General features: G+C 40.7%; 3 protein-coding genes across 7 annotated transcripts in view; all 3 read left to right on the top strand.

Moving 5' to 3' along the window:
* The window catches only part of YBX3 (Y-box binding protein 3), a 22,727-nt gene extending 15,621 nt beyond the window's left edge, over positions 1 to 7,106 (top strand). For both annotated transcript variants that reach the window (XM_036252195.1, XM_036252196.1), the window contains 4 exons: positions 2,869 to 2,966; positions 4,887 to 5,058; positions 5,688 to 5,786; positions 7,070 to 7,106. In XM_036252195.1, the coding sequence (XP_036108088.1) occupies positions 2,869 to 2,966; positions 4,887 to 5,058; positions 5,688 to 5,753 (336 nt within the window). In that variant the 3' untranslated portion in view covers positions 5,754 to 5,786; positions 7,070 to 7,106. The remainder of the gene's footprint in view (positions 1 to 2,868; positions 2,967 to 4,886; positions 5,059 to 5,687; positions 5,787 to 7,069) is intronic.
* A 7,294-nt stretch (positions 7,107 to 14,400) lies between these two features.
* Positions 14,401 to 61,426, top strand: STYK1 (serine/threonine/tyrosine kinase 1). The gene is made up of 11 exons (XM_036252536.1): positions 14,401 to 14,473; positions 15,342 to 15,398; positions 43,162 to 43,310; positions 43,941 to 44,075; positions 46,342 to 46,608; positions 47,307 to 47,488; positions 51,835 to 51,918; positions 54,472 to 54,680; positions 56,554 to 56,594; positions 58,485 to 58,581; positions 61,221 to 61,426. Exons 3-11 carry the CDS (start codon positions 43,265 to 43,267, stop codon positions 61,423 to 61,425), a joined length of 1,266 nt encoding a protein of 421 aa, XP_036108429.1. The 5' UTR covers positions 14,401 to 14,473; positions 15,342 to 15,398; positions 43,162 to 43,264; the 3' UTR covers position 61,426.
* Positions 61,427 to 64,929: 3,503 nt separating this feature from the next.
* LOC118624024 (protein mago nashi homolog 2) overlaps positions 64,930 to 71,885 on the top strand; it is a 7,970-nt gene continuing 1,014 nt past the window's right edge. Inside the window, exons 1-4 of one of the 4 annotated variants that reach the window (XM_036251947.1) lie at positions 64,930 to 65,088; positions 67,557 to 67,615; positions 68,270 to 68,380; positions 70,776 to 70,858. In XM_036251947.1, coding sequence (XP_036107840.1) covers positions 64,995 to 65,088; positions 67,557 to 67,615; positions 68,270 to 68,380; positions 70,776 to 70,858 — 347 coding nt within the window. In that variant the 5' untranslated portion in view covers positions 64,930 to 64,994. Of the gene's footprint in view, positions 65,089 to 65,194; positions 65,762 to 67,512; positions 67,616 to 68,269; positions 68,381 to 70,775; positions 70,859 to 71,885 lie in introns of those variants that run through there. The other 3 variants (XM_036251950.1, XM_036251948.1, XM_036251946.1) reach the window with 3 other exon arrangements.

Below are 71,885 nucleotides of genomic sequence, written 5' to 3'. Positions count from 1 at the left end.
TGGTAGGCCATGGTAGGAACTGTTGGTGTACTGTGAATGTGATAAAAAAAAGCCAGTAAAAGAATCTAAACAGGGAAGCAACATTAAGGAGCTCATTGGACTGTTTCTAGAGACTGGACCCCTGGAGGCAACATGTAGGGAGATCAGCTCCTGAACTTTCCCTGTGGAGAGCGGTCAGGCATGGATTGGAGTCTAGCAGTGGAGGTGTGATAAGAGGTCAGATTCAGGAAATGTTTTCAACATAAAAATGATGGCACTTGATGTTGGAGTGAATGTGTGATGTTAGGAGTGAAAGATGCCTCTAAGGTTTTTTATGTAAGCAAATGTAGGAAGACTGAAGAAAGATCAGGTTTGGAGGAGGGGTGGAAATCATCAGGAGGTCTTTTCCTCACATCAAATTTTGTCTCCGAGTGGAGATATCAGGTAGGCAAAAATGAAATACAGAAAACAAAGCAGAGTCAAGAGGTAGAAAGTGGCTTGAGTTAAGATGGTGTCATTTTCAGTACGGTGGCTGACAGTCGTTGGTGCTCTATTTGAGCAGAGACCTGGGGAAGCACAGGGGCGAGTCATTGGGGTGCTGGGAGTGGCGTGCATGGCAGAGGGCTTGGCGAATGCAGAGGCTGAAGGGAACCTGGAGGAGAGAGATGAGACTGTACATACAACTTTGGAGACGAAAACATATTGAAAGACAGGGTGTAGGATGAGATTAACTATAACACGAGTGTAGGTAGAAAATGGGTCCTAGGACTGGGTTCAGAGGCATACCAAACGGTTAGAAATTAGGAAGATGGGAGTCTAACAAGTGATAATGGGAAGGAGCAGATATAAAAATGCATTTCAACAAGGACGTGCTGTGTTAAATGCTGCCAAAAAGTGGAGGAAGTTAGGTTGAGAATTGATTACTGTGTTTTGTAACTTGGAGGTTAGTGATATGGTAAGAACAAAAATATGATTAGAATGAATTCGAGAGAGAGCCAAAGGGGAGGAAGTAGAGGTATTTTCTTCCCCTTTGAGGAGGTTTCTGTGGTGGCGATGATGGGTTTTCTTTAGTGTATATGTTTGTAAAGGAGTTCAAAGAAATGGGGCCGTATCTGGAGGAGGATATAAAGTTAGGGCAAGGTTTGGGGTTGATTTCATTTTGTTTTTACATTGAGTGAGTTCTGTCCTGGTTTCCCTTACCTCTTCCCTCACCAGCAGCTTACTCACGATGCATTACATGGGCAGATCAAATGCCACATACTCATACACTCATTTATATGTGTGTTGTTTATAGTGTGTATGTGCATATATATTCATGTGTGTGTTCCTTATTTCCTTATTTCTGCTCACTGAAATCAGTGACAGTTTGATAGCATTGAGCTTCCTAAATACCAATAAAAGGAAGTTCCTTTGGAGAAGTGGCTGATTTCAGATCTGGGCCAGAGAAAGCACAATATGAGCCTGGAACATCTTGTTGTGCCAGAAAGCAAGGAAGTACTCAAAGAATTTTGGAGACATGTCGAAAGGACATGAGACAGCTTGACTGTGTTCCCATTGGCCAGTAATGATAGTAACAGATTATAACCCATTGAATAAAGTAGAAAACTATGAGTCTGTACAGATATAAATGAATGAATGAGTAAGTGAATGAATGAATGAACATATTGAGAATTTGATGAGGAATGAAGTATTTACAGACTTAAAACGCATTTCACAAAATCTCCCTAAATTACAAAGGGGAAAGACTAAACCCCTAGCAGAAGAGCCTTGGCAGACACCACCCCAACTAGTGCTCACCATGAACACTGTTGCCATCCGACTGGCTGGATGCAGTGTCCCTTCTGTGGGTTCCCTGCCACCCGTGCATAAACTGTAGTGTGGGAAACACCAGGCAGTCTACACCGAGGTGTATTTTATGGAACATCTGGCCTGTAATCTTTAAAAGCATCACGATCATGGAAACCAAGTAGGAATTGAAGGACTGCACCAGAAAGACAGACAACTAAATCCAGTGCATGGTTCTAAGTGGGTCTTTTTGCTGTAAAGGATATTATTGGTGAAACTTGAAACGATGGGTGGTGTTTCAGCATGTTTCTGTGCCTGGATGGAAATGATGGAGTAGAAAATGGAGAATGTACACAGTGAAGGAGAGGTAAAGAGTTAACCGCCTCTCGTAGGGAAGAGAGGGGTTGGCTGTGGGTATGAGCTTGGACCGCGTACCAATGTAATGAGAGAGAAGAAAATTTCAGAGGTGGTTGTTGTTGGCGGGTGTGTTTGTCTTTATTCTTTCTTCCCTTGGGAGTTCTACAATAAAATTATTTCCCAAGCTTAAAATACATTTATTATCAAGGAAGTATATTTTACTTTTTAAATGTTATACTTAAATAAATAGTGCAAACAGATACAAGGAGGAAATTGTGAAAGGAAGAACTTAGAGGTGAAGGCATGGGTAAGAGGTGTCAGACAGGCTTTGAATGTGGAAATCATTAATGCTATTATTGAAGGCATACCCAGTTGATAGAATTAGTGGGTCTGAGTTTGAAAGGATTCTCACTACTCAAAAGTAGAACATTGCATTTCCTTTTACACAGTAGGTTTTCTTTCAAGAGGTGAATGGAGCACTTCAAAATGTTACATTAATGTTGTGAAATAAAATTAGTTACTCAGGAATAAGAAGACTCTTCTAGTGGGAGCGAGTTTTTCTTTCTTTTCTATCATTCACAGAGATTCGGTCAGTAAATAGTTCACTGTTACAGTTGAGAGTTCCCAGCTTTGTAAGGAAGCATTTATTTTTAACTTTTCAAAAAAATCCTGAATGCAGCTATGTGCTCTGTGTTTCCTATATCCTCTAGCATGGCGTTCATTTTCAGCCCTGTTCCCTTCTTCTAGGCTGGTGAGATTGGAGAGATGAAAGATGGAGTCCCGGAGGGAGCCCAGCTTCAGGGACCGGTTCATCGAAATCCAACTTATCGTCCAAGGTACCGTAGGTATGTAACATTTCACTCACGCCTGACCAGCTGAAGGGCTTGTGCATGACAGAAGAATGGATGAGGGTATTGTAGGTCTATTTTGTGGGTTTATCATGTAACAGAAGATGTGGCTGCTTTGTATGTCCAAGTTTGGTTAGGGACTCTGCAATATATGTTTTCAGGTGGCTTATGACATTGCCCCCCTACTTAAATCATTAAAATTTTTAGTTATCCCTGTACCAAAGCATTATTTGAATTTGATAACTTTTGCATGATATGAATTAATACTTATTTTTTAATTATATTTAATGAAATATGCAGGGATTAATTGAAGGGTAATTCAGTGGTAGTGCTACAAAGTGGTAGTGCTGGAGTGTGCCACAGAATATTTGGGATACTGAAAATTCTGTTGACTGACCAGTCTAGTGTAAGGGTTAAATTCGGCTATAGATGAAGTTGTCTGTCTGAATTCCCGCCCTACACTTAGTAGCTGTAACTCCTTTGGCAGGTTTGTGAATTCCCTGTCTGAATTCCCGCCCTACACTTAGTAGCTGTAACTCCTTTGGCAGGTTTGTGAATTCCCCAAGACTTAGTCACCAGGCCTATAAAATGGACATTGAGGAATGTTCTACAGTTGTCAGTAGGGTTCAATGTATAATGCATCTAACTAAGATGATTAGTGTGGTGCCTGGTATATAGTAAGTGCTCAATAAATATTAAATAGCCCAGCCAGTGTGGTTCAGTGAGCCTTGACCATGCCAAGAGGTCACTGGTTCAATTCCGGATCAGGGCACATGCCCAGGTTGTGGGCCCGATCCCCAGTGGGGGCATGCAGGAGGTGGCCATTTGATGTTCTCTCTCATCGGTGTTTCTCTTCCTTTCCCTCTCCCTACCTCTCTCTCAAAATCAAGAAAGAAAAAAATTTTTTTAAATAAATATAAAATATTGTTACTACCCATGATGTTAATGTTAGTGAAGGAGTGCGTTATTTTATTTGTGTTCTGTCCATGTGAAGACTGCAAATTAAGCCAGACCCTTTAAGACCCATTTTCAGTGTTTTATATTATAAGCCTTCCTGTTTACTTACCCTATCCTTGAGGTAAGTGAGAAAACGTCTTGATTCCTGAGTGACATCTATACCACCTTCAGGTTTGGCAATACCGGGTATATTGAAAGGAGAGTTACGGGTATTATTGGGGAAAGGATTTGTACCACTCTGCTTCCTTTTTCCTCACATGGTTCATTCCCGCTTTGGCCATAATCACTCTCATGATCAGTTACTGAGGACTTCCAAATAAAAGCAACTTCAGAGAAATGTCTTCATGAAAACCGAGGAGAACAGGACAGCACGTGAATCCAGCTCTGTCAGGTCCCAGCTGTGTGATCTTGGCAACGTTAGAGTTGACCTTTTTCACCTATGAAAGCAGCCAGTCCATGTGATTCCAACAAGTGCTTACTCTCTCCAAACCTCTTGGTTTTCTCACTGCAAATCTAACTCACAGAATTAGCATTGAAATCAAATCACTTACCGTGAAAACACTCCAGCACAGGCTCTGGCACGTGGTAAGTGGTGTTAGTTTTCTTCCCTTGTTTAATCCCCTTAGTCTCTGCTAAATTCGGTTCGTTTAGGGCAGATACCAGACTGCGTTTCTTCTTTGATTTTCCTCTTCTCGGTGGCTGTCAGAGTGGCCGGTAGGAACATAGTATGTGCTCAGCATATATTTATGACTACAGATAGGTTTTCAGATGAAGAGGGAAATGATGGAAACATTGGGTGTTTTCACCAAAGCTTGGTTCCATTTGCTGCATTGGCCTGTGCATAACTGAAGTGCCCGATCACTTGCCTTTTTAATCTCTAACAGTGAATGAAGCCTATGTTCTTGAGGACCCCGGTCTCGTCGCACTTTTTCTCTCTCTGTTTTATGCTCTCTCTTCTAGGGGGCCTCCGCGCCCACGACCTGCCCCAGCTGTGGGAGAGGCTGAAGACAAAGAGAATCAACAGGCGGCCAATGGTCCAAACCAGCCATCTGCTCGCCGCGGATACCGGCGCCCTTACAACTACCGGCGTCGCCCCCGTCCTCCTAATGCTCCTTCACAAGATGGCAAAGAGGTAAATGCAGCCAGTGGAGGGGGCGTTGCCAGGTTATCCTTAATCATGTCCAACTTGATTATTCTATTCTAAGAGTGGTGTTATCGTCTGATGACCAACACTTAAATATATATATATATAAAAATATGTGACTGTATATATAATAGTTTATGTAAAATGTTATTTATACATAACATTTATATACAATTATTTACACATAACAGTTTAATATGTAAGTAGTACATATTCACATATATATATATGTTTATATGTATATTAGCATTTCATTTAAGGTCCATCTAAGTTTAACTAAATGGACATTCTCTGAAAAAATTCCCGTTTTGGGGGGATTCAGAGCCAAAATGTTTAGGGCTGTCCAAACAAAGGACAGCATTTACAGAGGAGAACCTGCCTCTGGGTGCGGAAAGTAATTGCATATCATGGACTTTTTGTTAAGGAGACTGGTGGTGTTTTGCTGTTTGGAAGCCATTCCTCAGTGACACTGATTTTTGATGCATATTTGAGAGTAGATAATTTTTGCATAGCCATTTGCCTTCATGGGCCAAAGGATTCCCACTTTTGAGATCATTTTCATTTTGAACTTTCCACTGTTGCCTGAACTGATTCATTTCTGGTGTTTTGTGTTTTAGACCAAGGCAGGTGACGTGCCATCTGAGATCCCTGCTCCAGCCACCGAGCAGGGCAGTGCTGAGTGACACCAGGCTCCCGGGCACCTCCTCCACCAGCAGGTAAGAGCCTGGGCAGTCCAGGCTTAGGTTGGTATTTTCTTTTAAATGTCATTGATTTCTCAGCAATAACAGAAATTCATCTAAACTAGTTCCGGATTCACCTGGACCATTCATTCCCTCATCTCCATTGGGGTTTTGAAGAAAGAGAGGATTTGGTGGTTAAATATTTCTGAGTTTGACTTTTTTTTAGCTAGGCCTTAGGAGCATAAAGATTCAGTCAGAGTTAGAGCCAAATTCTATTTTCTAGACAGTTTTTATTTTAGTTAGTCCTTCCTTCCTTCCTTCCTTCCTTCCTTCCTTCCTTCCTTCCTTCCTTCCTTCCTTCCTTCCTTCCTTCCTTCCTCCCTCCCTCCCTCCCCCGAGGACATTTTTGCATTTATCTTCAGATAGAGTGGGAGGGAGAAAGGGAAGAAGAGAGAGGGAGAAACATCTATGTGAGAGAGACACATCGACTGGTTGCCACCCACAAGACCCCAACCGGAGCTGGGGACAAACCACAACCAAGGCTCGTGCCCTTAACAGGAACAGAACCCGGGACTCTCTGGTCCGTGGGCCGACACTCTAACTGCTGAGCCAAACCAGCCAGGGCCTGTTTTTAAATATTATAGTATTAATATGGTATACCAGGTAAGAAAACTATTAAAAGTTTTACTTTTGTGACACCTAGTGGCCAATTTGATAATTTTAAAGTTCTTGACCAGGCCTCATATTAATAACTGGAGACTGATTTGTAGAATAAACTAGATGGGTTTTTCCTTCCCTTCCCCTTTGATAAGCAACATTACTTATTTGGAGGCAGTTCAGGGCAGTGGGTATAAGCCAAGTGGTCTGTACATCCATGGCAGGATCTGCTGCTCATTTCTAGGTGATCTTGAGCAATTCATTTACTCTCTGCCTCAGTAATGTCTGCTGCTGGGAAAACGGGAACCCCAACTAGACTTACCACTTAGGTCCTTGCACAGACGTAGTGAGATGACTCCGATGAAGTGGTTAAACAAGGAGCAGGAAAGAATAACCTCTTTATAAAGGTTAGCTTATTACATTCGCTGTGGTTTCACTATTTTGTACGACTGTTCCGGTTTACAAAAAATCTGTTTTGAAAAGAGTTTTCATTCAATCAGTGAATAGTTTACAAATCTAGAGAAGATACATGTGTAGATTTTGTTTAGAGCTTTTGAAATACTGTTTTTTGAATTGCATGAAAAACGTTATTTTTGCCTTCTTATTCTTTAACTCTTGGTCATTTTGTCACTCTTTATAAGTTTGATTTTAATTTTTTCCAGGTGACCTAAAAAACTAATGACCATTCAAAAAATAAAACAAAAAGCAGACCATGACCTTACCAACACCAAAGAAACATCCAAGCAATAAAGTGGAAGACTAATAACCAAGGTGTGGACATTGGAATGTTTACAATTATTCTTTACAAAACAAACAAGTACAAAAGGAGAATGTCAGCCAATGTTTCCAGCATTTTTTCCGGGAATGCCTGCACAGAAGACGAGAGCAACCTCCCCAGTTTCAGCAGCCACTAGGTTTATATTTTTTTCCTGGTTTTTACTGTTTTGGTATATGAATTCAAAGAAGAGATATTAAAACCACATGGGGAGAACCCCAACCAAAGAAATCTGAAATATATAGTAAATGCTTTTTTTTTTTTCCCTTTTCTGTTCATTTTGGATGCTGGTGCTAAACTTCCAAGTGTCGTGATTTAAAAAGAAATTTTATGCCCTTATTTATTTCTAGGATGAGGGGAGGATAACATTTTTGCTTTCTTATGCGACTGTCTTTGAAAATGTGCAGCATGAAGTTCCTCAAAAATAAAATTTTTACCCTTGAAAGGAAAAAGTGTATAACTGGAGTATGTTTTCCTCTTTAGCATATGTTTTCTTTTTTCCCTCTCACTTCATTTACTCAATACCCTTGAACTTCCACCTCGAGGTTGTATTATATGTTTATATGTGTATCTTTCAGAAAGGGGGGGGGGTGCTCTTTGCAACCGCATTACAAATTTCTTCCCCCAGGGAATAGATGGTGCCCCAAGTTGAGAAACCAAGGTATACCTCAGTGCTGCGTGGAGAACTCAGACCCGCTGCAGCTTGCGGATTACTTGAATACACAGTGAGCCTAGGTGATGCAGGCACCACTCTGCTGGCTGGCAGGGAACAAATGAACAAGACTCGTCTCAATGAGTTTATTATATTTTGGTGAGTGAATATAGAGAATAAACAGATGTAAAATTAAATGTCAGGTGGCAGTAAATGTTATAAGGGAAAATGAATCAGGATAAAGGGATAGCACATGGCATAATTTCAGAGGGTATATTTATTTTAAGTAGAGAGAGGGGTCTCTCCTGAATGATAAGAGAATATATACACCGAGTCCTGACAGAAGGCCAATAACCACTTGAATCTCAAGAGAAGGGCATTCCCAGCAGGGGGAGCAGTGCAAAGACTGAAGAGGACCTGGACCAGGCCTAGCTAAGAAATGGCAAGCAGGAGAAAGTGGATTGTTAAGAACCTTGTATTGCCTTGGAAGCTTAAAAAGAAATAAAATTGGTAATATGCACAAGGCAAAATTATTCAAAGGTATAAAAAAGTATTTTATAAAAAATTCTCCAATGTTAGTCCTGGTTCCCTCAAGGCAACCAATTAGCATGTTTTTTTGTTTTGCTTTTTAAATTCACCCATTTCAGATACAAGTTTGTGTGTGTGAGTGTGAAAGAGATTGATAAACTGATCCAAATTCAGGGAGAGGGAAGGGTTTTTAACTATGGTTACGCTAATAATTTGACAAGCATTAGAAATAACTTTAAAATTCTGGTAACTTCACTGTCCAACTGATCCTTACTTAAATGTGTTTTAAGATGTAACATATGCTTCTTCGCACTGAGTTTTTTTTTCCACCCAGTATCTTTACTGTTTTTCCATTATCAGTGTGTAGAGTATGCTCATCATTTCTCCTGGCTATATAGCATTTAAAAAAAAATTTTAATCCTTACCTGAGGACATTTTTGCATTTATCTTCAGATAGAGTGGGAGGGAGAGAGGTAGGAAGAGAGAGAAACATCTATGTGAGAGAGACACATCGAGTGGCTGCCATCCACATGACCCCAACCAGGGCCAGGAACAAACTGCAACCGAAGTACGTGCCCTTAATGGGAACCGAACCTGGGGCTCTCCTGTCTGTGGGCCGATGCTCTAACCGCTGAGCCAAACTGGCCAGGGCTATAACATTTAATTATAGCTTTCCATGATGTTGTCCTCTCTTAACTTGATATTGAGGGTTTTTTTTTATTGTTTTTTTTTAATCTCCACTTGATATTTTTCCATTGATTTTCTAGATAGAATGGAAGGGAAGGGAGGGAAAGGAACATCATGTGGGAGAGATAAATCAATTGGTTGCCTCCCACATGACCCTGACCGGGGCCTGGGATCAAACCTACAACCCAGGTATGTGCCCTTGACCAGGAATTGAATCTGCGATGCTTTGGTCTGCAAGCTGACGCTCTAAGTGCTGAGCCAAATCGGCCAGAACATATTGAGGTTTTTTTTTAATTGCAATGATAAATGCTTTATCTCATATAATCCAACACCCTTGCTTCTAAATACCATCTGTTTCAGAATTACAGCTATTTCTATAGAAAAAACTTGAACAACACAGAGTTGGGAAAAAAACCCTTTGATCGTGGACATAAGTACAACCTGAAAACACACTGAAAGTACAGAAGAAAGAAAAATTGGATATGATGTGAGGATGAGCCCGACGTGTTTCACAGCAGGGGGTCAGGGACTGGAGCCTTTTTACCGAGAAACTGGGCTAGCTGGGTTGAGAGCATAGCCAGAGATGAACTAGAAGCCTGCACACCGTGACCACACATTAACTGTGATATTAACTTGATGCTCATGAGTTTAGCATATTTGATGGAACAGTACCTATTCAGAAAGTAGCCACACACTGCTAGAAATATTTGAGGCAGTTTTTGAAGGTACTTTTGCTCCTAGTGGAGTGGGAAAAAGACTCATAAAGGCTGATACTTTGAGATTTGAAGTAATGAAGTCCTTTAAGGCTTAGAGCTGACACATTACAACTTCGGGGAGCTAGCAGAACTCGGTTTCAGCTGAAAAGAGGAGAAACACATCTTGATTCCAGAGGACTGATTTTTGTATGTTGTGGTCTAAGTGTCCTGTTTAGTAGAAAAAATCTAGAAAGAAAGTAGGTGCTGATATAAATCTCTGAGAGTAAGTTGATCTTGTCTGTGGCAAGGGTAAGACTTAATCAGCTTTTTCTTTTCCTGGGGTTTCATCTGATAAACTGGCTCCAGAATCACCCAGATTTTCAGAATAGGAGGGAAGCTGTACAGTACAATGCAGAATACATGTTCTTCACAATACCTGTCCTCTGAGTCTCATAAACCTGTTACACTCAGGGATCAAACAAGGTGACGGATCTGAAAGTATGTTGAGACTGCAGTTTAAGGCCCTCACTTGTTCTGATCTGCTTTCCACATTTGACAAACATACAGCAGGTACATTGCTAGAGTCTAGATATAGTGATAAGCTGTGGTTTCTGCCGTCAGGGAAAATAAAGCCTAAAAGAAACACAAACTTTCACGGATGAGAAGCACTCTGGGTGCTGAGGGAACAGGACAGTGTCTAGGAGATGATTGAAGTACAGATCAGGGATCTGTCCTTGGAGGTGAGCGGAACCCTGAGGAACCACAAGGAATTGGGTAACGGGAGGGATTGCAGGCGTGGGGGAACGGCGTGCAAACGCTTGTGGGGTGAGGGTGTATTCACGTTTATTTGTTTTGGTGGTAGGGACATGAGTAGTATGACTGGAAGATATTGAGGAAAGAGAAAGAAAGAAGGTGCTTATGGAGATGAGCAGTCATTAAAAGATTTCACTCTAATCATTTAAAGATTTTTAAAATTATATGATCAGAGTGCTTGTGGCAGAGGTCATTCTGGTAGCGATGTGAAAGATTGGGGGAGGGTACGCATAACCAATGGACATGGACAACAAAGCCAGGGATGGGGAGGAGGGTGTCAATGGGGTAAAAACGGAGAAACATCTGTAATAAAAATAAAATTAAAAATAAAATAAATTAAAAAAAAAAATGATTGGGGGAGGGGAAGACTGAGGAATGGAGGCCAGTAGAAGCCTATTAGCAAAATTTAGGCAAGAAAAGAGGGAGTGCCCTGGCCAGTTTGGCTCAGTGGTGAGAGCGTCGGCCCATGGACCGGAGAGTCTTGGGTTCGGTTCCCGCTAAGGGCATGTACCTCGGTTGCAGTTTGTCCCCAGCTCCGGTTGGGGTTGTGTGGGTGGCAGCCAGTCGATGTGTCTCTCTCACGTCGATGTTTCTCTCTCTTTTCCTCTCTTTCTCTCTCCCGCTCTATCTGAATCTGAAGATAAAAGCAAAAATGTCCTGGAGTGAGGATAAAAAAGAAAAAGAAAAGAGGGAGTGAATTCAAAACAATGGAAAATAGGAAAGAGGATGACAGAGATATAAAAGGTAGAAGGACTGTACTTGAGGCCACTTATGGGGTGGAGTGGGCTGAGAAAAGTAAGTACTGATGCCACATTTCAGACCTTTCTAATTGCCAGTTATGTGGATGTGATACTCAGCTTGAAGTTTATAGCACCTTAGGGAGATAAGTAACTCTTTGGAAAATCATGTTCAGAAAGTGTTATCAATTAATTAGTATCAATCTTTAAAGAATTATTTAATGGCATGTATTAAAACCCCTCTTCTTTTGACCATTATCAATGAGGTAGGTAGAATTTTAAAAAAATTAACGTGTAGTTGACCATATCTCAATCATTAAGCCAGAAATGTGTATGTCAGAGATTATTATTATTTTTTTTATCCTCACCCGAGGACATTTTTGCATTTTTTGTTCAGATAGAGTGGGAGGAAGAGAGAGAGAGAAACATCGATGTGAAAGGGACACATCCAGTAGTTGCCACCGGCATGACCCAACCAGGGCCGGGGACAAACTGCAACCGAGGTATGTGCCCTTAGAGGGAACTGAACCCGGGTCTCTCTGGACTGCAGGTCGACGCTCTAACCACTGAGCCAAACCAGCCAGGCGATTCAGGATTATTTTTAATGTATGCTTGAAGGGGACTAAAATAAGAAAAAATGTAAAAGATAAATTTATAACCTACCACAGATTGCACAAGTATACATCAATAAGATTATTATTAATAATAATATCAGATAATAACGTGGCAATTAATATTTAGTAGTTTTGGTTTTTGAAAACTTACTTTCAATATATTATTTGAACTGATCAACAACTCTCTCACAATGGATGGGTTTCTCTCACATCAATGTTTCTCTCTCTCTCTCCCCCTCTCTCTCCCTCCCTCCCTCCCTTCCACTCTATCTGGAAAAATACCTTTGGGTTATTTTGAGGTAAAATTTATATAATAGAAAATTAACTAAAAACCATTTTATTATTATTATTATTTGAGGATATTTTTCCATTTTTAGATAGAGGGGAAGGAAGGGATAGAGAGAGAGAAACATCGATGTTAGAGAGACACATTGATTGGTTGCCTCCCTCAGGGTCTACAGGGGCTAATGATTGAAATTACAACTGAGGTATGTGCCCCTGACTGAGAATTGAACCCCTGGATTCTTTGGTTGGTAGGTTGACACTAACTGCTGAGCCAAACTGGCCAGGGCCCAATAACCTTTTTTTTTTTTTTTTTTTTTGTGGTACGTGCCCCTAGCGGGAACCGAACCAGGGACTCTCTAGTCCACAGGCCAACACTCAACTACTGAGCCAAACTGGCCAGGGCCCAATAACCATTTTAAAATGTATAACTCAATAACATTTGGTTCCACTTTTTAAATAACTCTAAAGGAAATAAAAATTTTAATAGAGATGACTGGTGAACTGAAGTACCTAAGTCTCTAAATACTCCCCATTACAGTGCACCCTAACTCTTTCTATTCTAATGGATGGTCCTCTGCTCGCTATGCTATCAATGCTGAACAAATGGGTCACCTAGTCAAGTTATTGATGACCTATATTTCTTAAATTGAACTTGTTTTAGGTGTTAATATCTAACTTGGAATTCCTTATTTTATTTTATTTTTTATTTTTAGTGTTTCCTATGATTGTAAATTTCATGTGGGCCGGTAGAGGAGAGCCCAGTTCCTTAGAGTATTTCAAAAGCATATGCTAACGATTGGTTACCTAGTTCTGGGATTTTTATTTCTACTTATTTCTTATCGATTCCCTCATGTCGTAGCAGTGGTTCAAACTCTTTGGTACGCCCAGAAAATACTCAGGGTTGCGACTGTCCCTGGATGGGACTAATCAAGCTGAATGTCAAATCCCTGGCCATTTTCAGCAGCAATGAAGGCAGCAGCTATGGGGTCGGACCTGAGGTGGCGCTGTTGCGCCTTAGCAGGATTTTCACCAGGACTGACGTTTGCTTTCTACTGACGATTGACTACCTACCAATCAATCACTAGGAGAAGGAAATAGATAGCAACAAGTCCAGCTTTCACAGTTGCAGCAGAGGTTTCCTGCTGGCTAGAGTGTGGTGAGCCCCGGAAACCTCAGTGCCCGCAGACTTCCCTTGTGGGGAAGCCCGCCCAAACTCCATCCTTCGCTGGCAGCCACGCCCCACAGGGGGAAGGACGGATTGAAAAGCATTTCCTTGAGGCTGGCACACCTTGCCCTACCCAAACCGGTCATTTTGTTTTGTTTTGTTTTGTTTTCTTTCTGGCTGGGCCAGTTCATTTGAAACCAGTGACCAGAGGAGGACCACGGTAGTGAATGGGGGTTTGGGGGTACGCAGGGTGGGGAGGGTGGTGGGGGAAGCAGTGATGCAGCTAGGGGTGGACTTTGGCATTAGGAAAGAGAGGGAGGAGGCCAAAGTGGGATGGTTGTGAGTGGCTGTTTGCATTTCGTGTGAATATTAATCATCAGGTGAACGAATCTGTATTTCTTTGGAACAAGCATCTTGTGGGTTTTGCCTTCAGTGCTTTTATATCAAGAGACTAAACTTGCCTTAGTGATTTTGGTAATGAGCAGCAGCAGCAGCCAGAAAGCCCAGTGATGAGGGGCCTCTGTGGATTCGTGGAGAGGGGCAATCGGGACAGGGGAGGGAGAAACAAGCAAGATACAGGGATTACTTATCACAGGACCACAGAGCCATTCAAATGTGTGGCCTTGGGCTCACTGCTCTGAGCTTCAGCTTTCTCCTCTGTAAAGTAGGTTGTCGTGATATTTAAGTGAGATAATACCTGTTCAGTATTACATGCTATTCCTTGTTGACCACATTTCTGTTTTCTTTTCCTCTGTCTGCTCTTTCTCTGTCTCTTTCCTTTCTCATCATCAGTCCCTCGACCTCAGCTCCATTTTGTCTCCTTTCTTCCCCTTTTATTTCTGTGATTTTGTCCTCCTTCTGCAACGAATCCTTTCCACATCCGAGTTTCTCCTATATTTCAGACCCTGCTTTCTTCCCACTACTTAGTGACAGCCATCAGTGGCTGTGGAAATACAGGCTACTGTGATGTGTAGCACACCACCCTGAACTGCAACTGGAAACAGGGCTTTGAGGCGCCTGCCTCATTTACCCTCCTCAGTACCCCCGACTCTCCCCTCACAGCCAGCTAGGGGCCATCCAGGTCTTTAATGGGACCTGACAAAGTATTTGCTTCGGTGAGAACCATATACCCTTGTTCAGTGCCCTCATCGCTGTATTGGTGTGCTAGGGCTGCCATACAGAGTATCACAAACTGAGCGGCTTAAATGACAGTTCTGCAGGGTAGAAGTCCCAGATCCAGGTTTTGGCAGGGTTGTGAGGGAATGATCTGCTTCGGGCCTCTTTCTTTGGGTTGTAGATGGCTATCTTTATGTTCATAGGGTATGTGGCTGCCTCCAAATTTTCCCCCATTTGAAGGACAACAGTCATATTGGATTAAGGCCCACCCTAATGACTGACTGACTTTGATTACCTCCATTATCTCCCAATTTCCAAATAAGGTCACATTCTGAGGTACTGGAAGCTAGGACTTCAACATATGAATCTGGGGCAACACATTTCAACCATAACAACGACTGGTTCCCTAATTACGCACATGCTCAGTTAGTTGAGCATCACATCAATATTAGTTTTCTTCTGCAGACACTTGGTTTTCCCACTTTCTCAAAACTTCCCAACCAGCACCTGTGAGCATGTGCTCCAAACTTCTACAGGGAGTTACATGGTTCTGCAGCTCTGTTTTGTTTTAACTTGAGTGTGTTATTTTCCGGTTGTTGCATGAACAAATCACCACAAACTTAGTGGCTTCAAACAACACAGATTTTTGTCTTAGAGTTGTGGAGGTCAGAAGTCTGAAATGGGTAGGTAGGCAGGTCTGGGCTCCTTCTGGAGGCTCTCGGGGAGAATCTGTTTCCTTGCCTTTTCCAGCTTCTAGAGGCTGCCTACATTCCTCAGGTCATGACTCCCTCCATCTGCAAGCCACATCAAGTCTTTGTCACATCCCATATGCTGACGCCAACTCTTCTGCTTTATTGCGCATTTCAGATCCTTGGAATGACGTTGGACTCAATGGACTATCCAGGATAACCTTCCTATTTTAAGGTCAGTTCATTAATCCATCTGCAATCTTAATTCTATGGTGCTAGTTTAACATTATTAAAAACTAACATGTATTCACAGTTCTGGAGATTTGGACATAGACATCTTTGGGGGGGGGGTGGAGGTGGGGGGGAGTAGGTAGGGAACGGCATTATTTCTGTCTCTCACACTGAGCTTTCAATGACTGGGTTTTTCCAGTGACCGGGTTTTTCTTATAGGGTCTATTTTTCTGTTTTCACTCTGAGGGATCAATGTTTTGCTTGCTATGTGTAATAAAAAACTTTACATCCCTTTTATAGAGAAAAACAACATCATGCCTAATGATAGAACTAAAAATGTTTCCCCACTGAGCAGAAACCTGGGTACCATGATATTTTCCATATAACACTGTTAAAAATTAGTCCCCATCACCACTTGTACTTTTAGTGTTACAATTTAATCCTTTATACTTAATTTGCACAGGTTATTTTCCTATAAAAACTTATTTCAGATCCAACACTATTTTTATAGGTGAATTTAGTTATTTATTGATTGAATAAGCATATGAATCTTGATATGTGCCAGGCACTAGTCACTCTTGGTGCTAAGGAAACAATAATGAAGAAAGAATACAGAGATGAAGAAAATAGCCAAAGTCCCTAAATATTTGTTGTCATGAAGGTTTCATGCTTTACTTTTAACTCTGTTAATTCATTTTTGTTTTCCCCACTGACCTAGGTTGAATGGTCTTAGTTTCCCAACATGTCTTCTGACTTTAGATGTGGCTACTGCTCATGCCTACTTCTTGGCTCTGCTCATGAAAGACCTAAATAAGCTGACTATGCCCTTAAGGAAATTACTGTCTGGTTGGGAAGAAACAGATAATAATAGGCAAACTGATTAAGTATTGAATAAACAGGGTGGGTATTTATTGCTCTATATAGCATATCATTTCTTGGATACAGTTTATAACTATGGAAAATGAAAGTAGAAGGGAAGGAATGTACACAAAGAAAAAGCAGCTAATTGCACAGACATCAGTGTAGAGGAGAAAGAGCCCTGTGCTGAGTCCAGGGACCTACAGTCTGTTCTAAGCTCTGGCGCTCTTTTGTGTGTGTGAGCAAAGAACAAGGCACTTACCTCAGTGTCCTTAGATATTTTATTTTTTTCTTTTAGAAAATGAAGGGTTGAGGTAGACTGGGAAATCTCAGGGGATTCTTTCAAGCTTAAAAATAAATGAGCCTGCCCTGGCCGGTTTGGCTCAGCGGTTAGAGCGTCGGCCTGCGGTCGAGAGAGACCCGGGTTCAGTTCCCGCTAAGAGCATGTACCTCGGTTGCAGTTTGTCCCCGGCCCTGGTTGGTCGTGCGGGTGGCAGCCACTCGATGTGTTCCTTTCACGTCGATGTTTCTCTCTCTCTCTTCCTCTTTCTCCCTCCCACACTCTATCTGAACAACACAAATAAATAAATGAGTCTTTTTAACTTCTCATAATATCTCTGAGTTTCCTAACCAAAATAGTAATGAGGAGATAGGTTAGAGTTCAGTCACCTCTGGATATGGGAAGGAAAATGGGATGGGATGAAAGGGTTCCTATCTACCCCTTGACTTGAGCTACTTTTCATGAATTTACTCTTACCCCTTAGCTCACCATCCTTCTCCACTAGGTCCCCTTCCTGCAACTCCAGCTCAACTGGGCAATGCAGATTCCAGCTTCATCATGCTGTAAATACCACTTCTTCAGGGCGAGTCTTCAGGCAACAGAATGATTTCCTGATGTTTCTGCTTTCTGTAGCCCTCATCAGTCTCATCTGTATCCCACCTTCTAAGCTTTGTCTGCCCCCTAACTCAATAAGTTTGCTCATGTATAATAATAAGCCTTCTTGACTTTGCAGTAGCAAGGTATATGGATGGCCAACTCCTCACCATTCCTGTGGTCAAAGCAACTGAACGATAGTGATAGCATTTTTCACACCCATATTTTTATATTTTTGTGGGCTAAATTATTGGCAAGAATTATAAATGAAAAGGAAACACTTTTTAATGTTTCCTTCTACAGCTGTTAACATCTTACGGCCTCAGCCAGAGTAAACCGACCCATCTTTATATATTTAACAGTGGTTCTTAAACTTGTCAGGTAATAAAATACTTAGAAATATGGTGCTATTTCTAGAACATTGATCTAAATTTACATGATTATATGTGTATAATTTTAGGCTGTGTGAGAATTCTACTAACAACACATTGTAGCAGATGCTAAAGTTTAAGGGGGGAAAATATGTTTCAAAAGGTACATTGTGGCCATAGGAAAATCTCAATAATACACATGTAATACTCATATTTTAAGCCAGGTAGCTTTCTGGAGAAAGCTTCAAAAGTATTACAGTAGCAAGCTTTTGTCTTATAATTAGTTGTTGAATGATTTAACTAGATGTACTATATTATTGAGTAAATGAAGGGTATTATGTTGAGTGACTCCAGGAGGTATCATTCATATTATATTCGTAGGCTATCAACTGAATGATGGAAAATATTTGACCAAGATGATAATTTGGAGTTTAGAGATGATGATTCAAGCACTTTTTTTCTGATAATAATCAGCTATCAGGACCAATTGTATGTCGAAGCCCTGCCTCGTTTGTGTCATTAGAATCGACTTCTCCAAAGTCCCTTTGAAGGCTGGGCCCAGATGAGAAAGCTCCTGTTGACCCTGTAAGAACGAGGCGGTGCTGAGGAACCAGAAGTGTGCAGGTTTATTGAGGGAAAGACCTGCTGGGCTATCTCCAAGGAGAAAATAGCAACCAGCTCATCCGGACTAAGGATTTTTAAACTTAGGGCTGGGGCCCTGGCCGGTTTGGCTCAGCGGTTAGAGCATCGGCCTGCGGTCCAGAGAGACCTGGGTTTGGTTCCCGCTGAGGGCATGTACCTTGGTTGCAGTTTGTTCTCGGCCCTGGTTGGGTCGTGCAGGTGGCAGCCACTCGATGTGTACCTTTCACGTCGATGTTTCTCTCTCTCTCTCTCCCTCCCACTCTATATGAACAAAATATGGAAAAATTTCCTCGGGTGAGGATAAAAAAAAAATAATAATAAAATAATAAACTTAGGGCTGGGGTGGTGGTCGTTCAGCCGAGGAGTCGTGGTCGTGCTTGATTGGTCGGGCTGGGGGTCTCCTGAGTTCTTGACTGGTTGAGGCGGGGGTCTCCTGAAACTCGATTTTCTTGTCGAGTGACCGTTTGCAGTTTTGGGTTAGGGTAGTTCCATCATTCCGTTCTGCCTGACTGGAGTGATGGGTTTTGGTTTCCTGGAATGAGAGGCTTAGGGCAAGGTTAACCGATAAGAGGCTTGGGGCATCAATATGAAAGTAAAAGATTTAAGAGGCTTGGGGCAGTAACATGGAAGTTAGAGCTAACAGACCCTTGTCACAGTGCCCAATGATGCCCCTTCCACCTGGGCCCAAATTTAGTGCTGCCTCTGGCCAGTTAGAGGGAAGGACTTGTTTATCTGAATAGTAGCAGTCACAGGCTTGGCTTGTGGTTCCAGGATGGAGGAGGGGACTAAGGGAATGCTGAAAATTTATCTTGACTGCCTTGTTTTCCATCAGATTTGTAAGCAGATGCCACAAATCTAGTAAGTCTGCTCTGAACTTGCCCTGCCTCCTACATCTGTGGTCTCTCCCTGTAGGTTTTATTGCCTGACCCCTTTAGTGTCCTTTGGGGCTGATATCATAATATGAATCAAAATGAATTCTGATGGAGGAAGAAGAAACAAGCAGCATAGTCACTAGAATACTTTTAAATCCCTGCAATGCCAATAATGAAAATACAACTGAAATGTACAGTGTTTGGTTTTCAACCTTGGACATATGTGGGGTAGATTTCCAGAGGCTAGTCCAGACACATTTATAACCCAACGTCCTGGCAGGCAGAAGAAACTATAAAGTAGGATCTTTCTCCTTATCCTGATCCCTACAAAACTTAACAGGATTAAAAGAGATCAGATATCCAGTCAGCCTCCAGAATGATTGAAAATGGTAGTGAGAGCAGTAGATAGATATTCAAAGACATACTAGACTAGTCTTTTTTTAAAAGTTATTTTATTTTTATTTTTTTGTGGTACGTGCACCTAGCAAGAACCGAACCCAGGACTCTCTGGTTTGCAGACCGACGTTCAACCGCTGAGCCAAACTGGCCAGGGCTACAAGACTGATCTTAGCTTAAGTGCTAATCAGCTCTTGGAAGCCATCTAATTCTGTGGCTCAGTTTCCTCACCCGTAAGTTATGGAGGGGAGGTATTGGGCTGCTCCCAAAGGGCTCTGTGGCGGTGCACGTTTAGAATTCTGTGGCATCTGTGGAGCGTGCACTGTATTTCATAGTGTGCCTGTCAGGCAGAGTGAGAAATGGAAGCCAGGGTTGCCGTTTTTATTGTTTCTTTAGCAGGGAGGTATGACTACAGTGGCTCAGAAGATATGGCTGCTTCATTCACAGTGTGGGAAGAGAATGGCTTTTTGACACTGAGTTGAACTTGCTGTCTTTGAATCCCTTCTTGGAGCCCAAGCAGCTTTCAGAACACCAAGTGACCTCAGTTTCACTCCCTGTCTTTCTTGTCCTCACCCATTCTACTCTTAGGAATGATATATTCATAACCAGGAGGTCCCACATCTGATTAGATCTCTGATTTATTTTCTGACCCAGGGCAAATCACCTTTCACTTAGATCTTAGTTTCCACATGCAATATGAGGTTGTTAAAATAGCCATGGATTATTCTGAAGTGGCTTTCTATTACAAAATTGAAGATAACTTTAAAGGATAATTGAACTTTGCAGGACTGAATAAAAAAAAAAAGTAGATAAATCAAATGTGTTTATAATTATTGATAAATCATCTCCCCTTTATCACCATCACTTTTTTTTTTTTTAATCCTCACCCAAGGACATTTTTCCATTTTTTGTTCAGGTAGAGTGGGAGGGAGAGAGAGGAACAGAGAGAGAGAGAGAAACATCGATGTGAAAGGGACACATCGAGTGTCGAAAGGGACACATCGAGTGGCTGCCACCTGCACGACCGACCAGGGCCAGGGACAAACTGCAACCGAGGTACGTGCCCTTAGCGGGAACCAAACCTGGGTCTCTCTGGACTGCAGGCCGATGCTCTAACCGCTGAGCCAAACCGGCCAGGGCATACACTTTTATCTTTCTAAGTCTACTCTTCTTAGGCTGATATTAAAATTGATTATTTTTAATTCACTGAGTTAACACTGACTGAGAAATAGAAGCAAGCTGACTTTGAAATAAAAGTAGGAGCTTAGGCCCTGGCTGGTTTGGCTCAGCGGTTAGAGCGTCAGCCTGCGGTCCAGAGAGACCCGGGTTTGGTTCCCGCTAAGGGCACGTACCTCGGTTGCAGTTTGTCCCCGGCCCTGGTTGGTAATGCAGGTGGCAGCCACTCAATGTGTCCCTTTCACGTCGATGTTTCTTTCTCTTTCTCTCCCCCCCCCCCCCACTCTATCTGAACAAAAAATGGAAAAATGTCCTGGGGTGAGGATAAAAAATAAATAAATAAATAAAAGTATGAGCTTAGGTTATCTACAAACTGATTAGCAATAAAGATTTGATTGTATCAGCAAGGTCACAGGTTGTGAGTTCATGGATATCCGGATAGGGTGAGATAAGTCACTCAAGAAAAAGAAGTTCAATGAACCTTGGGTAGATCTCTCTGTACTAGATGGAAATCCCCATATCTTCATACCTGAGTTATGGGGTTTCAAAAATGATATTGGGGGCTGCACCTTTATGGCTCTTATTTAAACCTCAATCAAACATATTTTGGGTGCCCATGGAGTGGTAGTCTCTGTAGGTTAGATATGTAGAAGAATTTGTGTGGATAGGAATTTAGAGATGTGATGCTTTGGATATTCTTTCTAGTTCCACCAATTCATGGCAACCTGAGAAATTTAGACCAACTCAAGGCTGCCAAAGAAAATACTGGGTTCTGATATTCAGAGCTACAATATTTGGTGCTCTGTGTACTTAACCAAATACAAGAGGATCAGTGGTGGTCTAATATGATGTCATGGCGCTAGATAAAGGTAGCATGTCTGGCCAGCCTTTAGGAGGCATGTACTGTCCAGCCTGTTCTAGAACTGATTTTCTTACAGACAGAACAGTCTGTGCTATCAGCAAATCATACACACATTCTGGTTTAACCTTTAGGGGCCATGGAACTGTACATGTTATCATCAACAACAAATGAGATTTGTACACTGAAAACTATAAAATATCATTGAAAGAAATGAAAGAAAATCTAAATAAATGGAAAGTCATTCCGTGTTCTTTTTTTTTTTTTAGTATTATTAAATATGTTTCTATTGATATTTTCTTTAGAGAGAAAGGGAAGGAGAGAGAGATAGAAACATGGGTGTGAGAGAGAAACATCTATCAGCTGTCTGCTGCACACCCCTACTGGAGATCGAGCCTGCAACCCAGGCATGTGCCCTGACCAGGAATTGAACCAGTACCTCTCAGTCCATGGGATGGTACTCAATCCACTGAGCCACACTGGCCAGGACAACCTGTGTTCTTATGTAGAAAAACAATACTGTTAAGATGGCAGTATTCCCCAAATTGATAGATAGATAGATAGATAGATAGATAGATAGATAGATAGACAGATAGATAATTGCTACCAAAATTCCAGATGTCTTTTTTTTTCTCCCTGAAATGATCAAGCTGATTCTAAAATTCACATAGGAACACAAGGGACTTAGAATATCCAAAACAGTCTTCAAAAAGAGAACAAAGTTGGAAGATTCATACTGAATGCTTTTAAAACTTCCTACAATGTTTCAGTAATTAATACTGTGCTGTGAGCATAAGAATCAAATGGAATAGAATTGAAAGTCCTGAAATAAACCAATATGCCTATGGCTGTTTGATTTGTGACAGGGTGCCAAAATAATTCATTAAAGTGAAGAAGAGTCTCTTAACAAATTGTGCCAGAACCACTGAATATCCACACGCAAAAGAATGATGGTGAATCCCTACCTCACACCATATGCAGAAATTAACTCAAAATGGATCAAAGACCTAAATGTAAGAACTAAAACTATAAAAATTCTTAGAAAAAAACATAGGTGTAAATCTTCATGATTTGGGTTAAGCAAAGTTTTTAGCTATGATACCAAAAGCACAAGCAGCCCCACCCACCAAAAAAATGAGATAAATTGGACTTCATCAAAATTAGAAATTATTGTGCTTCAAAAGACACTATCAAAAGTAAAATATATATATACATATATATATGAGACACAATGGGAGAAAGTATTGGAAATCATATATTACATAATGGGTTAGTATTCAGAATATATAAACAACCCTAACAACTCAACAATGATAGACAAATGCCCAATTTAAAAGTGGGTAAAGAATTTGAATAGACATTTCTCCCAAGAAAATATATAAATGGCCAATGAGCACATGAAAAAATGCTCAGTATTACTAATCATCAGGGAAATGCAAATCAAAACCACAATGAAATACCCATTGCACATCAGTTAAGGAGGCGATTATAAAAAAGAAAAAACAAAAACAAGTGTTAGCAAGAATCAGTAGTGAAACTGGACCCTTATAAATTGCTGTTGAGAATGTAAAATTGTACACTTTAAAAGATATTTAGCAGTTCCTAAAGTTTAAATAGAGTTACCTTATGACCCAGCAATTCTATTCCTAGGTATAGTCCTAAAAGGAAAAAAAAAAAAAAAAGCATATCCACACAAAAACATGTATGTAGATGTTCATACATGCATTATTCATAATAGTGAGGAAGTGGCAACTATTCCAATGTTCAGTAACTGATAAATGGATAAACAAAAAATAGTATATCCATGCAATGGAATATTATTCAGCCACAAAAAGGAATGAAGTACTGATTTATGTTACAATATGGATGTGATGGTTAATTTTATGTATCATCTTGACTGGACTAAGAGATGCCCCGACAGCTGCTAAAACATTATTTCTGGGTGTGTCTGTAATGATGTTTCTGGAAAACATGAGCATTTGAATCAGTAGACCAAGTAAAGATCAGCCTCATCAGTGTGAGTGGGCATCATCCAATCTACAGAAAGCCTGAATAGAACAAAAAGGCGACCTGTGACATACACCTAATCCTGCTTTCTAATATTGGAGTCCCTGGTTCTCAGGCCTTCAACCTTGGACTGGATTATATCACCTGTTTTCTTGGTTTTCCAGATGGCAGATTGTGGGACGTCTTGGCCTCCAGAACCTCACGAGCTGATTCCTATAATACATCTCCTCATTATACATATGTAAATCCTATTGGTTCTGTTTTTCTAGAAAACTCTTACTAATTCAATGGATGAAACTTGAAAACATGTGAAGGTGAAATAAGCCAGATACAAAAATCACACAGCCACAAACTGTGTGATTCAATTTATATGAAATGTCCAAAATAGGCAATCCATAAAGACAGAAAATAGATCAGTGATTGCTGGGGGGGTCAGGGGGGCAGTTGGGCATTGGGGAGTGATTGCTATTGGTACCAGTTTCTTTTCAGGGAGGGAGGATGAAAATATTCTAAAATTAGTAGTGACAGTTACACAATTTTGTGAATATACTAAAAAACAAATTGTACATTTTAAAAGGGTGAATTTTATGGTGTGTGAACTATATCTCAATCAAAAAACATAAAGCAATATTGTAAGAACGAGGCGGTGCAGGGTCTCCAGAAGTGCAGGTTTATTGGGAATCAGCCTGCCAGACTACCTCGAAGGAGAGAGTAGCAACCGGCTTGTACAGACCAGGGATTTTCAAACTCAGGGCTGGGGGGTGTGGTCGTTCAGCAGAGGAGACGTGGTCGCCTTGGATTGGCCGGGCCTGGGGTCTTCCAAGTTCTTGATTGGTGGAAGGCTGGGGTCTCCTGAAACTTGTTTTTCTTGTCGAGCAACCGTTTGCAGTTTTGGGTGGGTTAGGGTGGTTCCATCATTCCGTTTTCTGGAATGAGAGGAGGGCAAGGTTAAACGATAACAGTGATGGGTTTTGGTTTCTTGGAATGAGAGGCTTAGGGCAGTAATATGGAAGTTAAGAGCTAACAAATATTAAAGTTAATTCTAATTTTAAAAAACAAACATGTTTATGATGATCTACCTGGGAAGCAGTATAGTACAAAGTAAGAACACAGATTCTAAAGCCACAGGACCTCGGTTGAAGATCCAAATTCCTGCTTAGGAGCTCTGTGATCTGAAGCAGGTTATTTAACCTCTCTGTGACCCCTTTTCTTCGTCTATATGTAAAGTGCTCAGAATAGTACCTAACACATGGTGAATGCTAGATAAATGTTTGTCACTTTAACTACATGCCATAAAATGTACTAAGCCACAGTGGAAAGCAAAAACCAGTATCAAGGAAGCCGCTGAGCATAAATGTCAGTTGAGGAGGAACAGAGCAGGGTGGAGTTTACAGTCCATCGCTCCATTTGATTTATTGTCTGAACTCTGCTCCATCTGAGTCCTGCAAAGAGCCGAGGTTAGTGGAAAAAGAGGGAGAAAGAATACAAATCAAGGATACAATCAATGCCTTCTTACCAGGGTCCTGGAAAAAGGTCCAAAAATATGTTAGGGAAGACACCAGAGCAAGGAAGAAAACCAGAGTTGTTCAATTTAAATAAATATTAGGCAAAAACTTTCGAGGGCTTTTTTCTAGAAGTTAGACACTAAACTCATGATCTTTGTTCTGTCCTGTCTTGATGGGGATCTTTCTTGCCTCTTCATTTCAAAAAGATCACACAAGTCTGTAAAGCCGCTATCTCTGTCACGGTTTTATTCCCCAGGACAAATCAAGAACACAGGAGGGTGGCAGGTTTATACATTTATTTGCAATACTCCCATCCCTTTTTGCTGCTGTCTGTATTTTTGTAGGGGTTATGCCTGCAATTTTGTAGCTCTTGCTCTCTGTTGACAGCAAATAGAGATTATACCTGTTTTGAGGGATGGATATAAGGTATTGAATTCCTTACTTAAAAGGATAGAGAAAAACTGTTGTCCACCTTTCCTCTGGTTTTACACTTCTGAATGTTCTTGTATGTAAATACAAAACTGGACAACGAATGGGTCCCAGCTTTCTGTCACTACTTGAGCCAATTAAGCAGAGACAAGGTTGAATCGAATGTAAGCGTTTATTCCAATATTGCCGGCAGTATGGGAGAGTAGTAGGTCATCCCTGAAAAGTCTACACTGAACCCCATCACTAGCCGGTTGCTTATATAGGGTAGCTATGTGGGGAAGGGCAGGCAGGCAAAAACGGAAAAATAATGGGTTACAGATTAAGGGCATGAGGAAGTAGAAAGAGTAACAGTGGGTAAAAGGTTACAGAGGACAGGCATAGGGAATAACAGATGCTAGGCCTGGGGAAGTAGTGTGGGCTGGGGCAACCTGGCTGGGGCAACGTGGCTGCGGCTGTAAAGGTTGTTGGCCTCCAGGGCTCCCAGGCTGTTGGTCTTTCCCTGATGTTGAGCAACTTTCACTTGTTCTCAGATAAGGAGAATGGACAGCATTTCTGAGGTAAACTCCAGGGCCAGGTCAGAACGGCTTTCTTTAATCAGAACAAAGCAATCACAGCGAACGTGGCAGGGATGTTTAACGTTTCTTATAATCATGGCTAGGACTCCATTATGCTCAGTTCTCTATTATTCTACTATTCTCTCCCGCCCCTTTCAAATATATTTTTTATGTTCTTGGTTTCATCATAGTTGTGCTTTCTCGGATATTCTGTACTACATATCAATAAATGCCTTGTATTTTTACTCTTTAAAAAACATGTTTTTATAGATTTTTTTTTTAGAGAGCGAGGAAGGGAGAGAGATAGAAACATTGATGTGAGACAGGCACATGGAATGGCTGCCTCTTGCACACCCCCTACTGGGCATCGAGCCCCCAAACCAGGCATGTGCCCTGATCAGGAATTGAACCTGGAACTCTCAGTCCATGGGGGATGCTCAGTCCACTGAGCCACACCGGCTGGGCTGTATTTTTACTCTTTATATATTTCACAGTCCTTTAACTCTCTGACAGAGATATTAATTAGCTTAAGGTCACACACAGGAAGTTGCTGACCCAGGCCCATAACAGATCTCATGACTCTTTTTTTTTCTTTCTTTCTTTTTCTCAGTTTTTTTGCTTCTTTTGTTTTTGTTTTTCTTCTCTCTCTTTGCATGTATCAGGATAGAATTATTCCCTTTCACTGTACATTTCTTCTAGAACCATTTTTATTCTTTTTGAAAAATTTTTTAAGAGTTAAGTGGAGCCAAATGATGATATATGCCAGGAGCAAGATCTCAAATGTCCCTGGGAATACTGCTGCAGTTTCCTTTGTGTATTTTCAAATACACAAGGTGGGAAAACAAATCAAAGATTGGATTATAGGATAGTTAGTAAGATTATGTTCCCTCCTGAGTGTGGTTATTTCAAAAGTATGTTAACTCAGATGCAGAAACAATGAACAAGTCTTGCTTAAGGCAAAGATAACATTTTTACTAAAGAAGTTATGTGCCTGGGGTGTGACTACCCACCACAACCTGCCTAGTTAGGAATTTATAATCAGATCAGCCTGGGAGGTTACTTTCCAAAGCACACCCCACCCCCTTTTTTTCATTTATTTCCCCCTTTTGGTCATAAATCAATCTGAAGGATGCACTGATGACCAATCTTTTGGTCTAATAGTGTGGTCGCACAGTGCTAGGAAGACTCATTGTTTTCCTAGCACTTTCTATTGAGAAATAATCTAGGGGAGGAATTTATGGCAAATTCCAGGGCAGGAGGCAGCTGAAGCCAAAGTGAGAGTTATGGCCAGGACCTCATTACACCGAAGTCCATGCTGGTACAGAAATAGCATTACATAAAGTTGATTTGATCTCAGATTTTTCTCCAAAGTACATCTCATATCACCTCTCTTTACATGCATTAACCTTTGTCTCCCTAAAACTTAATAGTAGTGATATATAAAAGGAAAAAAAAGTATGATCACTACATGATAGAGCAATAAGTAGAGTTGACATGAGATACTTTGAAATATCATAACCTTAATTACAGCGTAACAGATCTCCAAATCATTTGCTATAGAAAAGCTTTAATTGTAGGAAGCAAGGATACGTCAGAAGAGATGGCAGTGGGCATGGGGTGGGCTGAACATGATAATTCCTTTTTGGATCTGAAATACTTTTATTCTAGAACATTAACATCTTTTTTTTTTTTTTTATCCTCACCCGAGGACATTTTTCCATTTTTTGTACAGATAGAGGGGGAGGGAGAGAGAGAGAGAGAAAGAGAGAGAGAGAGAGAGAGAGAGAGAGAGAGAGAGAGAGAGAAACATCGACGTGAAGGGACACATCGAGTGGCTGCCACCCGCACGACCAACCAGGGCCGGGGACAAACTGCAACCGAAGTATGTGCTCTTAGAGGGAACCGAACCCGGGTCTCTCCGGACCACAGGCCGACGCTCTAACCGCTGAGCCAAACTGGCCAGGGCTAGAACATTAACATCTTTTTATGTTTTATCTCATTTGTCTTGTTAGAATATCTCTGGTTAGGAAGGGCAAAAATCATAATGATCTATTATATTTTAGATTAGGAATTAAAACCCAGGGGAACTGGCCCCAAATAACATAAAATTGAGGGGGGGTGGGGAGAGAGAGAGAGAGGAGATTGTCAATTTAGAACCTAACTAGAACCTGGTGAATTTTCTCTGTATTAATTAAGAAAGGAAGGTAATGAGAGCTTAAGGCTAAATTCCCAAACTTTGCTGTGAGTTAGAATTAACCTTGGGGGTGTTAAACAAATCCCAATACCAGGCTCCCTGGTTCTCCTTCCGAGAGAGTCTGATTCTGACTTAATTGCTACATCCTGGGCATTGAGACTTGTGGTCCTCAAGGAGGACCACACTGGTTTTGTTGTAGAATAGTAAACTAGGAAAATTCCAGGACAAGCGAACTAGGCAAATGAAGACAGATAGTTAAATAGCAGTTTGCAGCCACCTAGTATCCTATTTTTCATACAACAATATTTAAGAATAAATGGTTTGCACTTCTCCCCCACCAGAGGGTAGATAGCTTAAATCACTCTACTCAGGGGGACAGAGAGCAGAAATCTAATTACTAGTGCCATTTGCCAACCACACCCAAGGACAGACAAATTAAGAGAATAAATCTTATTTTGGTACAGCAGCTTAAAGCTGATAAATATTCCATTGATCCTTCCGTAGGGCCTCCCCTAAATGCCCAGCCTTTAAAACCCTTGAAAAGGAAAGTCCTGGCCAATGCCATTCTCTTCCCCCTCAGGCACATATGTCTTAAACTCCAAGGGACCCCATGAGACTTGCAACCAGGGGAGCAGCAGGCAGCAGCAGCAGCTCTTACCAGGCTATCCCCTGAACCTGTCTCCAAGGCCCCCTTTTCTCTGACTTCCCAGGGAGCCAAGGCAGCCCGCCCAGGCTCTCCTGCTGCTTCCTGTAAGCCCTGCCTCCTTTCACTGTCCTAAGTGTATTTTTCCTACGGTCAATAAATTCTTGCTTGCTTTGCTGCATTTTGTCTCTTGATTGAAATCTTCAAGAAGATAAGAACCAAGGTCTCGTCTTGATGGTAACAGTTTAAGTTTGGTGAGTCATAGTATAGGAAAAGAAGTCCAAAATCTGCTGCATCCACTTTTATTGTAAGTATGTGATATTTTAAGTTAAAAAACTCTGAAGTAATTTATTAAAAAAAAAACATAAGAGTTGAAAACTTAAGATGTGAAAGAATCAGATACTGTGCCCAGGAAGGTGATAAAATTATAGTAGAAACCTAGGTAGCATTAAACTTAGATCTCAGGAAATAATTCTCTTATTCCTGTGTGATATATAGACATATGTGTATTCTAATTATGGTATTATGTCATGATATTGATGATACATAGGAGGAAGTTCTTATCCAAAAAAAGTCATAGTTAGAAGAGTGATAATAGTAATTATTACAAGAATATTTTTATTTCTATAATTATAGAAATAATTAGTAAAAGCTACTATTGTTCTAAATATCATTTATCTTTTACAATGACTCTTCATGAGATAATACTGTAAACCCACTTTAACAGATGAGAAACCTGAGGTTTAGGAGAGGTTAATTTGCTCAAGAGTACACAGCTAATTAGTAGTAGAGATGAGTGTATTGGATTTCAGAAATGGACTAATCTATGCTTCTGAAACATGTAATAAAAATTGAAAATGAGCTGAATCCTAGAAATATGCCTTTTTGGCCTTTACTATGGAAGATAAAAAGGACCTTAAGGAAAGAAGTATCTGAAAACATCTTTTTCATGCACACAAATTCAGAACAGAGAAAGAAAGGACTAAGGCAGATGGCTGAGGTTGGGCCGGCTATCGGCTATCGGCTATCGGGCTGCAGTGTGGTTGCATTAAGATAAGAAGGCAGCTATAACAGGATTGCAAACTTTTGCTTAAGAAAATACACACCCACACACCCACACCCACATCCATGCACACACACACACACACACACACACACTGGTTTTTAGCTCATTGAATTTGTTTTCCAGCTATTCTCTCTTATATTTAGTCAGTCCTTTGACACTCTCATTGGAATTACACCTATGTTAAGAGGAAGAGGATTTTACCCACATTTATGCCAGTGCTTTGAAGGAAAGCCACATTCTCTTGAGACCATCATGGTGGGGCAGTCATAGTTAAAGTTAGAGAACCTCAAGTACAACATAATTTTCAGGAACACCAAGTTGGAACCCTTGGTCTGAAAGTAATTATGGTACACAATTGAATTCTTGCTAGAACAGGAACATGTAACTATTAGCATTGAAGAACATGTTTACCTTCTCATTAATTCTCAATAGAATCTTTTGAGGTAATTGGGCATGATTATCTTAGTTGTATAAATTAGGAAACCAAAGTTTTACAAAGTTAAGATAAATCCAGCCTACATCTCTGACTCTGGTCCCTGTGTTTTTCTTCTAAACCATAGTTTGATGCAGATGATGCATTAACTTTGTTCCTGGAAGTTCCAAATTGGCTCTCTCCCAGGTAGGAAAGATAATACCTGTATCAGGCAACAAGAAGAACTTAAATTTGGGCCAAGAGAGCCTTTTATGAAGGGATAAATCTTGATTTAGTGCTTTTCCCTCATCTTTAATTCTGATCACTAGGTCTTTGGGAAGATTCTTTCCCCTTCTGTATTCTCTTTGACCCTCATCCAATTTTATTCTTCTGGTGTCTCTGCTTTCAAATTGTTCTGCCTTTCAGCCTTTCTTCCTTTCCATTTTCTTCTAAAATAATTAAGGCTTAATTCAACCATACATGATTGGTATAGCTATATGACTACCTCTCAATCTGGGAGAGGTGAAGAAGGGAGGGAGGAAGGGAGAGATCCATATTGATTGTCTGTAATGGGCCTGGCACTGTACTAGGTATTTGACATGAATTATCTCATATAACTTTTTTAAACCAAAACAAAAAGAGGAGGTTCTATGGTAAGTAATCTCACAGAGTGATTTGATTACAAATTCCTCACTGGGCAGGTCAGGATGAGTAGTCATGCCCCAGGTATAAAACTTTTTAGTAAAAGGATTTTCTTTGCCTCAATTAAGCCCTGTCCATTGTTTATGTGCATCTAGGTTAACACACCTTTGAAATAACCACCCTCACGAGAGCACATCATCTTGTTAACTATCTTGTAATCCAATCCCCGCCTTGCTTTCTCCCTCTGCCTTAATTTTAAATGTATAAAAGAAGTTGCAAAGCTGCTATTACCTGGAGCATTTTAGATCTTTCTCCCTGGCATATGTCATCAGTTTGGCTCATATAAATTCTTATAACAATTCTCTACAGGTGTGGATGTTTTTTACATCAACACTTTCAACAATCTTAGATGGTAGATATTACAGTTTACAGATGGAAAAACAGAGGCTCAGAAAGTTAGAATACGTCATACACAGTCATGACGAATGGTAGAGACTGAAATAGAAGCCCAACTCCGAAGCTCCTTCTCCTACCACTACCCCTTAGGAAATTATAGGCAGGGTGGTAGGAATAGGAAGAAAACCTTGTGAGATTCTGGGGCTGCCATGAAATGGGTAAAAAGATGAAGGTCCAAGGGAGCCTTCAGAATTTGAGAGAGGTGAGGCGGAATAACTGGTTGAGGGGACTTGGTTGGCCTGCCCTCTTGTGTGATTCACTTCCTGCTTCTCTCTCGTTCTTCACTGACCTCAAGAGAGTGTCCTGCTCCTTAACCGATGGAGAGAAGGAATGGCAGTGTCAAGGGATATGCTTCCAGATATTGGATGAATTACTTACCAAATCAGAACTAGGACTTCAAACCTCTGACTTGGTTATCGCAGCAGCAGGTCGGTGCTGATTGCACTTCCTCCCCCTCCCAGGATGCCTAGCTCTGAAGCACACTCACCCACTCCTGAGGGGGAATCTGCTGTTTGCTCTTGGCTGTGCAGAATGAGGAGGTTAAATGTTCCAAGAAGTGCCTTTTTAAAAATCTTGCCAGGTGTTTGTTTTTGTTTACATGGGATTACATTTTATGTTTGGAATCTTTACAGTGACACACCTTGTTTGACACTGTACTGAGTTGAGCAGCAGCGGAGTGGATTTCCTGATTGTGTAATCTCCTGGCTATTTGTCTCTCTGCCTGCCTGGGTTGGGCACTCATTTATCAGAGAATGAGAAACTGTGTGTGCGCACTCTGGGATGTGTGCCTGTGAGTGTGTGAGTGTGTGTGTGTTCCTGAAATCTTTTGCAGACTGTCTTCTGTCCTCCTCAGCTGGGGCTCTTGTCTCTGCCAGAGGGCAGTGTGCTAGAATAGGCAGGAGGAGAGGCCAGAAAACAAAATTGATCTTACTTATGAGAGGAGACACCAAAAGATTTTTTATGCACCAGAAGTACCCCCTTTAGAAGGAAAAGCCGAGCAGAATGCATTGCAAAGAGGGAGACTGATCCTTTGAAAATACAATGTGACTGACAACAGTAGAAACAAGGTGTTGGAAAGAAGCCGGAGAACATCATGTGCAGGTGTCTTCTGGAGTGCTAATCAGGTAGGAAAAAGGAGACATAGATGGATCAGAGGCAAATCTGTGTTTGGGGAGGGGGGGCGCCCTTTATGTGTTCTTGACTTTTCTATCTTCTTTTTTAAAATAATTCTCACCAGAGGATGGAGATATATATATATATATGTCTCTCTCTCTATTTTTTTTATCCTCACCTGAGAACATTTTTGCATCCATCTTCAGATAGAGCAGCAGGGAGAGAGGGAGGAAGAGAGAGAGAGAAACATGGATGTGAGAGAGACACATCGAGTGGTTGCCACCCACACAACCCCAACCAGGGCCGGGGACAAACTGCAACTGAGGTACGTGCCCTTAGCGGGAACCGAACCCGGGTCTCTCTGGTCCGAGGGCCGACGCTCTAACTGCTGAGCCAAAGCAGCGAGGGCCAGAGGATATTTTTTTCATTGCTTTTTTTTAAATTTTTTTTTAGATAGAATGGGAGGCGAGGGAGGGAAGAAGGGAGAAAGAGAGAGAGAGATCAATTTATTTTCTCCCTAAGGACCCTGACCAGGCCCGGGGATCAAACTTGCAACCGAGGTACGTGCCCTTCACTGGGAATCGAACCTGTGAGTCCTTGGTCTGAGGGCCAGTGCTCTGACCACTGAGCCAAACCTACCAGGGCTTTTTCACTTTTCTTGACAGTTCTTATTCTGGGCTGGAATTGCTATTGATTAATAACCCTAGGAATGGAAAGTAATCAGAGGGAGAATGTCCAATTTAAGATATATTATTTCTGAGTCAGACAGAGAAAGACAAATCCCATATGATTTCCTTATATGTAGAATCTAAAAAACAAAATAAAAAACCAAAACAGAAATAAACTCATACAGTTTTTTGAAAATTTTATTTTATTGTTGACAGTATTATAGGTGTCTCCTATTTTCTCTCTTTTTGCCTTCCTCTACCCAGCTCGCACCCCACCCCAGGGTTATGCATATATGCATTTATGTTCTTTCCTTAATCTCTTTTTGTCACCCTCCACCCCAAACCCCCCACCCACTGAGATCTTTATTCTATTGCATGCATCCATAACTCTGGACCAATTTTGTTCATCAATTTATTTTCTTTTTTAGAGTTCACTTATAAGTGAGATCATATGATATTTGTCTTTCTCTACCTGGTTTATTTTGCTTAGCATAAATGTCTCCAGATCCCTCCATGCTGTGTCAGAGGGTAAGAGATCCCTTTTTACAGCTGCATAGTATTCCATTGTGTAAATGTATCACAGCTTTTTTTATCCACTCATCTACTGGTGGGCATTTGAGCTGTTTCTAGATCTTAGCTATTGTAAATAACACTGCTATAAACACAGGGGTGCACATATTCTTTCTAATTGGTGTTTTGGGATTCTTAGACTATAGTCCCAGAAGTAGGATCACTGAGTCAAATGGCAGATCCATTTTTAATTTTTTGAGGAACTTCCATACTGTTTTCCACAGTGGCTGCACCAGTCTGCATTCCCACCAGCAGTGTACCAGGATTCCCTTTTCTCCACATCCTCACCAGCACTTGTTTGTTGATTTATTAATTTTTATTTATTTGTTGATTTATTGATGGTAGCCATTCTGGCAGGTATGAGGTGATACCTCATTGTAGTTTTAATTTGCATCTCTCTGATATTTACTGACATTGGGCATTTTTTCATGTGTCTATTGGCTATCTGTATGTCCTCCTTGGAAAGTGTCTATTCAGGTCCTTTGACCATTTTTTAATTGGATTGTTTGTCTTCCTGGTGTTGTGGTGTATGAATTCTTTGCATATTTTGGAAATTAAATCCTTATCAGATGTATTATTGTTGAATATGTTTTCCCATACAGTAGATTCTCTTTTCATGTTGTTGATGGTTTCTTTTGCTGTGCAGAAGCTTTTTAGTTTGACGTGGTCCCATTTGTTAATTTTTTTCTTTTTTTTTTTTTTTTATCCTCACCCAAGGACATTTTTCGATAGAGTGAGAGGGAGAGAGAGAGAGAGAGAGAAACATCGACGTGAGACATCGAGTGGTTGCCACCCACACGACCCAACCAGGGCTGGGGACAAACTGCAACCAAGGTACGTGCCCCTAGCGGGAACCGAACCCGGGTCTCTCCGGACCGCAGGCCAACGCTCTAACTGCTGAGCCAAACCGGCCAGGGCTAAAATTATTTTTATTTTTTTATTTTTATTTTTTTGTGGTACAGGCCCCTAGCAGGAACCGAACCCGGGACTCTCTGGTCCGCAGGCTGACGCTCAACTGCTGAGCCAAACTGGCCAGGGCTGTTAATTTTTTTCTTTGTTTCCTTTTCCCTAGGCAATGTATTTGTGAAAATATTGCTACATGAGCTGATATTTGATTTATTTTTTTATTTAAAAAAATTTTTTTTTTTTTTTATTGATTTTAGAGAGAGAGCAAGGGAGGGGGAAAGAGAGATAGAAACATCAATGAGAGAGAACATTGATTGGTCACCTCCTGCATGCTCCCCACTGGGGGGACTGGGCCCACAACCTGGGCATGTGTCCTGACTGGGAGTCGAACAGGCGGCCTCTTGGTGCATGGGTCGATGCTCAACCATTGAGCCACACCAGCTGGACGAGCTGTCTGAGATTTTAATGCCTATGTTTTCTTCTAGGATTTTTATGGTTTCAAGATTTACATTTAAGTCTTTCATCCATTTTAAGTTTGTTCTTGTATATGGTGTAAGTTGGTCTAGTTTTATTTTTTTGCATGTAACTCTTTAATTTTCCCAACACTATTTATTGAATAGACTACCTTTGCTTCATTGTATGCTCTTACCTTCTTTGTCAACTATTAATTGCCTATATTGGCATGAGTCAATTTCTGGGGTCTCTTTTCTGTTTCATTTGTCTATATGCCTGTTCTTTTTTTTTTTCTCCATATTTTTCTTCAGATAGAGTGGAAGGGAGAGAGAGAAAGAGAGAGAAACATTGACGTGAAAGGGGCACCTCTAGTGGTTGCCACCCGCACGACCCAACCAGGGCCCGGGACAAACTGCAATCGAAGTACGTGCACTTAGCGGGAACTGAACCTGGGTCTCTCTGGACCGCAGGCCAACGCTCTAACCACTGAGCCAAACTGGCCAGGGCTATATGCCTGTTCTTGTGCCAGTACCAGGCTGTTTTCATTACAATAGCCTTGTAGTATAGTTTGATATCTGGTATTGTGATCCTGCCAACTTTGTTCTTCTTTCTCAAGCTTGCTGTGGCTCTTCTGGGTCTTCTTTGGTTTCATATCAATTATTGGAATATTTGTTCTAGATCTGTGAAATATTCCATTGGTATTTTAATAGAGATTGCATTCACTCTTTTTTGAATGTTTGGTAAAACTCATCTGTGAAGCCATCTGGTCCAAGTCTTTTGTTTGCTGGGAGTTTTTGTTTTTGTTTTTCTAATCCTCACCTGAGGATATTTTTTTCCATTGATTATTTTAGATAGAGTGAAAGGGAGGGAGGGAAAGGAGAGAGAGAGAGAGAGAGAGAGAGAGAGAGAGAGAGACAGAGACATTGATGTGAGAGAGACACATCAATTGGTTGCCTCCTGCATGACCCCAACTGCAACCCAGGTACATGCCCTTGACTGGGAATCGAACTCATGATGTCAGTAAAATGTAAAAGTGGGATGTAAAAGACCCCTACTATGACTGTATTGCTATGGATCTACAGAGAACATTTTGATGGTTGTCTGACAGAGGGGGTTTGGGGGAATGAGTGAAAAATAGGAAGTGTTTAAGATGTACAAATTAAACTTAAAAATTAAAAAAATAAAAATGAACCTCCCCCATCCCCACCCCCCAAAAGAAAAACATTTCTTGATATTTGAGAGGATTACAAAGTGTTTGAAAATCTCACGAAAGCTAAAGAACATCTACTTTAGAAACATAAAAATGGATCCTGGCCAGGTAGTTCAATTGGATAGAGTCTCATCCTAATATGTTTGATCGCTAATCAGGGCACCTACAAGAGTCAACCAATGAATGAATAAATGGGTAGAACAAGGAATTGATGTTTCTCTTTAAAAAAAAAAAAATCAATGAAAAAAACATGACAATGGCCCTGGCCAGTTTGGCTCAGCAGTAGAGCGTTGGCCTGCGGTCCAGAGAGACCAGGGTTTGGTTCCCGCTAAGGGCATGTACCTCGGTTGCAGTTTGTTCCTGGCTCTGGTTGGGTCGTGTGGGTGGCAGCCACTCGATGTGTGACCATTCGATGTGTCCCTTTCACATCGATGTTTCTCTCTCTCTCTCTCTCTCTCTCTCTCTCTCTCCCCCTCTACACTCTATTTGAACAAAAAATAGAAAAATGTCCTTGAGTGAGGATAAAAAAAAATTCATCACAATGTATACTAAAATATACATTTATGCTAAAGATTCATGTTTCATTAAATGCTCTTTTTAAAAAAATATATTTTTTCTTTATTGATTTATTTTTATTTTTATTTTTTTAGAGTGAAAGAAAGGGGGGGGGAGAGAGAGAGAGAGAAACATTGATGAGAGAGAACATGGACTGGCCACCTCCTGCATGCTCCCCACTGGGGATCAGGCCCATAACTTGGACATGTGCCCTGACTGGGAATCGAACCGGCAACCTCTTGGTACATGAGTCAATGCTCAACCACTGAGCCATTCCAGCTGGGCATTTACTTCTTTCTTGCTTGCTTGCTTGCTTTTTTATCCTCACTGGAGGACATTTTTCCATTCTTTTTGTTTGTTTGTTTGTTTGTTTTTTTTCATCCTCACCTGAGGACATTTTTCCATTTTTTGTACAGATAGAGTGGGAGGGAGAGAGAGGAAGAGAGAGAGAGAGAGAAACATCGATGTGAAAGGGACACATCGAGTGGCTGCCACCCGCACGACCAACCAGGGCCGGGGACAAACTGCAACCGAGGTACATGCCCTTAGCGGGAACCGAACCCGGGTCTCTCCGGACCGCAGGCCAACGCTCTAACCGCTGAGCCAAACCGGCCAGGGCCATTTACCCGCACGACCAACCAGGGCCGGGGACAAACTGCAACCGAGGTACATGTCCTTAGCAGGAACCGAACCCTGGTCTCTCCAGACCACTGGCCAATGCTCTAACTGCTAAGCTAAACCGGCTAGGACTACTCCTTTCTTCTTAAAGAAGCCTTTTTAACAGTTCTTGTAATATTGGTTTGGTGATAATGACCAAATGATAATTGAGGTTTGAATGTAATAGATGCAGAATTACAGAATCAGAAACATGATAGAGTGATACTTATAATAAAAAATATATGTATTGAATTTTTATAACACTTCAAAGGAAATAAAATATGTTCATCTGTGTGATCGTACATAAAATCTTATGCTGCTTGTAGTGTTAGTGGGCACTGTATGTCTTATCTACATGCTATGTGGTTTTTATGTCTTGAAATCACTTTGTCCCTTTACTAATTTGAGTCAAGATATAAATTAGTCTTCCTTATCTTTCCTATATATCACCCATGTTTCAGGAATTCCTGCATAGAGGTGAAAAACAAGAAGCAAGAAAAGCTGAAATGCTTAGTGTTATTGTCAAAAGATCTTTCTTTGAACAGTGTCAGGATTCCAGCCACCATGGCAGAGCCTGTTTTCCAACCCTTTCAAAGGACATTTCAGGGCCAGGGTCTCTGGGAAGGTAGGGGAGGGTGACGATCAGAACAGTCACAATCTCTCCGGGTAATCATCTCTATTTTTGCCTCATGCACATTAGGAGAGATCACCTGGCATAAAACAAGTTATCTACACAAGTCTGAATCTCTTGGATTTAAAGAAGGTCGCCTCTTCTGTGTGCCCTTCCATTCATGCTTTCTCTCACATTTATTTCCTTGTTCCAATATCCAGTTTCATTGGGCAGCAAGGAAATCTTACCTTTTGTGATAGCATGAATGGACCTGGAGATTATTTTGCTAAGTGAAATAACCCAGTCAGAGAAAAACAAATACCATATGATCTCACTTATATGTGGAATCTAATGAACAAAATAAACTGATGAACAAAATAGAAACAGGTATGGATACATGGAACAGACTGACAGCTGTCAGAGGGGAAGGATGAGGGGAGGACTGGATGAAGGAAGGTGAAGAGATTAGCCAAAAAACATATAGGCATAATCCATAGACACAGACAACAGTGTGGTGATGGCCAGAGAAAAAGCAGGCTGAGGGGTGGATGGGGGTGGGCAAAGGGGCAAAAAATGGAGACAGAGAAACTTTTCTTGGGGTGATGGGCATGCGATGCAGTGTGAAATTGATGTTTTATTGAGTTGTACACTTGAAATCTTTATGTCACCCCAATAAATTCAGTTAAAAAATAAAGGTGACACAATCTGAATTATAGGAAAAAAAAAAAAAAAAAGATTGGCTCAGTTCTCCAGGATGGAGGCTCCCAGGCCTGTGTGACACCAACAGCGTGTGACTTCATGAGCAAACTTGCTCCACCAACTCTAGATAAACAGTTGGATTTTTTAGTTTAAGGCTTTCTTCCTGAGAAAGATGAAAATCCCTCTAAGAGAATAATAGCATTTTGAGCCACATTGGACATTCACTGTTCACAGAGAAAAAAGAGAAACAAAATCATTCAAACAAAAGCGCACAGAACTTGAGGCAGGCAGTGTTAGATGTACACTTTCATACTCCACAGTTGCCTGGGACTTAGCCTTTTTGTTCGTCATCTGTGAAATTAATTGAGAGGCCTGTGCTTCCTTATCATTAGCTTTTGGAGACGGCCAATTTTGCAGACTACCTATGCCCTTTGACATAGACAAAAAAAAAAATGCCCAAACTACTAGGGGAGACTAGCATAGGGTCTCTGGTGGGGTCCTCAGAATGAAGAGACTCAATTGTAAACTTCAGGGACCTGGTAGGTGCTGGGGGTGGGGGAGTATGGGCTAACTTCAGATCTTAGGCCTATGTCCCCAGTCTCCCAGGCTCTGCCTATGGTACAATATGTACAGCTTTGTTTGACTAGTTACCTACTGGATGCTGCTATGTTGCTAACATCGTGTTTTTCCTTGGCTGTGAATTTGATGGCTTGTTGAGGAATCTCTTTTCAGTACAATTTTTGGTTAAAGCATTTTGCCAATATTCCCAGCCTCTGCTTTGCTCCTTTGGTAAGTGTCCTTCGAGGGAGATGCTGACATTCAGCTCTTTGTAACTGTGAAATCTGTATCTAATCTCTGGATTGAAATATCCAGTTGTCTACTATGAATACTGGAGTTATAGCAAAGGACGTGGGGACTGGGCTGCTTTTCTGTCTTACAAGTATCATTATGGAAATTAAAGAAAGTTAACCACAAAAAAGAAGATTTAAAAAGGACTGACCTCTTTAAACTACCTATGCACAAATAAAATTGATGTTGAGAATGTTTTTCAGGAAATGCAATGAAAGGTCATATTGTCTCCAAAGGTGGGTGCTCTGGAATAAATGTGCTCCAGGGTATAAACATGGATATGAGATATTGGTATAGGTATGCTGGGCCATGTGTCTGTAGTTGAGATGGGCCCACCATGAGCAGCTCTGTGTGGGGGTACATGTGCACACTGGCTTTAACTAACTTCCTTTGGCATGTGTTAGTGGGTGTGCAGTTTGGTTTCTGGGCAGAACTCACAAGTTTGAGCTGACTGCTGACTGACCTGTCTTCCACATGTTCTGTGCTAAGACAGATTACTCTCACAGAACCTAGTCCTCAGAGAGCCTAACTCCTTCAGCTGGCTGCTCCCTGAATGAAAACAATTAGTTTGATAATGCACTGAAGAGGAAGTAAGAGGAAAGGAAACTAAAGTGAGAATGGCAGTGAGAAACTTCCAAATAGCTTTTAGTTTTTAATCTGTTAAGAAAAATTTCTCCACCATTGCCTAGGACAGATGTCAGGCAGACTCAGCAGGTTCTCTGCTTAGGGTCTCAGAAGGCCAAACTCAAGGCGTCAGCGGGTCTGGGTCTGGGACCTCCTCTGGACACTGAGGGGAAATCTATTTCCAGGCTCCTGAGGTTGTTGGCAAAATTCAGTTCTGTGTGGTTATGGGGCGGAGATCCTCGCTTCTTTGCTGGCTTTTGGTCAGAGTTTCTTCGTTTTGAGAGGCAGCCTGGGTTTGCTCTGCTCATGGCCCCAGGATCTCCAAACCAGCAGCTGCGCTGGACTCCGCTGGCCACGAACCTCTGACTCCCGCCGCCTCTCCCTTAAACAGTTTTTGAATTCTTCTGGTTGAACGCATGCTTATTTATTATTATTATTATTATTTTTTAATCCTCACCCAAGGACATTTTTTGGTATTTTGTTCAGACAGAGCGGGAGAGGGCGAGAGAGGAAGAGAGGAAGAGAGACAAGAGAGAGAAACATCGACGTGAAAGGGACACATCGAGTGGTTGCTATCTGCACGACCCATCCAGGGCCGAGGACAAACTGCAACCAGGGTACATGCCCTTAGCGGGAACCGAACCCGGGTCTCTCCGGACCGCAGGCCGACGCTCTAACCACTGAGCCAAACAGGCAAGGGCTGTATGCTTATTTTTTTTATTTTTATTTTTATTTTATTTTTTTTATCCTCACTCGAGGACATTGTTCCATTTTTTGTTCAGATAGAGTGGAAAGGGAGAGAGAGAGAGAAACATCGACGTGAAAGGGACACATCGAGTGGCTGCCACCCGCACAACCCAACCAGGGCCGGGGACAAACTGCAACCGAGGTTCGCGCCCTTAGCGGGAACCAAACCCAGGTCTCTCGGGACCGGGACCGCAGGCCGACGCTCTACCGCTAAGCCAAACCGGCCAGGGCTGTATGCTTATTTTTAAGACCTTCATTTCCCCCACTCAAGGCTCTCTGTTTTTTGCCCTTTTATTACTACTTTTCCTTCCACGTGGTCTTAAAGAATTGTGGGAACTTTCCCAATTACCTTTCACCTTGCATTTTGGCACATAAACTCAATGAGATGGACTTTGCTGCCTTATTAGTCATTGACTTCACAGATCCCTTGCTATGTACACACCCACGGATACAAATTTATTTCTCTCTGCAATTTTTCTCCTTCAGGCTACTCCTCTGTTTACTTGGGCTTATGTCAATCAACCACATAGCTGTCTGTCTTCTAAGTTGTAAGGAACTTGCCCCTCCCCCCCCAAAATTCACGGAGCTCCAGGAACAGTGAAAAGGGGGCTTGGCTGGAGCTGAGAAACTTGTTTACATGTGTGTCCCAGGCACTAAAAGACTCTGCCTCAGTAGATAGCACTGTGGTTATTAGTGTGAATAATAAAACACAATATGTAATATGATATGGCTATTTAAACACATGTACAATATTGTATACCATATAAGCTACCATTCTAGTAGATCAAATACTTAGAATTACCTAGATAGTGGAAAAGCAGTATATTTTGTTTCAGATCAATCAGAAATAAGTAGGCTTTGCTGACCATAGAGCCAGGGGAGACTCTCGTTAACAAAAATGTGGTTTATAGATATACAGGAGGGTGGTAACCGCCAGTTCTTTTTAGAAAGAAAGATCCAGGGTTTTGGAAGTATCATTTCAAATATATACTTATTATACAGATTTAAAAGTGATTCACATGAAAAGTCTCTTTAATAACGATAATCTACTTGAAGGAGAAGATGGGTTGAGAGAAAGATTTTTATGGAATATTATTTTACATTTTTACTTTTGAACAATATGAATGTTTCCTTTTTGTTTAAAGGGGGGGGGGGGGAATGAGAAGATGGCTTGATCCTGACACTTCTTTAACCTATTTATTGGTAAGAATGAGTGTTTGTGTCTATCTACATATGATGGGCAAAGGGAAGTTCCTTGGAACTCTGAGAGCTGCAGATTTAATAGCTTTTATTGATAAATGCTGTTTGTTCATGGTTGTGAAGCGGTAGTGGGAGAATGTTTCAGAGAAAGAAAGCAAATGCATAACTCATCTCTCTTGAAATCTGCCAACTATTTATTCATTGTCTTCATTAGCTTTGTATAGAAATGAAACGAAATACAGGGTGGGGCAAAGTAGGTTTATAGTTTTGAGTACATGAAATGCATGTTTACTCTTGTATTGTTATTTATTAACTATTGTATCATTTTCTACTGTACACATACTTTTGCTCCACCCTGTATTTTGTTTTAAAAATAAATGATACACAGCAAAAGAAAATTAGACCTGCATAAGGACAATAGAGGAGGTAGATCTTTCCCACATAACCCAGGGACCACAATTGCTCAGACAGGTGCTGTGAACATGTACTTGAGCAAGGGAGCTGGATTTTAGATAGGAGGGGAGTGTTTAAAAATATTTTGAGAAACAATGGCATGAAAGGATAAGACCAGATAGGGTTGTACTTGCTATATAAAAGAGAAAAATGCCAGGAAAAGAATAAAATTCTTGCCCTGGTTGGGTAGCTCGGATGGTTAGAGTGTTGTCTCAATACACCAAGGTTAAGGGTTTTATCCCTGGTCCCGGCACATACAAGAATCAACCAATGAATGCAAAAGTAAGTGGAACACCAAATCTCTCTCTCTCTCTAAAAATCAATCAATCAATATTTTTTTTTTAAAAAAAGGATAAAATTCTTCCAGCCTGAATATCAGGTAGATGGACAGAGATCAATGTATGGCTCAGAGGATTCCAGGCAGCCATGTACTTAATATCTAGTGATCTGTAGATGTCTTTTAAAGTTCTCTGTGTGTTCCATTTTACTTTTTTCAGAACGGCCTCATCCTTGGGAGTTATTCTCAGCCGTGCCCTGTGCATTTTCTGCGGATCAAGCATAGGAGTGGACAGCCGTGTGGCAGCGGGAGAGGGGAGGGCCATGACACAGGTGCTAAAGAAATGCAGTCTCAGTGACAAGTTGTGCAGTAAGTATGGATGTCTATGTTCTGATCTTAGAATAATGAAGACGAAGGTCTGCATAGATTCCAGGAGGAGAATGTTTTGATTTGTGGTAAAAGTAAAGACAGTATTGATAAAGAAATTGGCAATAGAGCCGTTGTTTTCAGAAAGTGGTTAGTGCCAATCAGAGATCCAGATACTGCATTCTTTATCTCTATTGGAAAAATATAAGAAGAGGCACAAAGCATACCTGTTGGGCTAAGAAAGAGGGATGTTCTCTTTTTTTTTTTTTAATTATTTTATTTATTTATTTTTGTTACAGATGTTTCTTCTTTTCCCCCCACTGATTCCCCCTCTTCCTCCCTCCCCACCTTGTCCCCACCTTTGTTGTCCATGTCCATTGTTCATACATACATGCATATAAGTTCTGTGGTTTATCTCCCCTGCCCCCCGCCTTCTGGGGATTGTCAGTCTGTACCCCACTTTGTTGGCAGTTCTTATTAGAGAGTTGCTCTCAGTAGGGTTTTCATTGAATGGAAGAAAGAAGAGGTGACCATCTCTGTATGATGAACTGAGGACTGGTGGGTAGGACTTCTGTGGACATCAGGTTAGGTTTCTTTTTTATCTCTTCTGTTCTTGTTTCATTTTCTACCCAGTTGTCTGGCAGCAGCAGTATGAAATCATCATCATCCCAACCTTTCTGGTTGGCATCTTCCTCATCATTCTTGGGGTCATCCTGTGGCTCTTTCTCAGAGGAAAAAGAACTCAACAACAGTCTCCTGGACTCCAAGGTAAAGCTCAAACTGGGGCTGGAGAGAGGCTTGGGGAAGATAGAAATTGCAAAAAATAAAATAAAATCCAAGTCTCAGTGGGTCCAAATTTAGAGGTCTAGGACCCTGCAATGGAAAAGAGGCATGGGTCTCTTCCTGTGGGGTTGAGAGACGGGTGAGCCCTTCTCTAGGAAGTAGAGAACTCATGAATAGAGCCCTGGCCGGTTTGGCTCAGCTGTTAGAGCATTGGCCTGCGGTCCAGAGAGACCAGGGTTCGTTCCCGCTAAGGGCACATACCTTGGTTGCAGTTTGTCCCTGGCCCTGGTTGGTCATGCGGGAGGCAGCCACTCGATGTGTCCCTTTCACATCGATGTTTCTCTCTCTCTCCCTCTCACTCTGTCTGAACAAAAAATGGAAAAATGTCCTCAGGTGAGGATAAAAAAAAAAAAGAAACAATTTTGTATGTTTCTTCTTGAAACACTATTTTCTCTTTATATTTCCAGTCACTTTATAAATGATCTCATTTTAGGTCTATAGATTCAAATGCTTTCTCAATTGTAATTATAGTCTCCCTTGAACCCCATATTTTTATATTAAATCATATACTTTGCTGTTGGGATCTAATACACCTCTAATGTGTAGTATGTCCAAAACAAAGGTACTAAAGTTCCCTCACAAATATCCTCTGCCAATAATTCCATATTTAAGTAAAAGGCAAATCCAGATCTCTATACGTTCAGTCTAAAATATTAAAGATGTCCAACCGATCCAGTAGCAAACCCTAGCTCTATCTTCAAAATAAACTGATACCACTCTCACCTCTCATAGATCATTGTTACACCCTCCTAACTGGTTTATTTGCTTCTGCCCCATCCCTTCATGATGTATTCTCCTCAGAGTAGCAAGATTATTCTTTTAAAGTGTAAGTCAGTCCTGTCAATTCTCTGCTTGTAACTCCCCAGTAGCTTTCCATCTTAGAGTGAAAAAAGACGAAATTCTTTCGGTAGTCTTACATGGTCTGGGTCCTCTCTGGCCTCCTCTGCTCTAATCCTCCAGTTATTCCACTTGATTCCACTGCACTGACTTCACGACTCTTCCTCAAGTATGCCACGTGTACTCCTTCTTCACGATTTTTGTACTTCTTTTTTTTTTTATCCTCACCCGAGGACATTTTTCCATTTTTTGCACAGATAGAGTGGGAGGGAGAGAGAGGAAGAGAGAGAGAGAGAGAAACATCGACGTGAAAGAGACACATCGAGTGGCCACCACTCGCATGACCAACCAGGGCCGGGGACAAACTGCAACCGAGGTACATGCCCTTAGCGGGAACGAACCCGGGTCTCTCCGGACCGCAGGCCGATGCTCTAACCGCTGAGCCAAACCGGCCAGGGCGATTTTTGTACTTCTTGTTCCCTTTGTCTATAGTACCTTTCCTGATACCATGGAGTTTACTAATTGTTTCCAGGTATTTCTCATATGTCACCATGAAGGCCTTTCCTGACCTTCAAACATGAGATAGTATCACGCTGCTTCTTATTCCCCTGTTTCCTCCATACACTCATCACCTGATATATTATTTTTGGCTTCCTCTCTCCTACCACTAGAAAGTAATCTTCATAAAAATCTGAACTTTTTCCATTCTCAACACCTAGAATTGTGCTTGGTATGTAGAAAGTGATATTCATTGAATAAATTGATGAGTTAATGAATGAATGGATGAATACAAAGAATGAATTCCTGTATTCCAATGGAGAAAAGTTGGCTAAGGAAGGAAGAAAGTACCAGAAGACCTTTTGAATAAAACTCTAATAAATATGGAATAATTTGACCATGGGGACAATTTGAAGGAGGAAGAATAACCATAGCTTAGGGCTGAGTAGTTACCCATACCTCCCCTCTACCATTGGGAGCCATTTGATTGACTTAAATGATAGTCTCCACTGGCAGTTACCACCACCTTTAGGCCTGTGGTTTTGATATCTATTCAGGAACTTCTTCAGTTGTCTCCATATTATATTCATATTGAACTGTGATCCTGAGAAACAGAAAAGAAATGCCATTGCCACTTTCCAGAGGTCATTTTCAGGTGTCTTTGAAGTAATGGGAATTATTATAAAAGTTCTACAAGGTTGGTATTGATGCCAGTTCACAGAGGAGCATCAGAAGACATCCCACAATGGCTGGAGAAAAAATTTAAGGGAACTTCCTTACCAGTTTGTCCCAAACTCTGCTTTCCTGGAGTCTGGAGGATAGGGAAAAGCTGGTTGGTGTTATCTCTTTGTTCTAGGCATTGCCCCTGTGCCTCCTTCTAGGAGCCCAAACGGGGAAGCAGGAGGACATGGAGGAAGTGTGTTCGTGCCACTTAAGGTGACATCAGTGGAAAGCCTTTTACAAACATCCACACATGCCCTGGCTCAGCTCCAGGTACCCCGGGAGCAACTCTCTGAAGTCCTGGAGCAGATCTACAATGGTAGTTGTGGGGCCATCTATCGAACCAAGATGTACACTGAGGACCCTGCTAAGTCCAAGAGTATTGTCCTCAAGACTTTAAAAGGTAAAAGGAGACGTGTTAAACTTCCCCTCCCCTTCTTACTTCTCCACTGTGGGCCTCTTTAACAGTAAATGCTGAAAGGTTTTGCAGACATTAAGATGTTAATCAATAGATAGTTGTGATCACAACTGTGTGCAGAATAAGAAGGGATTAGAAAGTGAAAACTCAAGACAGAAATGTTCTTCTTGGGGTCTTTATTTTTTCCTTAGCTCAAATCTTGCCTATCAAGACTGTTCAAACTTATTTTTCCATATCATTTATTCCTCAGATGAGGATGTTGAGGTGGATTCTTCATTTTTCTCCACTATTTGATATCTTTCCCTGATACTGTATTTCTTTTCTTTTTGATGACACTAATGATATAGGCCAGTACTGGTGAATACATAGAACAGGGATAGGGTAAGCAAGATTATTCATCAAAAGGCCTAGACCATGATAACATTTTACTGTGAACAGAGCACTTGCCCATTTAGGCAGATGAAAGCCTACCTAGTTGTAAGACCTATGACTCTGTTACCTTTGACAAAAGATCAGTGAGGATCATCTTCTAATTGGTTCCCTTTCTATTTACTTTTTGTCTATATTCACTCCTCTTGAGAGCCTTGAGAATTATCATCTGAGGTTGCTTCCTGCCTCAAACTTCCCGTTTTATCTGAAATGCTCTGACTGTTCACTGCTCACGGCTCTTCTGTTTTCCACAGAACCAGCTAGGCTCCACGAGATACAGGATTTCTTAGGCCGAATTCAATTCTATCAGTACCTGGGGAAGCACCAGAACCTGGTACAGCTGGAAGGCTGCTGCACAGAAGGAGAGCCACTCTATATGGTGTTGGAAGATGTGGCCCAGGGGGATCTGCTTGGCTTTCTCTGGACCTGTCGCCGGGTGAGCAGGAGGGTAGAGGTTTTAGAAAGGAAAGGCTTTACCTGGCTGATTAGCTGTTACTTGCCAATTAGCCTGGCGAGTGACAAGTAGAGAGACATTATAATAGTATCACCATCCAATGGAACTTTAAAAAAATATGTTTTTATGGATTTTTTTTTAGAGAGAGGAAGGGATAGATAGAATCATCAATGAGAGAGAAACATCGATCAGCTGCCTCCTGCATGCCCTCCCCCACCCCACCCACCACTGGGGATCGAGCACACTACACACGCATGTGCCCCGACTGGGAATTGAACCGGGACCTCTCCGTCCATCGGATGACGCTCAGTCCACTGAGCCATACAGCTGGGCCCAATGGAACTTTTTATGATGATAACAGTGTTTTACATCTGCACTGCCCAGTATGGTAGCCACTAATTACGTGTGGCTATGGAACACTGTAGGTGTGGCTGATGTGACTGAGAAGCTAAATTTTTAGTTTTATTTTATTTTAAATAATACACATTTAAATAGCCACAGGTGTCTAATGGCTACTATATTGGGCAGTGCAGACTTAGAGTGTGGACTTTAGGTTCCACCTCCTACCAGCTATGTGAATTTGGCCAAGTCACCTCTCTGAGTCTGAGTTTTCTGAATCTGTAAAATAGGAGTAATCATAAATTATTATTAAAATTAAAAGATATAGTGTATGTAAAAGCATAGCAGTAATTGGTACATAGCAAACACTCAAAATGGTAGCTGTTAATAGTGATAACTACATAACAACATAACTATCTAGTACTAACTGTAATTTTGCAGTTGTTATTGAGAAGCGTGTTTTCCATTCTGTAACATCACCCTAGTATGCCAGGGCTAAGTTGAGAAATTCAGCTTTTAAGCTTTTGTATCTCAAACTAATATTTAAAACAAATAAATTTCCAGACTAAAGTGTAAATCCTTTTCCTTACAGTTTCCCTACTTGTCTATATAGTGCTCTTTCTTTTTTTTCTTTTTCTTTTTTTTAATCTTTATTGTTGAATGTATTACAGATGTTCCTCATTGCCGCCCCTCCCCCCCCATTGACCCCCTCCTCTCCACTCCCGCCCCCCTCCTGCCTTTTCCCACACTGTTGTCTGTGTCTATTGGTTATGCATATATGCATATAAGTTCTTTGGTTTATTTCTTCCCACCCTCCAACCCCCCTTCCCTTTGAGGTTTGTCAGTCTAGCAACCAATTTGTACTTCTTAATTCCTTCACCTTTTTCAACCATTCCCCTATCTCTCTTCCCATCTGGCAACCAACATAATGTTCTCTATATCTATGAGAATGTTTCTGTTTTGCCTGTTCATTTTGTTTGTAGATTCAATTGCCATTTTGTTTGTTCATATTTTTTATCTTTTTCTTCAAGAAGACCCTTCAACATTTCATGTAATAATGGTTTCGTGGTGATGAACTCCTTTAGCTTTTCCTTGTCTGGGAAACTCTTTATATGGCCATCGATTCTAAATGACAGCTTTGCAGGATAGAGTAATCTTGGTTGTAGTTCTTGCTTTTCATCACTCTGAATATTTCTTGCCACTCCCTTCTGGCTTGCAAAGTTTCTTTTGAGAAATCAGCTGACAGTCTAATGGGAACTCCCTTGTTGATAACTAACTGCTTTTCTCTTGCTGCTTTTAAGATTCTCTCTTTGTCTTGAACCTTTTGCATTTTGATGACGTGTCTTGGTGTGGGCCTCTTGGGGTTCATCTTGCTTGGGACTCTCTGTGCTTCCTGGACTTGTATGTCTTTTTCCTTCACCAAGTTAGGGAAGTTTTCTGCCATTATTGTTTCAAATAGGTTTTCGATTTCTTGTTTTCTCTTTTCTCCTTCTGGCACCCCCAAGATGTGAATGTTGGCACACTTGAAGTTGTCCCAGAGACTCCTTACACTATCCTCATTTTTATTTTTTATTTTTTTTTATTCTTTATTCTTTTTGCTGTTCTGATTGGGTGTTTTTTGCTTCCTTGTATTCCAAATCGATGGTTTGCTTCTTGGCTTTACCTACTCTACTATTGAGTCTGTGTAAATTATTCTTTATTTCAGTTAGTGCCTCCTTTATTTCTGACTGGTCCTTTTTATGCTCTTGAGGCCCTCACTAAGTTCACTGAGGTTCTCACTAAGTTCATTGAGCATCCATATAAGCAGTGTTTTGAACTCAGCATCTCTTAGGATGCTTATCTCCATTTCACTTAGTTCTTTTCCTGGGGTTTTGTTCTGTTCTTTCATTTGGGACCTGTTACTTTGTCTCCTCATTTTGGCTGCCTCCCTGTGTTTGTTTCTACGTATTACTTAATGAGAGGTATGGGGCTAGCTGAGACTACATGCTGCTTGTTTGAAAGAAATCAGGAAAACCTGAAGCAGGATCCAAGACAGGCCAATCCTATGGTTAAGTAACTGACAACAGCTTGGGTGGGCCTGAAAGTTGGGTGGGGCGGGGCCTCAGGGAATCACCAGGGCGGGGCAACCAGTGTGAGCCAGATTGCTGGAGTCCCAGATATGGCTTCTGTCTGCCGCCCCAGGGAAGGGCTCACCAAAGGAACAAAGACCCCTCACAGCATGTCTATCCCAGAGAAAGCCCCCTCTCCAGCCCTCACTCTACTGCCAAACAGCTCAGTTCTTCCCTGTATGTCTCTGGCACCCCTCGAGCTGCCTCCCCTCCAAGCTTAGAGGAGTAAGTCCGATAAGTCCGTGCGCGGGCCCTTTAAGGAGCTGCCTGGGGCTCCAGCCGCCTCACTTCCCACTGGTTTTTCCAGCCAGACGTTATGGGGATTCTCTTCCTGGCACTGCAACCCTGAGCGGGGCACCTGTTGTGGGACAGGGACCCCTCAGTTTTCAGGGAGGACCTTCCCAGCCGAGGTGTCCTCCTGATTTTTATCTGCCACCAGTGGGTGTGGGACCAGCCCCTCCGCCCCTCCTACCCGTCTTGATGCAGCTGCTTCTTTAATTCTGTAGTTGTAGGATTTCCCTTCAGCTGGATTTCAGGTGGTTTTGAATGATGGTTGTTCTGTAGTTTAGTTGTAACTTTGATGTGGTTGTGGGAGGAAGCAAGTACCGTGTTTACCTACCCGCCATCCTGACCGGAAGTCTATATAGTCCTCTTTCTGAAACACTGTAGGTTTCCTTAGTCCTTTACTTGCGAATGAACAAGTTTCATATTAAACAAGTCTCCTCAAAATGCTGACTATTTTACTACTAAATGTGTACGAGAAAGGGACCCTGTTACATCTTCCATCCAGTGATACCGATAGGACAATGTGCAAGTTTCTAGGTATTTTAAACCTTTTAAAGAGCTTATCCATCTGTAATTTGTTCTGTGCTCGAAGCTCACTGGCTCCTCTGTTTTCCAAAATTACTCTGCGCCTCTGTTTTGGATCACCTTCACATGCTTTTCTCATTACACCAAACTCCTCCCTTCTCTTCTTTGTGTAGTCAGTGGCCACTCATCCTTCAGATCTCATCAAAACTTTCCTTGTTCCCCAACTGAATCAGCTCTCTTTCCTTCAACATCACATGCTCTCTTTTACATTTTCTTCATGGTGCTTAGAGATATTTAATTATACATTTATGTATGATTATTTGATTCTGATTCATACGTGTTTGTCATGCTATAAACTCCTAAAGGCAATAGATATGTTTATTTTGATCACTCTTATATTCTGTGTTCATAAGATGGAATCTGGCACATAGTAGGATGCAATAAAAAGTGTTAATTAATGTACTTAATTAATCACACACACACACACACACACACACACACTACCCCAAGAAAATTGATGCTTTATTCAGTAGATAAAACATATACTTGTCTTTCGTACCTGCTGTTCTGTTCTTCATTCTGCTATTCATCTACATTCTTTATTATTTTTCCAGTCTAATAAATCATTGTATTTCTTTGCATATCTGAGAATCTCTAATATCAGTCTCTCCTTGAATCTTACAGATTGTTTTTTTTTTTTTTAAATCCTCACCCAAGGACATTTTGCATTTATCTTCAGATAGTGCAGGAGGGAGAGGAGGAAGAGAGAGAGAGAAGCATTGATGTGAGAGGAACACATCAACTGGTTGCCACCCACATGACCCCAGAGGGGACCAGGGACAAACTGCAACCAAGTAACGTACCCTTAGTGAGAACCGAACCTGGGACTCTCTGGTCTGCGGGCCGAAGCTTTAACCTCTGAGCCAAACCGACCAGGGTTGAATCTTATAGTTCTATGTTTTTATATCTTTTTCTTAGCTTTGCTATCTGCATTTAAGATCTTTGCCTATATACAAATTTATTTTTCAAATCTGTTCATGTCATTTTGATATGTTTTTTCTGTCTCTTTAGGATGTGATGACCATGGATGGCCTTCTCTATGATCTCACAGAAAAACAAGTATATCACATTGGCAAGCAGGTTCTCTTGGCTTTGGTAAGCTGAGCAAAATGACAACTGACGACAGGAATTTTTCTTGTTAGCTTGGCATTTGATGATATATTTATATTCCTAAAGGGGTATATATTATAAAGAAAATCAGATGGAAGTTAGGGGGCAGAAACTGAAGCACTGAAAACGTATTTTCAGTTCTTTTTTTATGAAATCATTTAGGTAATATACTATAGGATTGATAATTCTGGGTAGAAAGTAGTCAATTTAGGATTTTTAGATGGAACAGGAAGGGGTTTTCTTTTTTTTTTTTTGGTATGTGCCCCTAGGGGGAACGAAACCCGGGACTCTCTGGTCCACAGGCCAACGCTCCAACCAGTGAGCCAAACTGGCCAGGGTGGAACAGGAAGGGTTTTAAAAGGTTTCTCAAAGTTCAAAAACCAGGGCCAACGGCTTCGTGTACATTTGATACTTTTATTTTCCCATATATACTAATATTGCTAGATGGAAAAGGGCAAATATGGAAGCAAATTAGGAGAAAATATGAGAAGATAAACTGAGCGGGTTAAAGGCTACAGAACCAGAAGGAAGCATACCATTTTATACCCAACAAACAAGAAATACTAGTTCAGAACATGCTTTCTTGGAGTCTTGCTTTGATACTGAATGTGATAGGAAACACATATACTTTAAAGAGAAGGAACAGTGGAAGAGGAGGAATAAGGGGCAATAGCGAGATCACTCCTTTATTTTAAGTCAACTTGAATAAAGAGGTAAGAGAAAGAACTCAGGGTTTGAGAGGGAAAAAATTTACCTTTACCATAAGTACTCAGGAAATTTACATGACCATGTGTACGACATTATTTAGACAATTATATTTAAAAGAACATTTGCTATAGAAAAGCAGGGCTCTGTGAAGCTTCTGCTTTAAGTATTTTATGTATCTTGCCCTCTGGAGGTGTGAAATATACCAGGGATCTAAATGGAGTAAGGGAAAGCTTAGAAAAATAGAAGTAGGGAGATGAGAAAAAAAGCAGGAGTTATAGTCGAAGCTGCCATGGGGCAGGGGAGAAAGCACATCAAATTAATGAATATTATTTCTGGTGTTCAGAAGACCTAGTTGGTGTAGTTCCTTAATAAAGTTAGGGTGTCAGGATACACCCTACTGTGTATTCTGAACCACAACTGCAGAGGTACCTCACGGGGGATGCATTCATCAGGGCCCTCAGGTAACAGTTATAAGGTAGTATCATACTGATTTTTCTTATTTCCACAACCCCAATGACTTCATTCTTTAATTCTTCTCATTACAGTATAATTTCTTTGTTTTAAAACCCCACCAGAGACAGAAAATTGCTAGTCACTGTTTCCTTCATCATCAATGATTGGAAATTACCACCTTAATCTTTTATTTTTTCATACCGTCTTGTTTGGTACTCATAGCTCTCAATCTCTAGCTCTTTGGTCATGTATAGCTTTTCAATTTCTCCATATGCCTGGAATAGCATGATGTTGTGGCAAATGATTCCAGCAAACCAACGCCACCCAGGTGCAACGGTTCCCACATGCCCTGCTGGCTGTGCTTAGAATCACTTTAATGCTTCTTAAAAATGTAGATTACCAGGTCCCTCTGCCTAGATTTTGGTTAGGTAAATATGGGGTGAAAATCTTTTGTTTTTAAAACACCCTTAGGCAATTCTGGTTTTTCGCATGGCTTGACAATTATTAGTAGAATTTGTAGTAATTACTTTGAATTAGAATACCTGGCTCTAGTCACTACCACTTAATAACTGTGTGGCCTTGTGTAATCATTTAGATTTACCTAAACGTGTACTTCTTTAACTCACTTCATCTAGTTATTTTAGGGACAAAATCAAAATGAAGTGATGTAAAATTCCATATGAATATTTTATTATGATGCTTAGTTAAAAAATTTTTTTTTTCTTTTTTCTTTACTGATTTTAGAGAGAAAGGAAGGGAGAGGGAGAGAGAAATGGAAACATCAATGAGAGAGAACATCGACTGGCCGCCTCCTGCATGACCCCCACTGGGGCTTGGGCCCACAACCTGGGCATGTGTCCTGACCAGGAATCAAACTGGTGACCTCTTGGTGCATTGGTTGATGATCAACCATTGAGCCATAAAGGATGGGCATGACACTTGGTTTTTCTATGTATGTATTACCTTGTTTTGGGGACTGCCATGAGAAACTTGGCACCTACTCCCTTTTCCAGTTGCCAGCTAGATCCTCTCTGAGAGAAAGGTGAAATCAAGCAGGGCCAAGGCTTGACATATAATGGGGACTAGACATTTCCAACCCAGTATTAATGTTATTTGGATTATTTGCTCAGCTTGGTAATTATAAACAATTTTATAAATAAAAAATAAGAAATATTAGTTCAGAACATGTTTGGTTGGAGACTTGCAAACTGTCTGATTCATCTTCGTGATTTGGAAGTGATATGTCAATATTGACAGAATTTGTTTAGAGTAGAAAATGTTCTTATATTTTTGATGATTCCTAGTACTGCTTCTCCTTGAGTATGATCCAAGCCATGACCTCAGACAGCTGATCTATCTTTGATCTTAAATTGACAGGAATTTCTTCAGGATAAACATCTGCTCCACGGGGATGTGGCAGCCAGGAATATTCTGATCCAATGTGACCTTACTGCTAAGCTCTGTGGACTAGGCCTGGCTTACGAAGTCCATACCCAGGGGGCTATCGCCTCTACTCGCACAGTACCCCTCAAGTGGCTTGCCCCAGAACGGCTGTTGCTGAGACCTTCAGGCATCAGAGGAGACATGTACGGTTTGTTCCTGCCCTTTGGATGTCTTCCCTTCTTGACCTGAGTGTCCTCTAGTCCCTGACCATGACAGCATCTGTTGTCAATTATGTCTACAATTATGTCTACTTAGAAATCAGACTCTCAAGCAGAAATGTGTATTATGTGACAAAGACCATGTTTGGCATCTGGCTGCAATCCTTTTTAGTGCCTTTTGAAGTAATCCTTCTGTATTAGATTAGCAGCCGTAGTTAGAAAAGCAAAAACAAAAATGAAAAGATTATTTACACCAGTATCTAGTAGAGTCCTTTTTATTTGAAGGATGTGGGTCCACTTAATCAAAAGTTCAGTTAAACCAGGAATTATTAAAATAAAAGGAAATATACATGCCTCAAATAATTTATTTTAACTTAAAACATATAAATGGATATTTATTGCTCTTTTGGAGCAGGGCCAAGACCTTTTTTTTTTTTTTAATGAAGATAGACCTGCTAAATGATGTTATATTGTTTCTTTCTTTTTTCTCTTTATTTATTTTAGAGAGAGAAGAAGGGAGAGGGAGAGATTGAAACATCGATGAGAGAACATTGATTGGCTGCCCCTGCATGTCCCCCATTGGGGACTGGGCCCACAACCTGGGCATGTGCCGACCGGGAATCCAATGGCAACCTCTTGGTGCATGGGTGGACACTCAACCACTGAGCCACACTGGCTAGGCTATATTGTTTCTTGTATGAATAGTATCCATAATGAATTGAGTGAGAAACCTGAAAACATTTGTGAAACCATTTGACCTGACATTTATTGTTATTTTTCCTAATTTTTAGTTGTGCCACCTGCACAGTTTGATACACTTTCTTTTTAGGGGCTTATTTTCATAGAATATTTTCAAAGCATTCAATCTACTTTTCAGGGACCCAATGCTTTATTTTCGTTTATATTCAGTTAGCTTGTATAGTATTTAATTGATTACATAATTACAGTACACATATGATTGGGATAGACAGGCCTGTAAAGAATCACAATTGAATTTTGGTAACCATATAGCTCAACTGCTTGGAGAAGTACACAGGTGTAATATAGACTATTTTACTCATCATGAACGTCATGAGCAGCAGAGAAAACTTAGAATGTCGGTTAATATGGGGAGTCAATCAAAAGACTCCCATTGCTGCTTCCCAGGCATCTACCAGTCTGGGGGTAATAAGCGTAACTGGGAAATACTACTAATTTAATGATGATTTCATACAACAGTGAAATATATCACTCTCAAATTATATTGCATAGGGAAATATGTATTCCAATTATGTATACAGCTTGTTCTGTTAATTTCTTTCCAAGTTTGGTCAATTAGCTCTACTGAGGAAGTAGTAGATAAATTATAACCCCTACTTGGTCTTGTGCTAAGAATAAAGGCCGAATTTCATCAGGAAGGAATGGAAAGGTGAAAAATATGCAGAGGGAAATTTCTTTTTTTCTCTTTTGGTACGTGCCCCTAGCGGGAACCGAACCTGGGACTCTGGTCTGCAGACCGATGCTCCAACCTCTGAGCCAAACCAGCCAGGGCAAGGGAAATTTCTTTGTTTGAGTAAATGTGTTTGTGTGTTTGCATAAACACACACCCATAATTTAGCCAATAATAGTAAACATCTATTAATATGAACTATAGAAAAAAGGAGACATAAATTCAGTCCTCAAAGAAATTAGACTCGAAGGGGATTGGACAGAAATGCCTTCTAATGGCACCGTTACTCGGCTTATTTTATTAGACACCCTGTGTTCCTCTTCATTGCCTTCTTTACAGGGCTCTTTCTGAAGGTCCTCAATATTTAAGTGAGTTCTCTTTAGAAAGGCAGAAATAGAAATTAAGTAAATGACTTTCTTTCTTTTATAGCTGGTCCTTTGGGATCCTGCTTTATGAAATGGTGACTCTAGGTATGTACCTGTATGCAAGGATGTTTGAGATGGATGGAATCTGCTATGAGAAGGGGTTTCAGCAAAATCTCTGAGGTTTGAACTGGGCTGACATAAAATCCCTCTCCTCCCTTAACTTTCTTTCTCATTTATTCTTTTCCTCAACTTTACCAATTCTAAGGATGCTTTAAAATCCAAACACTAATTCCAAGAGTGACCTTGCGCCCTGGCCGGTTTGGCTCAGCGATTAAGCATCGGCCTGTGGTTCAGAGAGACCTGCGTTCGGTTCCCGCTAGGGGCACATACCTTGGTTGCAGTTTGTCCCCGGCCCTGGTCGGTTGTGTGGGTGGCAACCACTTGATGTGTCCCTTTCACGTCGATGTTTCTCTCTCTCCCTTCCTCTTTCTCCCTCCCACTCTATCTGAACAAAAAATGAAAAAATGTCCTCGGGTGAGGATAAAAAACAAAAAGTGACCTTGCATAAACATAAACACACTGTCTTCAGATTTATTAATCTATCTGAGAAACTGTAGCACCTTCCCACATTTGGGAGTGCATGGCAGGTGTTATTCTTCACTTTCCTTGATTTTGTTATTTTCCTAAAGACTCAACATTCTCCTAAATTATTGTTTTTTGCCCCAATCTCTGCCCCCCACCTAAATTTCTCTAAGCTATATCTTTTTTTTTTTTTTTAATATGAATAATATTTTATTTATTTATTTATTTTGTTACAGATATTTTACCTTTTTACCCCATTGGCACCCCCCACCCTGTCCCCCCTCCACCCTGTCCCCGGCTTAGTTGTCCATGTCCATTGGTCATGCGTACATGCATACAAGTTCTGTGGTTTATCTCTTCCCACCCCCCCACCCCCCATCCCCTCTTCTGAGGGATGTCAGTCTGTGCCCTACTTCCATGTGTCTGGGTCTACTGTATTCCTCAGACTGTTATGTTCATTATATTCCGTATATAAGTGAGATCATGTGGTATTTGTCTTTTTCTGCTTGGCTTCTTTCACTTAGGATAATACTTTCCAGGTCCCTCCATGTCGTCTCAAAGGATAAGAGATCTTTCTTTCTTACCGCTGCATAGTACTCCATTGTGTATATGTACCACAGCTTTTTTATCCATTCGTCTACTGATGGACACTTGGGCTGTTTCCAGATCTTAGCTATTGTAAATAGTGCTGCTATGAACATGGGGGTACATATATTCTTCCTGATTGGTGTTTCAGGCTTCTTAGGGTATATTCCCTAAGCTATATCTTTACTTAATCACTGGGGAGCAACTATATTGCATCTAGTATTTTTCTCATGGATTATATTTACCTACCTTCTGCAGGCAATTAGCCCAGGTGGATGGAGAGAAGTGTTTGTTATAGCTCATTCTCTAGAGCAGTGGTTCTCAACATTCCTAATGCTGTGTCCCTTTAATACAGTTCCTCATGTTGTATGTGGGTGGACCCGCCTGGAGACGGACAGAGGAGCGGTGTCTCAGTTCCTAAGATCATCAGAAATATGTGTTTTCCAATGGTCTTTGGCAACCCCTGTGAAAGGATCGTTCGAGCCCTGGCCAGTTTGGTTCAGTGGTTAGAGCGTCGGCCTGCAGTCCAGAGAGACCCGGGTTCGGTTCCCAAGAAGGACATGTACCTCGGTTGCAGTTTGTCCCCGGCCCTGGTTGGGTCATGCGAGTGTCAACTACTCGATGTGTCCCTTTCACATCAATGTTTCTCTCTCTCTCTCTCTTCCTCCCACTCTATCTGAACAAAAAATGGAAAAATGTCCTCAGGTGAGGATTAAAAAAAAAGGAAGGGTCGTTCGACCCCCAAAGGAGTCGCGACCCACAGGTGAGAACCACTGCTCTAGAGGCTCTGAAGTTCTCTTGCTACTCTCGTTCTTCCCATTCCAACAGGGGCACCACCATATCCTGAAGTCCCTCCTACCAGCATTCTACAGCATCTGCAGAGGGGAAAAATCATGAAGAAACCCAGTAGTTGCACACACACCATGTAAGTGGCTTTTAAGGCCTACTCTTCTCTTACTCCAAATATTTCTGGCTCCCTATCAATCATGCCCTTTTCAGAGATGATCCCCAGCTGTCCTTTATGTTCTAATGTACATCCCTATACCAAAATTATCAAGTAATCACATCTGATCATAGGTCATATATCAAAAATACATATGTATATGTGTTTGTATACACACACACACACACTGAGTGTTGAGGCAACCACTGAGAATTATGATAGGAATATAAATTTGGTAAAGTTTAGTTCCTCCAGAAGCTTCTAAAATAGGTAAGAAACAAACCAAACCAATGCAAGTACAGAAGTGTTTTATTTGTCTAAATGTCAGCCTCAGCCAGAAACTGCCAACCTTCTTTCTAAGATAGCTGTCATAAATCCACTGCACTGGAGTTATTCATTGGCTTTTAGTATTTAACTTTAAAATATTGACAATCTGTTTTTCCAGCTTTCAGCACATTAGAAACCAATCAGAAGGAGGTAGAAAGAAATTATAAAGATAGGAAAAGGAGGATCTGATATTGTCAGCAGAAAAAGATAGCTGGTGAACCAATGTAGGTTCAAAAAATAGAAAAATTAAAAATTACACTCAGAATAAAGTATAAAAAGGGATGGTTACAGAACATAACAAAAGGTTAAATTATTTATAAGAAGACAGGAGAGAATATATTAATATACAGTTCTATTACAATTGTTGCTATTTTATAATTTTTTCAGCATCGAAAGGGTAAATTTCAAGCTAGGTTTCCATATAATAAACATTTACTGTATCAAGCAGATTATAAATGTTAACTATCATAACTATAAATACACACACACAGAGCTAGTGAAACTAGCTGGGTATACTAGAATGAAATTGCTGACAAATATTTCTTGCAGTCTTTCTATGTATAAAATGCTGTCCTTGATACTGAGGGGCGACACTTAAATGATAAAGTAGCTAATCTTGAAGAAGTTAACACTGAGTGAAGAGATATCTGAAACAACATGAGAGTAATTGTAAAATGTAAGGCAATAGTAGAATGGTTAAAAACTTAGATTCATCTCAGAGTGAAAAGACATATGTTCAATTCTAGTCCTACTACTTTACTATATATTGTTTACTTATCTTGAATTAGGAATAATGATAACCCTACCTCAAAGTTATTGTGAGGTTAAAATGAAATAATGAGTGTTAAGTTCCACTTCCATGCCTTTTTAATAAGTAAGTTCTTGGTAAATGTTAGCAGTGTTATTAAAGTAGCATCTTTTACAAAGTCTCATGGTACAACATTAATGAGTGAAGAAAACATAGAGGGTGCTGAAGTTTATAAGGGAAGGTTTCTCAGAGGAATTGAGATTTAAAAGCAGCCTGTAGGAAATGATGACCACAGAGAGGATATTCAAGGAATTGGGCACAGCATGAACAAAGACAGAGTTGGGTGTTGATTACTACAGCTAGGGCATAGTAATACACTGACTTGGCTGGAGGAGAGGGCTTTAGTTAGGCAAGGCCTATGTGGTAGAAAAACTAGGGGGTGGATGTTGACTTTATATGGTAGGTAGTGGGAAACCACTGCAGGTTCTTCAGCAGGGATGGGGCATGATGAAAGTGTTTGAAATCAGACAGCATTATACATTCTCTAAACTGGATTGAAGAAAAGATAGATTAAAGGTGGTAAGTACTTTTATCTAGATTAAAGCAATTACCTGAAGGTAAATATAAAGCAGGGAAATGATCTAGATTAATGGAAGGAAAAAAGAATTACATTATCCAAAATTAGTATGAACATTATTCCGTAACTTGTTATATATATGTTTATAATTTTAAAAACTTTTTTCTTTATTGGTTTTAGAGAGAGAAGAAGGGAGAGAGGGAGAGATAGAAACTTTGATGAGAGGATGAGAGAGAACATTGACTGGCTGCCTCCTTCCTGCATGCCCCCACTGGGGATTTGGCCGACAACCTGGCCATGTGTCCTGACCGGGAATTGAACTGACAACTTCTTGGTGTATGGGTCAATGCTTAATCACTTAGCCACACTGGCCGGGCTATATGTTTATAATTTTTAAATTACAGTTGACATAGAATATATTAGTTTCAGGTGTACAACATAATGATTGGACATTTATATAACTTATGAAGTGATCACCTTGATAAGTCTAGTACTCATCTAGAACCATACATAGTTATTACAATATTATTGACTATATTCCTTATGCTGTACCTTAACATCTTATTTTCCTGTCTGTAACATACCTTTTACTGTTAGGTAAGTCGTAGCAATGGACTGGAATGCTGCAAGTTAGTAACATCTATAAATGAGAACACAACTTCTGAAAGAACTTTTGGCAATAAAGTGTGTGTGGGGGGGGGTGCTGTTCTGTCAGACTGCTTGTACCCTGAGAAATAACTTTACTCATTTTTATTATAAAAAGGGCTCTATTAAGAAGAGGATATTAAGAGACTTAGTATTAAGAGGATGAGATGAATATTAATCTCTGGGAAGAATATAAAAGACAGGACAATGAGAAGTAGATTAAAGAATTGCAGGGGCTTTTGGTTAAGGTTTGTTAGGTGAGGAGACATGTTCCTCATGCATTTGCCTTGTTAAGGAAGTCAGTTTCTCTTGTTTCCCTTTCAGGTATAGTCTTATGAAGTCCTGTTGGCGCTGGAGAGAGGACAAACGCCCCTCACTTACAGAGCTACGCTCACGCCTAGAAACTGCCGCTCGAACTGCAGATGACAGAGCTGTGCTGCAGGTACCAGAGCTGGTGATACCTGAGCTGTATGCAGCTGTGGCAGGCATCAGCATAGAGAGCCTCTCCTACAGCTGCAGCGTCCTTTGAAGATCCCGGGGCAAGAAACATTTTTTTTTCAGGGCAAGAAACAGTTAGGGGTGATCATATACTCTTGGAATTCCCCTAAGACCAGAGGATGGACTTTCTAGTGGGACATACATGGAGAAGTAGAACATAGAGCCTGGCTCTTCCCTTATACATTTCTCTAGATACGTGAAATGACGCTGGGTGAGACTCTACACGCCACATACCCTTGTGGTTGAGAAACACAGTTTCATTTATGATGTCCCAACCCTAAAGACTCAGGGTAGACGTGGTAGACAGTGTTGCTTCAAAGGAGGTTTTAGAAATCTGAAATTTAGGGGGCAGTGGCATGGCACAAATAAGTTGGTACTTCATACCACAGGCTAGTTCCCTCCTGAAGAATGCTTTTATCTAGACTATTATAAGGTCCAGAGAAATTAGAATCAAATGAAGAAATAGAAAGCCCAAAAAGAAAGAAAATTAAAGGTTCTATTTTCTCAGGGATGTAGATGTGGACCAAGGTCATCCTTCAAAGAGAAGGTGGAGGAAAGATGTCACATTCGTCAGTAATGTCCCTTCATGTAGGGCTTGAGGAGAAAATGAAGGAAAATTTCTGAGTTTCCCCTGGGTATAGGTAAGAGAAAGATGGCCCCCTTTTACCTAATGCTGAGGCCAGAGGACCCTATTGATACTATTTTTAACTAGAAGCTAGGGAGATCATTTTATAATTAAGAACATTCAACATGTATTGTTCATCATGCTAGCTCCCTGGTCCCTATAAGACTAAGGAGACTGAATCTAACGAGAAAGTTAGGCCAATGCATAATATATTGTGTGTTTTTAATAAATATAAAAGGTGGAAAAAAAGTAAGAATGCTTAGTAGGCCAGAAGGTCTTTAACAAGGCCTAGCAAAGTATATCCAAGACAGAAGGGTGGTAGCTTCTGATTTTCAATCATCCATTGATGTACTGTAAAACTTCATTAAATTAATATTGAGTGAAAGTGGGTTTTTCAGTTATACAGCTACCAAAATCTCTATAGTAGGGAGGATAAAAATAAATAAATAGAAGTTAATGTCAATAGAAAAATTGTCAGAAAAAGGATAAAATGGGTACAATACTTACCTCACAGGGTTGTTGTGAGGACTGAATGAGAATATGTATTTGTACAGTATCTGGCACATAATATGTGCTCAATAAATGTTAGTGTCCTTTCTTTCCCCCTTCCTATCCTAGAATCTTTCATATATTTTTCATTTAAAATCTACTGTGGCCAAGAGGAAAACCCTGGTCAACAGTCATGCTGACATAGGACATGCCTAAAGACAACTGTATGGTTCAAGTACCACACAACTAAAATGTTGAAGTCATCATTTTTGTGTGAACTGGATGAGGATAGTAATCTCCTACTATTGCATAATACTGAAAATAGCATGATGACGAGAATTCAATTGAACATGTGATCAGTGATTTTATTTATTTATTTTTTTATCCTCACCTGAGGAAATTTTTCCATATTTTGTTCAGACAGAGTGGGAGGGAGAGAGAGGAAGAGAGAGAGAGAAACATCGACGTGAAAGGGACACATCGAGTGGCTGCCACCCGCACGACCAACCAGGGCTGGGAACAAACTGCAACCGAGGTACGCGCCCTTAGCGGGAACCGAACCTGGGTCTCTCTGACCGTAGGCCGACGCTCTAACCACTGAGCAAACTGGCCAGGGCTGTGATCTGTGATTTTAAAGAATACTCACTCTGGGTACTCTCGCAAGGGCATCTAAGGCTGCTGAAGGAAAGGTGACTGGCCACTGAAAACTTTGTAGAAGTTAGAATCCTGATGGAGTCATAATGAGTCATCTAACTCAACAGTGACTGTTGTATTTGTAGGAATACCACAATGACTAGTCAAAATTTAAATGGGTGGTAAGTGTCAGCAGAGAGAAGGGAGGTTGAGTGGCTTGATACAAAATGATAAAGTCTTATGGAATCTTATCATTGCTTCTAAGCTGTTCACTTAAATCAAATTTACACAGTATATATATATATATATACACACACACACATACGTACATACACACACACATACAAACACACATATATGAATGTTAAGGACAACACTGCTAAATATTCTGCTAGGTGTTGAATAAAGTAAGACACATTATATACATTATAAATTATTCACTGTGGTAAATGTCATGAAGAAACGTATAGTAGAAGGGAATGTAAAATGGGGAGTTCCCTGAAGACATGTAAGTTAAATTGAGACCTTATTTTAGATGCATTATCTCATTTGATCCTCTCAACAATTCTATGATCTTGGCAAACCTGACTGTAGTATATTCATTAGGTTGATGAACAAACAGTCTTAGAGATAGGGACTTGCCCTGGCCTGTTTGGCTCAGTGGTTAGACCATCGGCCCGTGGACCAGAGAGTCCCTGGTTCAGTTCCCGCTAAGGGCATGTACCTTGGTTGCAGTTTGTCCCTGGCCCGGGTTGGGAACCAGGGTCATGTGGGTGGTAGCCACTTGGTGTCTCTCTCTCTCTCTCTCTCTCTCTCTCATGGATGTTTCTCTCTCCCTCCCTCTCTCCCTCCTGTTCTATCTGGAGATAAATGCAAAATGTCCTCGGGTGAAGATTTAAAAAAAAAAATAGATAGGGACTTAACTGAAGTTAGCTAGAGATAAGTGTTGAGAATGAATCTCAGGTTTTCTGATTGCCACTCTTTTTACTAAATCCCACTTACGGTCAAAGGTCATCAACACAGAGGATTACTATGTGTATTGGTAAAAGGATGATCAATATTATTTGAAACACAGACTGTGTAAAAGCTTCATCTTGTCTTTCCCCATCCTTCAGAACCCATCCCACAGGGGAGCCTTCCTCACTTCCCCAGCTTAAATCTATCTGGGAAGAAACGCGGGCTAAACCACTTGATGTTAAGTCACTGCCACAACTCGACAGGCCTCTAGATGAACCCTTCCTGAATGAAGTACGTTTAAAGAAACTCTTTTTATACCATGATAGTCATTTTCTGCTTCAACATGCTTTCAAAACCTCTGACCTCTTCTGGGATGGATTCTTTCTCCTTTGCCCCTATTATTTACAGGCTTCAACGCCCAGATAACCAGCGTTGTCCGAGCCGTGCTAGGTAGGGATCCAGCTGGAGAAGCAGCTGCACCCAGGTCTCTGCACCGGGCTTCAGCTGTACTCACCCCACCAGTTACTGGGGAGCAAAGCCACACCCAAGTCACAAAACGCGAGACGTTGAGGCCCGAAAAGTAAACGCGACTTGCAAGCCTTAGTTCTAAGCCCACTGAAAGTGCTACCATATTTCCGCACTTCTCTGCTTTGCCAGCATAATATGATGTACTTAATTCTGAAAATAACACGTTTCTGTCCCCACCAAAGCGAAGGTAAGCCGCTGCTACGCTCTGCGGTGCGCTCAGGCCTCGCCGCGGCCGGGGCCGCCCTCCGGGACCCGGGGGGGCAGAGGCGAGCCCGCGGTGACGCATTATCCTGGGCGACCGACGTCACTGCCAGGCGCCCGGGGCACGTTGGCCGAGCCTTCGGCGGGCTTTCCGTCGGGAAACAAAAATGGCTATGGCCAGCGATTTCTACCTGCGCTACTATGTAGGGCACAAGGGCAAATTTGGACACGAGTTCCTGGAGTTCGAGTTTCGGCCGGACGGTGAGCGGAGGCGCAGCCGCCGTCGCCGCGGAGCGCGGGGCTGGACGCAGGGGAGCGGGGCCCGGGGAGGCGGCGGGCGGGGCGAGCGAGCCGAGCGAGCGCCTCGTTGGGGCAGAGGCCGCTGCTTTAGCGCGAAAGAACAGGAGCTGGAGAATCCAGGAGGCTTACATGGGTTTTGTGAACAAAAGATAATCGGTGTACATTCATTTAGAAAAGATAATGTGGGCGGATACTAAAGGTGAACCTGCCTACGGTGGTTAGCACCCTAGAGCCACCTCACCGGACAGGACCCTGAAGGCCGTCTAGCGTATCGACCTAATACTTGAACATTTTTAAGAACATCCCCAACGTGCGGTGGTCCAGTGGATGCTTAATATCTTCCGGTGGTTGGTAACGTTTGGGCTACCCATCGGTCCAGTTTATTCATTTAGGCGTTGGACGCGCGTATCTAGAAAAACGAATGACACCCGCCCTGACAGCGGGAAGCCAACACCTAGAAACAGTGTAACGACGTGGTTCGGGTGCATTGAGTATAAAAAGGGGCGTGGCTAGTTCTACAAGAAGGAGTAAGGAGAGCTTCTTAGAGAAGGTGACAGTTGAAATGACTCTTGAAATAGATGTTTTCTTATCGTCTTCGGGGGGAAAAGGCAGAGCAGCATGAGCAGAGGGCGAGGTAAAAGTGCCTAGTGCCCTTACAATATGCATGCAATTTTATCTTTTGACATCTGATTCTTTTTAGAGAGTGTTATGAACCCTTTTTGCAACCAGGAAAGTCCAGCTGAGGAGACTTTTCTTTTTTGAATGCATATTATGTGTTTGATGGTATGGTAATGAATAAGACTCTTTGATTTCCCACCAGGAATTATGTCTTGGTGGGTGACACAGACATGAAACTAACCATACATCGGTATGGATATGAAGTGCTATGTTCATGCATTGTTCTGTGAGAGCATGAAAGAAAAGTGAGGGGAGGATCAGTTATTAGGAAAGGGGAAGAGTGTCAGACATTTCAGGCAGAACTCAAGGTCAGGACAGCCTTGCAGTTATTTAGAAACTGTAATCACCTTATTCTCCTTTGCTCTCCCCATGTTTATTCTAAATTTAGCAAAGGAGACAATTTATATGAATTCTCTATCTGTTCTTTTATGTGATCTTGCTTTCAGTGCCTTTGCCTATGAGTAGTTTTCAGCTTGTCCCTATCACTTTTAGCCAGTCACATAAATTAAGTAGTCTAACATTACCAGGGAAGTGTCCTGCCAGAACAGTGGTTCTCATCCATTTATCTGCCACCACACCATCCGCACACTTCCATCAATAATAGTGAGTCACAAAGGCAGTGTTTCCTAAGGGGCTCACCTTATTAGGTTTACCTATGATTTTATTTTTACCTATCATTTTAGAGGATCAGGACCACATTACATGTTCACTTGAAATACTAGCCATGAGGAGAAGCAGGCATCAGGGAATATAAATTAATGATGGATTAAAATTAAATATAGATCAGTTAACAAACTGGCCAGCTTTTATGTAGAAGCAGAACATCGTTTGTATGCTTCTTAATCACAATTCTAAAATACTAGCATTGTCATATTATTATACATACATTAATTTGAAGGAAAATGATTAAAAGAGAACACTTTGGAGTAATGGGGAAAGCATGAGTAAAGGAAGAAGGTAGATCTAGATTTGAATCTCATGTGACCCTAGGCAAGTTACTCAGCTGTTTTCTCAACTATGAGTAAGAGGGAGAATAAAACTTACCTTTTTTTTTTTTTTTATCCTCACCCGAGGACATTTTTCCATTTTTTGTTCAAATAGAGCAGAAGGGAGAGAGAGGAAGAGAGAGAGAGAGAGAAACATCCATGTGAAGGGACACATTGAGTGGCTGCCACCCACATGACCAACCAGGGCCCGGGACAAACTCCAACCGAGGTACGTTCCCTTAGTGGGAACCGAACCTAGGTCTCTCTGTACCGCAGGCCAACGCTCCAGCTGCTGAGCCAAACCGGCCAGGGCAAACTTACCTTTTAAGGCTGTTTTACTGATTAGATTAAATGCTCTAGGCTAATCAGCACCAATGTAAACATAAAACATAGACTTTAAAAAAATGTTCCTTTTTCAGACCCCCTGCTTAGTTCAAGACATAGCTTGAGAAAATGGGCCTTAAAAATGGCCTTTCCCCTATACTGAAGGCATGGAGTATTTAAAAATTGTATTGAATATTTAAAAAGTATATCAAAGGCATGGAAATTTTTAAAAATTGACTAGCTTCAATTATAACCAGCTTACCAGCAATTTTTGAGTGTCTACATTCTAGTATTGGGCTTATGCTAGGAGGGAAGAATTATTAATAAAAGTAGTGGCATAAAATGGTCTTTATATTCAAAATTGCTTACGATGTTATTTCTTTCTTTATTTTTTTAGCAGTTTTTGCTGTTATAGATTGAATTTTTTTCCACTCCCCACAGGAAAGCTTAGATATGCCAACAATAGCAATTACAAAAATGATGTCATGATCAGAAAAGAGGTAAGTTCTTTTGGGATGTTTAATTTTTTACAGTTAGCCATTTTTCTCATGTCTGTGTTGAATTTACAGAAGTTCATATGAGGCTGTATTGTAAAGAAGAAGCCAATTTATAAATTGAAAAGGGATTCTATTTATAATACATATAATTGTAGTATCTGTAACAACAAAAAAAGCAGTCTGAATATATTAAGTTGTAGTCCTACATTTGAACATATCATTTAATTCATTTTTAATTTGTCTTTCTACTCTATTCACTATTTAAAGTGATAATCATGATTAAACACAATATGAATTTTAAATGAAAGGGATAAGAAAAAGTTTAGATCACTATGAGGTATACTTGTATTTATCTCTGTTCACCTCATAGATTTTTCATTGTCACATTAACCACTTAGAGAGATTTGAGTCCCATGTTACCAAGGCAGAATATAGGGCTTTAAAAGGGGGCTAAGTGATGTGAAGAGGGAAAAATATATATTAAAGGAAAGGGCAAGAGAGTAAAGAAAAATGATAAGACGGATGAATGATTCTATCCCATCTTGTACTTTGGAATAAAAATTAAATTTTTCTGTGATATTCTCTTTGAATATTTAGGATTTGTAACTTCTGAGCTGTGGGGAAAAAATAAAAAATTTTATTATAACTTATTTTCAGGCTTATGTACATAAGAGTGTAATGGAAGAACTAAAGAGAATTATTGATGACAGTGAAATTACAAAAGAAGATGATGCTTTGTGGCCTCCTCCTGACAGGGTTGGCCGGCAGGTTTGTATTTAGTGATTCTTTAAATGCATAAATATTTACATTGATAATATCATTGTTATGTTTCTCCTTATTTATTTATAATAGATACTCATTGATTCTTTAGTTTTCCATTTAGTAGGTACCTGGTAAATACTCTTTCTTTTTGTCAGCCTCGTTTTCTGTGCTACCTCCTAAGTAGTAAAGGGGTCGGTGGATAGCTCTAAATTTAGACATCTCTCTGAATAGTCTTCTCTATAGTCAGCCCTGCCAAGGTTAGGATGTTTTCACACTGTTGTGAGTAATTTCTATTATATGTTAATTACTTTTATTAGGAATAAATATAGGTATCTGTTAAATTCGAGACTTAAGAGTCTCATTGACTTTGTAAATTTACTTTCTCCAAATTTATAACTTTGAAACTTCTTATTTGCATATCTTGCCATTCAAACTGACCACTCTCTTTGCCTCTCATGTTCTCTTCAGAGTAATTGATGTATCGCAGAGGGCTTCTGAGGAGCTCTGAAGGGTGATTTCACTCAGTAGAAAGATAGTTTGATTTCTGAATTGGGTCTTTTCAACTCTTGGAGAAAAGCGATATGACCCTTGGAGGAAAAATCATTTAATTTCATTTTTGTTTGTAACACTTTCTTTGACCAGAAGAAAATGTGGAGAAATCTTAACATATGTTGACTCTCTGTAGCTGTAACTTAACTCTTCTATTTAAAGAAATATTATTTAGGAAAGCAAAGGTAATAGTTAACAGTATCATTGCAAACACTTTTTTTAAAAAGTAAATTTAGATTCGTTTATGCATATGTGCATATATACTAAAACAGAAACAGCAGCAGTAAACTGTTTATCTCTTTTAAACTCAGGAAGAGAATCCAGTATTTTCATCTGCCCACTCTATGACACTGTCCTGTGTTTGGTTACTGGGGAGGATTAGGCATGCTCCAGAAATTGTCTGTTGCTGTTCAAGTCAAAGATTTTACGATTGAGAACCTTAGCTGATTCTCCACTTTGTGTGTGTCATAACCTGCATAATCTGGTCTTCTGATCAGTTACATAGCTAAGACTGTCTTCAATGGCATCTGCTACTTAACCTGAAAAATCACCCCAGATATCGCCTCTTAATTATTGGTTTCAGATTTGCTGATAAAATATAGACAAAAATTTATACAATAACCATGGCACACTGGGAACATCTACATTATGTTGTTTATTTTACTAGTTTTTTTTGTTTGTTTGTTTTTAATTTCCTCTTTTTAAATATCTTTTTATTGATTTCAGAGAGGGGAAGGGGAGAGAGAGATAGAAACATCAGTAGTCTGCCTCCTGCATACCCCCTACTGGGGATCCAGCCCACAACCCACACATGTGCCCTGACCAGGAATGGAACCGGCAGCCTCCTGGCACATGGGATGCCACTCAACCAACCGAGCCACACTGGCCAGGTCATTTTACCAGTTCTTAATATTAATGTATTGTCAAGTCAAAGTCTATTAATCTTTCAATCTTACAGTTCAGGATTCAAATATTAGTACCATCATTTATTGGTGATTATAACTATAAACAAATTTTTTTCCTGTGCTTTCTGGTCTTGGATTTCATGGTTGTAAAAGTAGGCTAATAAAGCCTATTTGATAAGTGTATTTTAGGGATTATAGACAGTATTTGTAAAGTCCCTAGCACCAAGGCCTGACACATAGTAGCTACTAAAGTGGTACTATTATTAATATTACACATTCTATTTTTAGAGCCTAGTAAAAAGTGTTTTTTTTAATCCTCACCCGAGGACATTTTTTTTTTTTTTGCATTTATCTTCAGATAGAGTGGGAGGGGGAGAGAGAGAAAGAGAGAGAGAGAGAAACATCCACATGAGAGACACATGGAGGGGTCGCCATCCACACGGCCCCAATTGGGGCCGGGGACAAACTGCAACCGAGGTAGGTGCCCTTAGCGGTAACCGAACCCGGGACTCTCTGGTCCACGGGCCAACGCTCTAACCACTGAACCAAACTGGCCAGGGCGGGTAAATGTGTTTTTATTTATTATATTAAAAATAGGCTTATACTCCTATTATACTCATTATGCTTCGAAGTGATGCCTTTAGTGTTTACTGATATTATAAGAAACGTGTATGTCACTCTTAAGTATTTCATTCATTTTATAGTATCTTGATCTCTGGACAGTAATTTTGGTTGGTACTAATATCGGGGACTCCTATGTGGGTGATGAAGTTTTTATTTTATTATTTTATAGACATAGTTTATGTCTAACAGATTAATTGTTTTTCCCTTCTCTGTTACCATTAGAAAACCTGCAGCTAAAATTGGGACCTCTTGGTAGCAAGAATATAAATATCTCTGGGGTGGATTTTTATATTAATTACATTTCTCTATTTTATTTTCTTCAGGAGCTTGAAATTGTAATTGGAGATGAACATATTTCTTTTACTACATCAAAAATAGGTTCTCTTATTGATGTAAATCAGTCAAAGTGAGTATGTTAAAGCATTTTCATTAAATTGATAAAATATATTAGAGAGGTTCATTTTAGAATTATAGCTAGTTTGCTAAGATTATTTCATTGGCACCCTATCAGTTTATTATGCAGATGTAATTCTGATTTTTATGTCATCAAAGACTTTATCAAAGAAGGTAGCAGTGCATTTATTGATTTTAAAAAATATATTTTAATCTGACAACTATGAATAACAACGCCCAAATTTATGAGCTACTTTTTTGTAAAAATCTGGATACTGTCACAGAATTTAAAAGAAATCCTTATTGGATATCAGTCTCCTTAGCCCCACATCACATCATTCTCCACCTTGGGTTTAATCTTCAAATAAATGGAAAATTTCCACTGTGGCTTAATGGTTTGAGCTACATATATATCCTCCCAAGTTCTGTGTCCCTGTAGCCCATACCTGTGTCTTTGCCTGAAAAATCTTTCTGCCTCCATCTTTCCACTCTTTTCCTTTAAAATGTCCCCATGGCCCTGGCTGGTTTGGCTCAGTGGTTAGAGCATCGGCCTGTGGTCTGGAGAGACCCGGGTTCAGTTCCCGCTAAAGGCACGTACCTCGGTTGCAGTTTGTCCCTGGCCCTGGTTGGGTCGTGTGGGTGGCAACCACTCGATGTGTCCCTTTCATGTCGATGTTTCTCTCTCTCTCTCTCTCCCTCTCATTCTATCTGAACAAAATATTGAAAAATGTTCTCAGGTGATGATAAAAAAAAATGTCCCCGTGGTGCTCTTTTTTCTATCACTCCAGATTGTAATAACTTGTTTGCATTACTGGTTTGCATATAAGCTCCAGGAGAACCTTGTATATCTCCAAAATTAGCACAGTGCCTGGCTCATAATAGATGCTTTATGAATATTTATTAGAGGAAAGGAGAGAGGAATGAATGCCAAATAACTGTTGGATACAAAAGGCTATGTTCATAAAGAATGACCAGAATACTTTTAAACTATCAAATTTATTTTCCCACAGTCGGTGAGGATGTGACATTCATACCCTACT

The sequence above is a fragment of the Molossus molossus genome, unplaced genomic scaffold, assembly GCF_014108415.1.
Source record: "Molossus molossus isolate mMolMol1 unplaced genomic scaffold, mMolMol1.p scaffold_m16_p_10, whole genome shotgun sequence".
Lineage (NCBI taxonomy): Eukaryota > Metazoa > Chordata > Mammalia > Chiroptera > Molossidae > Molossus > Molossus molossus.
This window is presented reverse-complemented; position numbering and strand designations above follow the sequence as displayed.

Bases quoted from the DNA above. Each gene is read 5' to 3' on its own strand.
- STYK1 (XM_036252536.1), top strand. From the start codon at position 43,265: ATGACACAGGTGCTAAAGAAATGCAGTCTCAGTGACAAGTTGTGCA. The intron at 44,076-46,341 runs GTAAAGCTCAAA...TCTTTGTTCTAG, and splicing joins ACAGTCTCCTGGACTCCAAG to GCATTGCCCCTGTGCCTCCT. The intron at 54,681-56,553 runs GTACGGTTTGTT...TTTCTTTTATAG, and splicing joins TCAGGCATCAGAGGAGACAT to CTGGTCCTTTGGGATCCTGC.